The 72,089-nt window shown below is 36.4% G+C and overlaps 3 protein-coding genes and 1 non-coding gene across 4 annotated transcripts; 2 read left to right on the top strand and 2 right to left on the bottom strand.

Annotated features, from left to right (window-relative positions):
• Positions 1-35,484: 35,484 nt before the first annotated feature.
• LOC121262118 lies at positions 35,485-37,910 on the bottom strand. The gene is made up of 3 exons (XM_041164534.1): positions 37,266-37,910; positions 36,802-36,927; positions 35,485-35,697 (listed from the first exon to the last, which is right to left on the bottom strand). The coding sequence occupies exons 1-3, from the start codon at positions 37,908-37,910 to the stop codon at positions 35,485-35,487; spliced, it is 984 nt and encodes a 327-aa protein (XP_041020468.1).
• Positions 37,911-39,014: 1,104 nt separating this feature from the next.
• Positions 39,015-39,122, top strand: LOC121263926. The gene has a single exon (XR_005940407.1). It is a non-coding gene; the product is annotated as a small nucleolar RNA R71 (small nucleolar RNA).
• Positions 39,123-42,468: 3,346 nt separating this feature from the next.
• On the bottom strand, positions 42,469-50,351 carry LOC121262608 (zinc finger CCCH domain-containing protein 44-like). The gene is made up of 10 exons (XM_041165147.1): positions 49,544-50,351; positions 49,134-49,213; positions 48,535-48,719; positions 47,029-47,947; positions 46,803-46,930; positions 46,366-46,425; positions 46,229-46,279; positions 45,975-46,045; positions 45,188-45,342; positions 42,469-45,071 (listed from the first exon to the last, which is right to left on the bottom strand). Exons 1-10 carry the CDS (start codon positions 49,960-49,962, stop codon positions 42,655-42,657), a joined length of 4,485 nt encoding a protein of 1,494 aa, XP_041021081.1. The 5' UTR covers positions 49,963-50,351; the 3' UTR covers positions 42,469-42,654.
• Positions 50,352-68,922: 18,571 nt separating this feature from the next.
• Positions 68,923-71,877, top strand: LOC121262117 (protein FAR1-RELATED SEQUENCE 5-like). Its single transcript, XM_041164533.1, has 6 exons — positions 68,923-69,053; positions 69,725-69,863; positions 69,936-70,013; positions 70,293-70,404; positions 70,527-71,329; positions 71,443-71,877. Exons 1-6 carry the CDS (start codon positions 68,923-68,925, stop codon positions 71,875-71,877), a joined length of 1,698 nt encoding a protein of 565 aa, XP_041020467.1.
• The last annotated feature ends 212 nt before the right edge of the window (positions 71,878-72,089 follow it).

Raw genomic sequence — 72,089 nt, 5'->3', positions numbered from 1 at the left:
ACTCGGGGTTCTTAAGAAATGAGGGATCGGCATCACCAAAAGGTGGATATTCAACATAAAGAGGGCATTTGAGGTGTGTGAGTGCATCAAGGATCAGAATGTGCTATATGCGAGCTACCTACTCCAGGGAGAAGCAACCCTGTGGTGGGATACCCGGAGGCAACTCCTTACTGTTGAACATGAAGCCACGGGTAGGATCTCGTGGGAAAGGTTCAAGAAATAATTTGGCGATTGATATTTTCTCGAGATTTTAAAGAAACAAAAATCCAAGGATTTCCCTAACTTGGTTCAAGGGAATATGAAGGCTGAGCAATATCCCCCACCTTATTTCTACAAAAGCCATGAGGGCTAAAAGATTGCAGGATAGGTTGCAAATCCACATTAGAACGCAAGTAGCTTATTTGGAAATTAAGAACTTCTAGAAACTTGTCCATAAGGCGTCATAGCTAAGTAGGAGCAGCAAAACTCATTGGTTGTATCCCTAACTCTAGAAAGGCAAACAATTGTACGCGAAGGGAGTAGTTCAAACGCCCCACAAAAGTTCATATCTAAAGCTGGTGGGTGACATTTATTTATTCTAGCGTCGTGAGCGGATGGAAGTATGTCGGTATACAGCATTTGTCATAGAGCTCATGAAGGAGATTGCTGTCAAGCTCAGAACATGTACTACAAATGTGGTCAAACGAGGCAATTCGTTCAAGATTTTCCCCAGGTACCCCAGTGCAACAAGCGATGCCAGGAGGAGGACGTGGGGTCAAGGTAGCCTCTGCAAGCTAGGGTGTATGCACTTATCTCGGGAGAAGTTGATGAAGAAGTCGTGGAAGAGCAGAAAGCTGGCGTTGTCATAAGTATGAGGTTATTACTCACCGTAGTTAACTTCCTTTATAGGAATTTTTTGTATATGTAAGTAGTGGCAATTATCATAGGAAAGGTTAGGGTATCACACGTCTATGCCAGTACTTTGTTTTACTAAGGAGCTTCTCAGTCATTTTGAGGTTGAGGGAGCAACCTTTGGAGGCCGATCTAATTGTATTCAGTACACTAGGCACTTTGTGAGTATAGATTGTCGTTTGAGGACTGTAACCTTTTAGGTATTGGGAACGAAGACTAGAATCTTTAAGGGAAGTAAACTATGCTCCATACCCTAAGTTATCACCTCAATGCAGGCTAGGATGCAATTGGTGAAAGGAGATAAGGCTTACCTTGTACACTTGACTCTGAGAAAAGGAATGCATAAGGAAGTGGAGGACATACCAGTAGTAACAGAATTCCCGAGAGTCTTTGAGGAATTATCAGGATGCCCCCTGCCAGGAAAATTTTGCAGTTGATTTAGAACTAGCGACTGTTCCAATTCATAGGGTACCCTATAGGATGGTCCCAACAGAGTTAAGGGAACTAAAGAATCAACTGTAGGAGTTATCGATAAAGGGGATATATTCTGTAGGAGTTAGTGATGCATTGAAATATATTCTATGATGTTTGATGCAAGAAAGTAAGGTGATTGCTTACGCATCTAGGTAATTGAAGGATCATGAAAGGAATTACCCCACCCATGACATCGAATTAGCAGTTATAGTGTTTCCATGAAGATATGGCGGCATTGCCTAAATGGGGAAGAGTGCAAAATATACATGGACCACAAGAGCTTGAAACACTTGTTTACCTAAAGAAATCTCAGCATGAAACAACAAAGATGGTTGGAGACCATCAGCGATTACCAGTGCGAGATTAAGTACTACCTGGATAAAGCTAACTCAGTCGTTGATGCCCTAAGTTGTAAGTCAAAAATCAATGACAAACGGGAGACTTTGAAGGTAGATTCGCCGTTAGAAGACATGAGATTCTTATTGATAAAAGACAAATCGTTGGATGAAGTTTTTACCACTCTCCATTAGTTGAGGATAAATAAGTTTGAAGAATTGCAAGAGCAACAAGAGAAGGATCAGAAGTTATCGGAGATCCGACAAAGAATTTGTGGAGGTGAAGGACCCACCCATATTAGCTTCAGTGAAGATGGGATCTTGTTGTTCAAAGGATGGAAGGTATCACAGATAACTTGGAAGTTATACGAGGAAGCCCATTCGATGCCATACGCCATGCATCGAGATCTTAAGAAAGGATACTGGTGGGAATGAATGAAGAAGGAGATTGCTCAGTTTATTGAGAGATGTCATACTTGTAGAAGGGTAAAGGCGGAGCATCAACGACTTCCAGGAAACCTACAACCTTTACCCATTCCTAAATGGAAATGGGAAGATATCGCTATGGACTTCATGGTGGGATTACCCTGGACTCCAATGGGTAAGCATGCAATATGGGTAGTAATTGATCGGTTAACCAAGAGAGCTCACGTCTTACCGATCACTACTACAAATACAATGAACAAACTCACCCAACTATATATAAGAGAAGTGATGAGACTACATGGAGTCCCTACGACCATAGTATCAGATTGCGACCCTAAGTTTATGTCTCATTTTTTAAGGAGCTTACAAAGGGAAATTAGCACGAGACTGATGTTTAGTAGTGCCAACCACTTGCAAATAGATGGACAATCGAAAAGGACCATCCAAATTTTGGAAGATATGCTAAGGGCCTGTATATTGGATTTTAAGGGACCCATGAGTAACATGTTCCCCTTGTTGAATTTGCATATAATAATAGTTATTAGGCGACTACCCAGATAGCTCCTTATAAGGCACTTTATGGGCAAAATTGTAGATTTGTATGTGAAAAGTAATGAATAGTAGAAAAGTGGATGAAAAGTAATAATAAAGTAAATAATAGTAGTGAGAGTACTTGAAATACTCTCACTTGCCAAATAAGGCCAGTTATTCGGGCCTAAGATAGTCAAGGACATAACAGAGCAAATCAAGCTCATACGGGCAAGGATGACTACTGCCCAAAGTAGAAAGAAGAGTTAGGCTGACACTAGGAGTAAAGAACTAGCTTTTGAGGAAGGTATTGGGTGTACTTCAAGGTATCCCCAATGAAAGGTGTTAAGAGCTTTTGGATAAAAGAGAAGTTTAGCCCAAGATATATTGGACCTTCTCAAGTGATGGAAAGGGTTGGCCCAATAGCGTTTCAAGTTTGGTTACCTACGAAATACGAATGTATTCACAACGCATTCCATGTTTCATCGATTAGGAGAAGTTTCAGGAACAAGAAGCCTCGATTAATTGAGCCAAATTTGGTTAGTTACAACCAAATCTTATGTACAAGGAAAGGCCCTTACATATTGTGGGCAAAAAGTAGAAAAGACTGGGTCTAAGATCGTACCCTTGGTAAAGGTGCAATGGGAAATGCGGGAAACAATTAGTTTACATGGGAAAGCGATTGGATCACATGGGAGCAGTTCCCATATTTATTTGAACCCAATTATAAGCTGTAATGCACAAGGTAGGGACATTATATACAAAGCAAAAGGATAAGTGCATCTATAAAGTGGATGTCATTATCCCCAGACCTCAACTCAAAACTACAAACCTTAGGAAGACAAAATGGTGTGGGAGAAAAGAATTTCCAGGAAGGCAGCCATGCCTCCCAAAATCATGTGATGATTTATAGAAGAACGATGTGAGAAGGTAAGGAGAGAGGCCAACCAAAGATAGTTAGAGGAGGAATTCCTTTGAGATAAGGAAAGTGCTCGGAGGGCCAGAGGCCTAATATCCAAAATATTGGATCACGTTGGCACGAGTCCAACACAAAGAATGTGAAGAGAGTGGTGCTGAAATATGATGAGCAAGTTGAGGCCAATGGTGAGGATTCACCGAAGTCCTGTGAAGCCGAAGTTGGCCTGAGCACTTGGATATTAGAGACCACAACCAAAGGACTCGAATGAAAAAGAAGACAGGGGAGAAATGAGGAGTCATCTCATGTCTAGACCTAAAATGATGAAGGTCAGACTATGATGTGATTGAGGGAAAGCCCCACCTGCAGTAGGAAGCTACTGGAGACATTGACGGGTCCCGTGTCTGCACTCATCTCCCTTGAGAGGACTAGACAAGGGAGAGCTTTTACTGAATTCTGAGAACGAATTTCTTTATAAGGATGGGAGGATGTGAGGGTCCTACCTTGTAACATCCGATATTTTATTTAAGAATTTTAAAATTATTATTGTTATTATAGTTATGTCAAAAAATCATTTTAAAAGTGTGATTTTATTCATCAATTTTCCACCTTTTGTAGACCGCCTTCAGAAATGCTTGGTTTGAAAGATTTCGGCCTCAACCGATTTTTTTGTCCCAAAGATTTCGGCACTTAGTAAAAATCTTCTCTATTATAACCTCTATTCCCTCACACTGACCAAGTCTCATGACCAGATTCCACAACGTAAATCGATCTTCCTTACCAGTAGTATGAAGAAAATATATATATATATATATATATCACAACAACTCTCTCCTCACTTTCTTCTCAGACTTAGCCACAAGAAAACCATAGACAAAGGGTTGTACACACCAAATCCAGAAGCTGAAACCCAAAAATCGTCAATTCGTCCCTCTCTTCTCTTCACTACGTTTCCTCAACCAAACGATCACAAAAATTTGATCTTTGGTCCACCAAAAACTGCTATCACCATCGTTCTAGGCTCAGCCACCAGAATCCTCCATCCTCTGTCCATTCTCTGTAAGCCACGATGTAACACCCTGCTCCCTAATAAAGACATTTTAGAATTTTTTGAGAGCCAGTGTGATACTACTAAACTTGAACTTAAAAATTTTTCTTTTTAACCACGTGCCAGATGCGAAAGATTCCATAATTAAAATAAAATTTAATAAATACTTAAAATCCAAAATAAAGTCTGTGGAAGCGCTTATTTAAAAAAAAATGTGGAAGTCTCATGTGCTTATCAAAATAATTTATTTAAACCTTAAACCATAAAACTAATCATAGCATAATTTGTCTAGGCCTCTGCCTCGCCTCCCTGGGTCAAGTCTTGGTCTTCAGTCTCATCCTTATAAATGTCATCAGCTGTAGTGGTTTCAAAAACATAACAATACACAAAAATGAGTCGAATACTTAATAAGCAACATATCATAAAGTAAGCATAATAAACATAAGGTTTCTTAAAAACGTGCATACTCATAAATACATACGTAAATAACATGAACATAAACATAAACTTATCTTTCACCTATCATAGGTCGATACCCACTGTTGACCCCCGTGAGTTAGGGTTAGCAAATTTAAGTAGATTCTAATTCCGCCCGTGGCCGCAGGTTGTGGAATCCATACATAAGGAAGATATAATGGGTGCACTACTAGCATGTACGACCTAACAATGCAATATGCCCATAACATAGGTACCTTCTTCATATCATAACATAGGCCGTTACATATCTTATCATAATCGTACTTGCATACTTGTTATATCATAGATTTCAAAAGAAATTGCATGCATACTTGTTATATCGTATCATAGATTTCAAATGAAATCGCATTCTTTCATAATTTCCGTAATACATGTTTCCTCACATAAAATAATGATTTTTCATAAATATTTTAATGCATAAATCTTCACATAAAATCATGCATGGATTTTCATAAATTATTTTAATGCATAACTCTCAAATAAAAATGTGACTTTTCATAGGTCTCTTGATGCATAACTTATTTCATAAAATCATGAATTTTCATAAATAACTTAATGCATAATTCTAGACATAAAATTATGTCTTGGATACGTAAAAAGGGGCAGTGGTGTGGCACAAGAGAGAGAATGAGTGAGAAAGAAAGAGAGTAAGCCGTGAGAGTGAGAGAGACTGCACAGGATACTCACTCCGAGGGCGGGAATAAGGTGGTTGGGAAGTGGCTGGTGGTGGAGGCTTGTCCTCCGGTGTCGTCTGCTTTCAGTAGTGTTGCTTATGGCAACAGCAACGTGTGGGGTGGTGGTGTTAGGGACCCCGGTCTTGTCCCTAACACTAAGGTCCACGAGCTTGCTTTGGTGAAGATGATGACCGAGTGATCTTGCTATCTTGCTTGGCTTTCACCAAAGGAATGGTGTTTGAGTAATGGAATGATGAAGATGATGCACTTGGGTAGGCTAAGTGTTTAGGCTAAGGCAAATCAATGTGGGTGGCTAGACTTGTTCTTGAGTGAGGTGCCAAGATGATGGAGGCTAGGGTTGAATGGAAGAGAGGTTAGGGTTTGTTCTTGGGAGTGGCGCCAAGTTGATGGAGTGGGAGTGTTCTAAGAGTTTATTAGGGTTGTTTGATGCAATGGGGATGGCTTGGGGGTTGCCCTTGATGTTTGGGCCACTTGGATGGTGATTAGGGTTGGTAAGATGAAGTGTAGCTAGGGTTTTGTGAGATGGCTAGGGTGGATTTCGAGATTTGGAAGAGTTGGCTTAGGGTTGGAGTTTAGGATGATGCCAGGGTTGTGAATGAGATGGAATAGTGAGGCTAGGGTTTGGAGGCTAAGGTGGGCGGATTGGGATTGACTTGGTCTTAGGAAGATTGGCTAGATTTGGTTAGTTTAGGAGTGGATATGGGAAGTTTGTAAGATGGAATGAATCTTTAAGGGAAGAGGAAAGTTTGAATTTGAATTAAGATGACAAGTCAATAGTTGACTTAGAGAGATTGTAGGAAGAGTGATTTAAGCAATTGAAGAGGATTGGCAATTCCTTAAATTAAGGGATTTGAATGGGATTTGAATTTGAATTTGAATTTGAATATGGTAAGAGGATGGAGAGATTTTAGGGATGTGATTGGGATGAATCAGCTTTCCTAAAATTAAAGAAGATGACTCAAGAGGGACTCTTGATGGATGTATAACTTTAGGATGGCCAAATTTGGTAAGTGGATGGTAGGGCTAGTGTCTTATGATGGGCGACTTTGGTATGGTTGAATATGGTAAGTGGGCATTATGGAAGTTGGTAGGAAATATGGGATTGGCTAAGTCAATGGATATGAGGGATGAAGGGCAATTATGGGAATGTGAACTATTATGGAAAGTAGGGCAACACTAGGGTTGGTCGAGTATGGTAAGTGGGGAATATGGCTAGGGTTTGATGGAAGATGGTGGCTAGGTATTTCGGCTAGGGCAAGTTGGATGGTGGGAAGCAGTGTTTTAAATTTCGTACCGTACCGGCCGGTACGGCCGAAATATTTCAGCCTGTATTTTTTTTTTTTTCGTTTTTTCAAACTACAAGCTTATTTTTTAACCCTCAATTCAGACTAGACTATTTATAATTTATATATATATGTATTTATATATAATTTATTTATATATAGACTATTATTTTGAAATATAATTTTTATATATATTTATATATATAATTTATTCATATATCGACTATCCCGAAATGTTATCCCGAAATGCTATCCCGAAACGGTACCGGTACCGAAATATTTCGTTCCAATGCCTTGACCGGTACGGCGTCCGGTACGGTATTCAAAACATTGGTGAGAAGGCTTTATGTAAAGTGTGTCAAATTATGGAAAGGATGACAAACAAGATGGTGGTCGAGTATGTGGTATGGAATGGATCAAATGAGCAATGGAATGGATAAACACCAAGAACAAATGAAGAACACGATGAATAAGTGATAAATACTCAAGAACAACTTAAGAACAATGCACATAAAGCAATATGATCAAATAATAGAAAATGGAAGACAAGAGATGGAATGGAAAATACTTATAAGATTAATGGATCTTTAGGGATTCACGAATTGCACCCTAAAGATAAAAAGAACAAGATAGATAGATTGAACCACACATATTCACGAATTGCAAGGTGTGATCCTCTCTTAGGGGATTCATGTATTGCACCCCAAAGAGCCCAAGTGTCTTAGCACCGAATAGTGATCTCAAGAACAAAATAGTCTATCCACTGGGAAATTTGCCAAAAGATGTAAATGCAAAGCCTAAGGGTCCTATTTATAAGGATTACAACTTGGAAACCCCCAATAGGTCTCTTGGAAAATAAATAATTAAATAAAAATAAATAATAAAAAATAACATAATTGGCATGGGCCAAGTTGACCCATAGCATGCATGAGCCCATGGGTGGGCTAGGCTAGCCCATGGCATGGGCCATGGGCATGGCTAACGTGGTTATTGGCTTGGCCATGGGCCACAAAGCATGGGGTCCTACCAAGTGGCTAATGGGTGATGGGTTAGTTGAGTAAAATGCTATATTTTTGGTGGATAAAAACAGAGGTATGATGGCTGTTGGCTGTTTTCGATTTCCCATTTGCTTGAGGATGACCTGGTAGCTCTTTTAAAAGGTGGCTGTGATGGCTGAGCAGTGGGCTATCCCGGTGGTGGTGTAGGGACGACAATGGAGATGGTTGAAAGGTGTAGTCTTTGGTTGTTTTTTCCTGGACATGTGTTGTGGGTGACTTGGATGTGGGCTGGCGGCTTGTGATGGGGTTGTCATGTGAGTGGGTGGCAGTGGTGTATGGAAGGAGGCCAAGTTTTCTACTTTACGTGGAGCTAGTAGAGTTAACGCAAGAGTTTCCATGGTAGTTCACGGCAGAGGGAGGAGCGGCATGGAGGAAGAGGCTCGCAGTGGAAGGAGACTGTGTGCTCGTGGCTTATGGGGTTTGTGGTTCCGTCGAGATAAGTGGTCTGGTGGACGGGCTTAGCGTTCAGTGAGTTCATGAAAGGGTGCTCTGCGTGCGTGAGTGTATTTTGACATTGGGCGGCAGTGGACTATTCTTTTCATGCAAGAGGGCTAAATATATTTATAGACCTAGCTGGTTGAGAACCAAAAGGAAAACCTAGAGGTGATAAACGTGCATGCGGTGGAAATTGTTACGATAAAGCCATGCATGTAGTGATAGACGGACAAGGAACATGGTCTAAATCGTATATACATGTATATATATATAGGTGATAGAGAACATTTAAAAAAATAAATCCTAGCGAAAGAGACGTGTATGGTTGTGGTTAATAGAGGAAATCCGTTAGGAGTTTTATTATGAAAAGTAAGCACAATGGTAATGGTGTTTGGAGTCTAACACTGATGAGCTTGGAGTAAAAAATAATTATAATGGAGTCTTAACTCTAGGTCCAATTAAAAATAATCTATCCGATAAATTCTTTTATGGGCTTTAACTCTTTTATTGAGACTAATAAAATTATCCGTAGTTTATCCCTAAAAATATAGGATCGGATCGTTACACACGCCGATCCCTTTCCTTCTCTCCATGTTTCAATGTAACGACAAAAGAAATTTCCTCTCAATATCATTATTTCACCATCATTGTCAGAAGGAAACCCCAGTAGTCGTCAGCGTCTTCACCTCAGCCAGTCTCATCACATGGTTTTTTGTTTCTTGGTGAGCTCTCTATTTTAATTTCTCTCTCTCCCATTGCCAAACATCACTATGTTTCTCCTCAATTTTATTCTCTTTTAACATCACACACTTAGGTGATGATTGGTGTCAGTCCCACATCAAAAGTGTCGACTAGCTTCCATAAAACATAAGGAGAATTTTATCTTCAATTACATTCTTGCCCTTTATTCTCAATTGCATGGGTTTAATGATTCTATTGAAGCCGATTCCCATTATTTTCCAAGAATTTTATTTTAACCCAGCATGTTGCTTTTTCTAAAAGAAACACTCCCTCTATATAGCATGTCAAAATTTCAATAGACATCACTGAAAAAAAAAATACCCTTCACCATGTTCATGTAAGACCTAGGCCCTATTCTGGCCCAGGCCCGCTGAGGAGCCCAACCCATTTGTAAAACAACGTCGTTTTGATAAGTGAATTATTTGTTATTTTCTCTTCCCCTAACGGTTTCTCAACTTTTCTCCTCTATGTATTTCTCTCTTCCCCGTTAGTTTTATTCTCACCATTTCTTCCACTCCCCCACAGACTCTCTCTTCTCACCATTTCTCCCACATTGCTCACTTGGAAATCACCCAATGTAGCTCATTGTTTAAGCTCTCTCTCTCTCTCTCTCTCAAACTCATCTCACTGTAAACAACCCATAAACCACCAACAACCTGAGACATCACAAAGCAATGGTCACCTCACTGCCTCCACGCCCAGGAAGCAACCAGGCAAGCCATCTCAACGTGCACTCAAACTGAGAACCATCTTCCACGCCAATAGCCTCTCCTCCACGGCAAACCACCCAACCGACAACCAATCCAGTCGTACCTTCATCTTGACTCCACACCACGACAAGCCTAGACTTAACCACCACCTCCACATCGTCCGAAACCTAGCCCCATTGTCCCTCCCACGTGAAACCAACAACCACTAGCATAAAGAATTGAACACACCTATGTTTTTGCTTCTCAAAACAGAAGCCGACCAAAGGAAGCAAGACCCCATGTCCCTCAATTTTCAGCCAAAAAGGGAGTGAAACCAGCCCATGGTTTCCTGCTACAAACCGGGCCGAATGGATGGCTAGTGGTTTGTAGCCTTTTTATTTCCATCAAGTCGCTATTTGAGGCTATCAAGTCAGTCGTAGGGTGGCCTTGGGTGGAGGAAGAATTTTGGTCTAGAAGCTTGGGCTTGATGGTGGTTTCGGTGGGCCAAAGATGGGCCTAACCGAGTGGGCTCAATTTGGGATTTCAATGGTTTTGGATATGGTTGAGTCCAAATCAAATTTTTCTTGGTCAAATGTAATTACCAAGATGTTGGAGAGTGGATGTGGGTGTGATAGTGTGTACTTGAGTGGTTAATAGCATGTAGAAGTGATTTAATCAATTGATTAAACACTTATTCAAAATCAGGTAGTTTAGGGTTTCGGCCATCACATGGGGTTTATGATTTTGGTTGGATTTCAAATATTTGGGTTTTATTAGGGTTGAAACCATCACAAAATAGTATTTTTCTTTACCCTCCATTTCATCACAATGCAAACTCTAAGTGACAAAGGTCCTAACACTATTCATATGAGAGGCTAAGATTGTGCCATGTGTCTAATAAAAAATTAATCCTAGTGATTCTAAATGGATTTGGACATTCTATATAGTGACTGGACAATTGTGAACCAGTTGCCATGTTGCTTTCTCACTATTCACCCAAAAAATTGTGAAGCTTTTTATTGCGCCATAAAATCTTAAATATTCCTACGGGTCTAATGGTGTAGTTCATTTCACGAAATTCTACTCATAAGTGCCTTAATTAAAAAAGAAAAAAAGGCACTCTGGCTACTATTCATCTGAAAAATGTATTATTGCACTGTAAAATCTTAAATAACTTAATTAAATAAAAATCATGGGTCACTATTCACCGTAAAATATTCTTAAAATCTTAATATCACGTGTCACTATTCATCTTAAAATATTCATAAAATTACATCTCGAAATAACTTAATTAAATAAAAAGGCAACTTCGTTTCCACAGTGGATCGGGATCAGACTATGCTGACAAACTAGAACCTAGTCGATCACTCGACTTGTAAACTCTTGAAAATATTTTACGACGTTATCTAACATCAAAAAAAAATTATCCATCGAATTTCTTTCGGGTCGTTACATCCTTCCCTACTAAAAAGAAGATTTCGTCCTCAAAATCTATGCGCGTGTACATAATATAACTACTACCACTACAAAAGGAGAAGATAATACTCATGAGAGCTACTACATGTTGCTAGACATAGAATCGCTAGGCGATGTAGGTGGAGGTACATCGGAAACCACTGGTACAATATGCTACGATAGAGAGTACAACGTGTCATTGTCGAAATCATACATCATATTGGCAAAATGCATGGGCTCAATATGTTGCTCGACCTTCTCATCATCGCTATTGGGAATGTGCCCTTACGTGAGCAGTCATCCTTAATGAGTCAACAACATCGATGATCCTGATGTCTCGGGCTCAAGGTCAGCAGCACACTCCTTGCCTGTGGGGCTAGACCCCGCCTTGTCAAAAGGGGGCCTCCTAGCATGAAAGCTTCTCTATCTACCCATGTCGAGGGGTGGCGGGGTGGAAATCACTCCTCATGGGGAAGGTCCCTCCGCTCGAATCCCTTCCCGCTGCTATCAATATCCATGACTTAGGTGTGATGGTGCTCCCACTTCTCCATGACCTACCAATAGACAACGGTATGCCTATCTAGCTCCATGAGCCGTCTCCTACGGACCTCCTCTCTCATCTCCCTAACCCATTATGCGAAAAGTATGGACTTTAGTGTAGTCTTCCTTTCTTGCACTATGAAAGTTGTAAGAGAGTTAAAGACGGAAAAAAAAAATCTCATAGAACAACCATACACTGGGCTGTAACAAATCTGAGGTGAACATACTTTATTTGATATCCAAACAAATAAAGTACAACAACTGACTGATGCAATGCAACCTGTAGAAAAAAGTGAATACAAAAATTGGATGCTCTTAGACAAAAAAAACTATACTATGATCCAAACAAATGAGGGTAGTTGGCTTTCATATCAACTTCTTTCTCCCAAGTTGCTTCTTGAACGTTATGATTCTACCATAGTACTTTGACTAACGGGATCTTGCGGTTATGCAATTCCTTCTCTTTCCAATCAATGACCTGCACTAATGCCTCTCTAGGTCTACAACTATTATGCATGCTCCCCAAAAATTTTCTTCAAAGAGGACATGTGGATTACATTATGATTCCATGGAACTCAATTGGTGATTGATTCCAAACAATACGCAACTACTCCCACTTTCTCCATTATCTCATACGATCCTACATATCTCGGACATAACTTTCTCATTATGTCGAACTAGGTCACTCCTCTCATAGGAGACACTTTCACATAGACCTAGTCTCCGTCTTCAAAATCTAGATTCCTTCTTCTGTTATTGGCGTAGCTGTTCTGCTGACTTTCTACCATCTTCATCCTTTTTCTAATCACTAAGACTTGGTCCTTTTTCTCCCGTAGGACTTTCAATTCAATAACTTCGTTTTCCCCAACTTCATCCCAATACAATGAGGATCTGCACTTCTTCTATACAAAGCTCCATAGGGCGTCATCTGAATGGTGGCTTGGAAGCTATTGTTGTATGTGCAAACTCTACCAGAGGTAGCTGCTTCTCCCAACTTCCTTCATGCTCCTGAACACAAGCCGTAAGCATGTCTTCCAGATTCTATATCATCCTCTTGGTTGTCCATTTGTTAAAGGATGGTAGGCACTGCTGAATTTCATATTGGTGCCCATCAAAGTCTGCAAACTTTTCCAAAATCGAGACGTGAAATTAGGGTCTCTACCTGACACAATCGTTCTTGGTACTTCGTGCAGTCATATGATCTCTAACACAAGTCCTTGCCAACCTTTCCAAAGAATTTGAATTCTTGATGCGTATGTAGTGGGCACTTTTAGTCAATGGGTCAACTATCACCCAGATAGTGTTATTCGAGGCTGCAGTTCTCAGAAAACCCACTACAAAACCCATCAAGATATCTTCTCACTTCCAATAGGACAAACTCTTGGACTGAGGCTAGAACGGCCTCCTGACTACGGTCTCCGATCAACAAGCCTTGCATGCTACTCAAAAGAGATCTTATGTATGATGATTAAGCGGATGAATCTTCAGCTCTACATTTACAACTCAGTGCATCTACTACCACATTTGCCTTCCAAGGGTGGTACTTTATGTCACACTTTTAATTGCTGATCAACTCCAACCATATTCACTGTAACAACCCGGTAGAAATTCACTGGTGGAATTTCTATTGACTCTAGGAACCTCATGAAAATCCCATAAGTTTTTACGAATCGACCAATCGCACAGGTTTTAGTCTGTCAACATAATCAGCGTTATCACTCACTATGATGTTAGAAACATGAGTTTAATTATTTGAAATAGTTAGAAGTGTCAGAATGTGTTTTGGCCTAGGCCATTAGACTCAGTTAATTATTTAGGATTTTATGGTGCAATAGCTCATTTTCATAATTCCGGACGAAATACCTATTCAAAATTGTGAAATTATTTTTAGGGGCACTTCAGGGTTAAATCTCAGTAAATGATTTTCACCATAGGTTAATATGAATATTTAGGATTTTTCAGTACTAAGTTTATTATACATTTCTTCGGAGTGAATAGTAACCTCGATAAGCGCACCTAGTGCCGTGTTTTCAAAATCGTAGTGTAGAATGTCCAAATTAGGTTGGACAAGTTTTATTTGGACACTTGGCAAGATTTTAGCCACACATAGTGAATAGTGTTAGACACTTGTCACCATGAGGAACCATTAGATAGATTTGTGAAGGAAATCAAGGTGTAAAATCATGTCACCTAAGCAAAATTTTGTTTCATCTGATCAACCAAATTGTGCCAGACCAAAGAGGGTTTCAATCATAGCGAAACCCTAAATGGTTAGAATCCAATTGAAACTCCAAAAGCTTGGTTGAAACCAAAACCCTAAACGGTTTCCCAAAACTTAAAGTTGGCCTCCAAACCCTTTTTAATCCGATTTCTAGCATTGCGTTTAATCACTTGATTAAATCACTTCCATATACTATTAATTAATCAAACCCTTGTTATGACATCATTGTCCAATCTTTTAAACCTTGAAAATTTGATTGGGCTAAGAAAAATTAGATTTGGACTTGATAGCACCTCAAACCCTAACCAAACGCCCTTTAAACCCCAAATTGAAGCCCACCTGGTTAAGGCCCACGAATTTGGCCACCTTGGCAAAACTTCTTGAAGAAGTTTCCTCCCCCACATGGCAGACCATTCACTACCACTAGTTGCACCCAATAGTGCCTTGATGTGAAGGAGAAATCCACTCTGTCAACCTTCATCTCTCACAACTACTGCAGGCAGTCTTTGCCCCTCACTATTCTCCACTTTATGTCACATAGCCATCTCCAATCAAGGGTCATTCAAGCCCATAACTTTCCCGTCCAAAAGCCTAAAGTCTTGCAAGATACATTTCACTCCCTTTCATCACTTCTTCACCCGGTTCTTAGAGAGAAACTCAAAAGAGCTCTCTCAAACAGATCCATGGATCTTTTTGCATAGAGATTTTAGACCCTTTTTATGTATTTTCTCATGACGCCTCCTTCACAAACATTGTTCATCTTTGAGTTTAGTTTCCTTGGAGTCTCATTCCATACTCAATTGGTCAGTCAAAAGTATTTTTAACTATGGAAAGGTCATTCTGAGCGTGAAACTGAAGAGTATGTTATGTTTTGGAATTGTTGACCAAGTTAGTGAACATATCTTGGTCCGAAACTGTTATGGAGTGTTGTTAGCATGTGTATATGAATGTTCATTGAGATTTTGTTGCATGAATAAAGCTTTTGATGATAGATTTCCTTAGATCTAGAAATTTGAAAACTGAAAGTGGAAAAACAGTTTTTGTTTTGTGAAAGTTTGAATATTTCGTTGTTTAATATTATTTCAAAGGCTTTGATATTTTTATGTGATGATCCTAAACCTCTTATATACATGTTAGGATGTTATTTTGAAGATATTTAGTATTATTTTTAATGATATTATTTTTCTATGCAAGAAGGTTTCGATTGAGCCTAAGATTTGATATTGTTGGGTTAGATCCATGTTTTATTGAGTTTTAATCATGTGATTTTAAGATTGATGGTTGAATCTTCTTTAGGAAACATTTTTAAACTATGTGATGTGGTGGTTTGAAGATCACGTGTCTTTAAGCCATGGATTAAGAGATTGATCAAAGTTAGTTGAGAGAAAAGTTTATGTTTTTGGACTAAGTGTAAAACCAAAAACTCTAAGTGTTGTTTTGTGATTTTTGGGAACTTTTTTTATGATTTAAAGCATGGTTGATCTTAGAATGATGTTATGAATATGTTAGAAGTAAGATTTGATTTTTTTGAAATTCTTGAAGATTTTTTATTAAGGTCAAAACTTGTTATTTAAGGGTTTACATTTTGTTAAAAAGTTTGGATCTTTTTACAAAAAGTTTGGTGTTGATGATTAGCTTTTTCTTAATGGACATTTTAAGTGTGTTTTTAAACTTAGCATAGGAAGATCTTTGTTACAAAATTTTGGTTTAATCATGGGTTTTGAAGATTGATGAAATTACAACAAAAAAATAAATAAAGGGAAAAATCCTATGGACGTTTCGACCATAATGAGTTTTCTATAATTGAGAATGGTTTTAAATTTTTCTGAGTTGATATTTGAGTCTACGACAAAATTTACATTATTTTGGTAATTTTTGGAGTTAGGATGTGAAATCCTTAAGTTAGGAGTAAAATGGTCATTTTTCCACATGTAGATGGTAAAATGGTAATTTTACTCTAAGTTGTCCATTTTCACATTTCTAATTGTTAGTAAATTAAATTTCTAAGTTTTTAAATACTCTCTTACAGTTTCTCGTGTTTTGCACTTTATTCTCATAGAACGCGACTATCGATGTAAGTTACCTCTTAACTTACTATCAATTTACTGTGTATGTGTGATGGGTAAGGAAACTACAGTTTATATTTGTATGTTGTTATATATGTCATGTCATGTCATATCATCACATGTTTATCTATTATACGAATTATTCTGTCACAAAAATCTTATCTGTTACACAATATACTTTGTCTCATGTTACTATCTGCTGCAAGTATGTCACGTTAAGTATGTCATCTGTTACATCTATGTCATGTCACGTAATATTCACTGTCACATATTACGTCATGTTACGAAATATTGTCTGTTACATGGCATACCATGTTATAAAATATTGTCTATTACATATATGCCATGTTATGAAATATTGTCTGTTATACTTATATCTCAAATTATGTCATGTCTGTCGTCTTACATTCATGTCACATTACGCTACGTCAGGACTTCTATCTTTTATGTCACGTTTATGTCATGTCACGTTATGAAATATCATGTATGTCAGTTAAGTTATTCATGTCAATCACGACTCTAAGCGCTAGGATAGGGTAATATCCTAGTGGAACTCCTTTGTTTATACTGGAGTATCTAAATAGGTATAAAATTCTCCAGGTCGACGAAGTACAATCAAAAGGTTGTGAACGGGGCCTAACTAGTTGGTCACCGAAGCACGACAAGCACTAACACCGATGGAGCCACACTTTATGTTACATGTATCCACAGCAAGTGTGGCACAAACAATTTATGAGGCCACAACAACTGTGGAACAAGCAGTATGGGGCCACAACAGCTATGGAGCATACACTACATGAGACACAATAATTGTGGCACGTAGAATACGTGGGGCCACAGCAACTGTGGAGTATGTATTAACGCACTCACAGCTAGTATGTGTTTTAACTATTTGGGATATTATAAGTTAGGTGCATAGTATTGCTCAAAAAAAAATTATCCACTGCGAATATTTCATAATGCTAGATGCATGTTAGGAACATTGCATCTTATATGTCATGAACAGGGGCGGATAACCTTGTGTTGCATGTCTCAACACTTCTGATGTCCGTCTGATCCCAAGCGAAATTTGGGGGCATCACATTCACTGTCTCATATTCAGGTTCTTCTACTCAAACAAATACTTGAGACTCTTATGATCCATAGAACTTCACACTTTTACAAATAATGTCTCCATATCTTCAGAGCAAAAATCACGACAGCTAATTTCAAGACATGAGTAGGATAATTCTTCTCATAGTACTTATATTAATGTGAAGCATAGGCGACTATCCATCCTTCTGCATCAGTACACATCCAAGTCCTGCCATGGATTAGTCATTATACACCACATAAGGTTTATGGGGCTCTGGCAATGTAAGTACCGGTACTATAGTAATCATAAGAAAACTTGCCTCGCACTAATCACTCCAAACGAACTTCGCATCTTTCTTGGTTAGGGTAGTAAGTGGTCCAAACAAACTAGAAAATCCTTCCATGAACCTTCTATTATAACCAACCAATCCCAAGAAATTACAAATGTCGTGCACACTAGTTGGTTGCTACCAGTTCATCATTGCTCCAATCTTACTAGGGTCAACTGCTACTCCACCACTGGAAATTATGTGACCCAAAAACTTCACTTCACAAAGTCAAAACTCGCACTTACTGAGCTTGGCAACAGCTTCTGATCTCTGAGTATGGTTAAAGCCATACTTAGGTGACTTCTATGCTCTTCTCTCTTCGAATAAATAGGATGTCATCAATAAATACGACAATGAAACCATCCAGGTAAGGTCTGAATATTCTGTTCATCATATCCATAGATGCTACTGGAGTATTGGTTAACCCAAAAGGCATCACCAACAACTCGTTGTGGTCATACCTTATCCAAAAGGCAATTTTCAGCACATATGGTTCCTTTCAGCTAATGGTATCCAGATCGTAGATCTATATTCGAAAATATTGATGCTCTAGTAGGTCGTTGATCTGAGGTAATGAATACTTTTTCTTTATCATCACCTTCTTCAACTCCCTATAGTCAATGCACATCCTCATCGAGCCATCTTTCTTCTTCACGAAAAGTACATGTGCACCCCATGGGAAGAACTAGGATGAATAAATTGCTTCTCTAACAATTCTTCCAAGTGAACATTGAGTTATTTCAACTCTATGAGAGCCATACAATATAGCACCTTATGCATCAATTGTTGTAGGTTCCAATTCTATTACAAACTATTTCTCCATCCAGCAGTAATCTGGATAACTTGTCAGCGAGAACTTCAAGAAAGTCTTCAACCACGAGTATCCCATAGACTTTTTTGTTTCTAACTGACTTCTCTACAACCATCACCAGAAATGCTAAGGCACCATCCTCGATGCACCTCCTAGTTTGTAAAGCCGAAATCACTAGAAGGATGGTTTTAACCGATGTTCCTGCATAACTAACTCTATCTTCATTCAGGGACTCAAACCCAACTTCTTTCTTCAAACAGTCTATCTTAGCTTAGTGCTCGAACAAATAATCCCCAAAATTAGATCAAACTCCATCAGCCTAAACACCATCAAATCGACCTTCAAAGCCTTACCCTCTATCTCTACATGACAATCCTTAACTATACGGGTACAAGCTACTATATTCCCATTAGGAATATCACTACTACCTTACGGGGTAACAGTTCGGTTTACAAGCTACAGATTCGTGCAAACGTTATAGAGACGAAAGACTACTAAGCACCCGAATCGAAAAGTGCAAAAGCTATGAATCTCATCAAGTCGACATTCCCTAACATCGGCAACAAAGCAGTACTTCTATTAACAGTAATTCTACCAATGTTATCTAACTTAGCGACACTAAGATTTTAGAGAAATATAGGTAATGATGCCTGCTTCCTCTTCTCTAGAACGTCAACATCGACATCTCCTGGAGTTACAACGTACACTCGTTCTGGGATGTGGGGCCTTGGTTTTGGCTTGTTATCAAAACTGTAACCGGCTCCACTACTCTAGGCTGTGTTGGGACACTCCTTGACCATATGACTAGGTTGTTCGCATTTAAAGCAGACTTTGTATCCAAATTTGCATTCTCCATCATGAAGCTTGCCGCATTTTACACACTGAAGGTTTGAGGGAGGCATTTGCCTTTCAATCACTACGCCCTTGCCCTTAACTAAACCTGTAAACAACATTTTCTTTTATGCACTTCCTCTTGTAGCAAAAGGCATGACTCTCTTCCATTCAAAATTAATCTAAGCAGCCAAGCCTCTCTATTCAACCTTAGAAATGGCGGCGACATTTACCAGCTCTTGGTAATTATCGATTCTAAAACATGTCACTTGGCAGCGGATTCTGCACTTGCAGCATCACCGTTGAAATTAGATGAGGTGCTAACCTTCCCAATTCCATGAACTTGGCAACATACTACTCCACAATCATGTTGCCTTGTACCAAAGATGCGAACTTATGCACCTTTTATTGCTTTATTGAATCTGGGAAGAATCTGTTGTCAGAATCTTTCCCCAAGTCAAAGTGTTCCCAATTCCCTTGCTAGAAGTTGCCTTCAGTTATCCCACCATCTGTCAACTTCTCCTTGAAGCAGATATCCGGTGTACATCACCTTCTGGTCTTTAGTGCAACCATAATTCTCAAATGTCCGATCGAGATCAATCATTCCTTTGTCTGCCCTCATGGACCCTTTGTTACAAAAAATGTTCGGGTAATGGTGCACCAGAAACTTTTCGTAAGGACGACCCCTAACTTCAGGTCTAGGCATGGGCATTTGCTACTATTGCTATTGTCTGAGCACGTCTGTCAGTAGATGAAGGGCTTCAGTTATTCCTTGTCCATCACCCATTGGAGAATTTTGTTCCTCCCAATGGTTGTCTCTAACAGGGTTCCTAGGTGCTCTGCCATGCACCACGTGTTACTTCCTGAAACACATGCTTACGTGTATTAGATTCATGTACTTACTCTTATACTTCAAAACTTCAAGCCTACAAAATACTAAAATTGTAATCCTATATTCTGGTACAACTCCTAGGGACATGTGGGTTTAACACAGAGACGTATTGCTCTGATACCTCCATATGCCGCCACGGGCTCTGCTTGGGATTTGACAGAACTTGAAGCTTCAGGACATGAAATATAAGGTCACATACCTCCATTCATGACAGTTAAGGAGGTACTTAGCATGCATCTAATAATATTTAGTATTCAAAGTGGATATATTTTTTTCTATGACAAATACATAATGTATCAAATGTACTATATCTGAAAAACATAAATATGATTCGTATATCCATAATCAAATGCCTAAAACGTTACTACTCTTGTCCAATATGTATGTAACAAAAAAAGAATTGGAGAAAGCACTCCTTAAATACAGATAGGATAACAACTACTAAATTAAACCACTGAGTCGCTTGCATAACTCAGCTATAATATGAACAATGACATCCAGGAAATGGAGCATCTATGCAATTAGCAACTCATCCTCTCTTCGTCACCTATTCAACCTCGTCCAATTGATTGGCGGGTTCTATAGATCTAGACACATCATCTATCATTCCAGGGGGATGGTAGTTGGGACTACCAACTGAGATTTTTAAAATCTCAACAAATGAGCTACTAGGCAAAAGAAAATATACATATGCATATATGACAGTAAAGTGATATGTATGTATCATGGCAAGGACTTGAACATGCATGGCATGACTTGACAAATAGCGTGACATGATCTAGACTTGATAAATAACGTGATAACACATGAACGTGATATGACTTGACTTGAACCTGGCATGACTTGACTTGACATTAACATGACCTTGTTACATTTACATGGTTATTTAACATGAAACTCAAGATGCTCCATGACTCCCCAATGGTCATGTGCTCCTACCGGTAATGTAACGCATCATAGGAATCTGCGCCAGCTGTGGGTAAATCATGATAACTCAACTGATTTAAAACTGATAAATGTGTAGTTGGCACCACCAGCATTGGGTGCCTAACTTTGCTCCACCAACCAGTTACTTAAGTCTCATTCGAGGCTTATTGACGATACTTTGTCAACAAAGGGGATTTCAAAAAAATAGTTTAAGCACTCCAGCGTGAATAGAGGAGTTCCACCAAGATAAATTCACATCCTAGCAAATGGTTACGATAAAATAAATGACTCATGCAAGACTTAGACTTAACACATGACATACTCATGTAACATATGACATGGCATTCATGACATATAATAGATGACGTGACATTTGTATGAAAGATAAATGTGGCACAAATAATCGTACAACAGTAATAGATGACAAATAATTGATGACATTGCATGGAACATCATAACAATTATAGTAAGCAAAAGTGACATGAATCTAAAAGATGGCAGTGTTAACACCTTACATATACAAATATCTCGAGAGTAAGTTACAGGCTAACTTACAATGATTAGTGTTATGAAAAGCGAGCGTAAAAGTGAGTGAACTAAAACGAGATATTTTCCAAGGTTAGAATATCTCATTAATTTCTTATAAACATAGAACTTGCTAACTTCACCTGCTAACATACTAACTTGCATAGACCGAATTTTGTCAACTCTAAAATCTCATCATTAGTTCTAAAATCATGCTAAGACACCAATTTATACATTTGAAAAAAATCTTAAACTCATTATGTCAACAAAAATATCAAAACACCAAGTTTAGGCCAAAAAGCACCAAAAAATACCAAATCAACTCCAAGGACTCCAAAAGTCCATAAATTCTCTCCTAACATGATCATCATTCAAACCTAAGTAATACCATGCTTGATTAAACAACCAAAAATCACAAAACACAACATAAAATAATCAGCTTGCACTAAAACACTAAAACCTAGTATAGCATGCTTTGGACTTGAAACAAAATCACTAGATCCTTGATTTTCATTCAATAAAACTATATACCTCACATTCAAGTTCTAACTTGGTCTAAGTATTAAATCTTCCATGACATGGCAAAAATTTCATCAAGCACATATATCATACCCGAGAGCCACTAGATTGAGTATTAAACAAACTCATGCATGTATACCAACATTCCATCAAACATATAAACCAATATTGTAACACCCCAATCCTGGAGGTCTGGAGAGTTAGCTCCTAATACTGAATATCCTCTCTGATAGCATAATTATATAACAAATATACATGTTCCTTCATAGGGACAACAAAGAAATTCTTAATAAAATAAATTAGAAACTCCCCAAAGACTTAAAAATACCTAAGCTCATCATATCAAAATAACCGAAAATAATCAATTTACTAACTATGACTCTCAAATAAGTACTTGTACCCTCGGTCAGTTATTCCTCTATGAACATCAAACATCTCTAACACTGCCTACTCTTACTCTCCAGTAGAACCACTAAGATTTTCTAAAAAATATTTGGAGATAAGGGGTGAGTAACCCAGAGTGTGCACACAGGAAAGACCACGCAGAAAATCACTTTGGCTTCCAAAGTAGGTGCACCGGAAACATAAAACTTGGTACCAACCCGAACAAAGGCCACAATTTTTCACCAGCGGTAAGGTCAGAACGGAACAGAAATAGAAACAGAATGTCATGTCAGAGGTTTTCAAAAATCACATCATATCGTATTAGAGAACAGAACATCTTCATAATAGAACAGAATCAGATCACAAAAATATAATATATGCATAACATTTCATATTCGCTCTCTTTTGCACAGTTCAGAAAAAAAAAAAAAAAAAAAAAAAAAAAAAAAAAAAAAGAAGGTCAAAATAGCTCATGGCTACACCAGCCACGCCAGAAAATATTTTATTCTTATATAGAATTTCATGATAATGCTATTTTAAATAACTGAGGTTATTCAAATTTCTTTTCATAACAAACATGTATATTTTTCAAAATTCACCTCAGTCCATTTTATTTTTATGCAAAATCTAGCATAGGAACCCCGCTTACTTGGACCTCTTAGTTTTTTAGAATTTCTTCACAACAATACTAAACTAAAATCAATCGTCACCTATAAAATTGTTACGTAACTTCAATATATTTCAATCGAACATGTATTTCGATACATAAACCTGAAATACTAAAATAACCTATTTTTCCTAAATGTCTAAAATTCTCTTAATCCTAAAATACCAATACTCTCCAAGTACATCGATATCCATTTAATTCCTCTGGCCAGGAATGGTTTCGTGGAGGAGCTTGGGTGATTTCCGACACGTTTGGCTCTCGGTGGTTATTTTCTTGCCATGCAATCTATGTGCTTGGCATTTCACGTGGTAAAAACCGTGGTGGTGATAGTTTATGGTGGATGGAGAGGAAAGGGGTAGCATGTTGGTGGTTCACGAGTTGGTTAGGTGCTAATGAAGATGGTTGTTGCTTGAACGTGGGGCTTAGATTTTTGGGATGCTCTGAACGTAAAGGGAGGTTGCGGCTTGAGGTTTCTTCATATAGGAGTTATAACCTTATGTATATATATAGATGATAGAGAACCAAAAATAAACCCTAGGGAAAGAGACGTGTATCGAGTAAGCAGGCTAGACGTGATCTATGAAATGAACGTATATATTATATATATGGTGTTGCCGATAACTCTAGCCAGACAAACGTGCATGCGGAGGAAATGGATGTGATGAAGCCATGCATGCAGTGAAGAATTGACATGAGTCATGATCAAAACCATGCATGAAGAGGATTCTGGCAATGGTTCTCACGGCTTGGGCTTTCTAGCCCATTCAAGTATATGGCCACGTCCAATCCTTAAAAGAAAAATACCTGGCCCATACCAAGATTCCATCCAAACAAATATCCTCTCCGATAGCACAATTATATAACAAATATCCATGTTCCTTCATAGGGTCAACAAAGAAATTCTCAATAAAGCAAATTAGAAATTCCCCAAAAGACCCAAAAATACCTTAACTCATCGTATCAAAATAACCAAAAATAATCAATTTACTAACTATGACTCTAAAAAATAATCATGCTTTTGCTGTCATGCATACATTTTTAACCTGTATGTTAAGTTATCTGTTAATTTGCTGAGATTTGTAATCAAATCTCATCGTGGTAGTCTCAACTACCATCCCCCCCCCCCCCCCCGGCGGAACTATAGACCATGCGTCAGGAACAGAAGGCACACCAGAGGTTGACAGACTGGAGATGGTCCATTAGACGACAATGGTACGATGCAGAGCTCATAGCCTCAATGCTCCAATTTATCATTAATTTTATGGCATCCTCGACTGAGTTGCGTGAGCTACTTAATGGATTAGCCTAGTAGTTGCTTTAGTTCTTACTTATACTTAAGGAGCTCGGTATCTAGTACTCTTATGATTATAGACCTTTCGGACTCATGATGTAATCATGAAGGTCTACCACTTTAATGTTTATGGATTATGTTTTAAATATTTGGGATATCTTTAGTTTGGTTCATAGTATTACTCAAGAAAAAAATTATCCGCTGCAAAAATTACATACTATTAAATGCATGCTAGGTATATTGCATCATTATTTGTCATGAACATGGGAAGGTAACCTTGTATTGCATGTTTCGACGCTTCAAATGTTCATCCGATCCCATTCAGAAATATGAGGGCATCACAAGGTCATATCAGAGCAATACGTCTTTGGATTATAAATCCACATGTCCTTAGAAATTACACCAAACATTAGGCTTGGAATTTTAGTCTTTGATAGACTTGAATTTCATGACGTATAAGAGCTAGTACGTGGTTTTGATACGAGTGCCCGTGTGTTTCAAGAAGTGACACATGACGTGCAGTGGGATACCTCAAAATCTTTGTTGAGATACCAATCAGGAAAATCATATTCTCCCGATGGATGGAGGGCAGGGATTTATTAAGGCGATACGTCTACTGACTGGCGTGCTTAGACATTAGCAACAGCAGCAAGTGCACACACCTAGACCCGAAGTTAGGGGTTGTTCTTATGAGAAATTTTTGGTCCACAGATACCCGAACTTTTCTAGTGATGAAGGACCTCTAAGGGCTAAAAATGGATTATAGATCTCGAAAGGACATACGAGATATATGGATGCACTGAGAACCAAAAGGTTCTATACGCTGGATACCTATTCCAAGGACAAGCAAGAATATGGTGGGATACTTGAAGGCAGCTTCTGATAAGGGAACTAGGAACCCTCACAGCATTGACATGGGAGAGGCTCAAAGAAGTGTTTGACAACAGATTCTTCCCAGATTCTGTCAAATAACTGAAGGTGCAAGAGTTCGCATCATTGACTCAGGATAATTTAACTATGGAAGAGTACGCTGCCAAGTTTATGGCATTAGGGAGATTTGCACCTCACCTAATATCTACAGAGAGGATGAAAACGTAGAAATTTCAAGGAGGACTTCAACCTAAGATCCGTAGCCAAGTGGCTTCTCACAAAATATAAACCTACTAGGAAATGGTAAACGTCACTGCCATAACAGAGGCAGAGCAAAAGGGTTTGACCACCCAGATCATTTTAGAAAGAAAGAGGACTTCACTGTATGCCACTGAAGAAAGTCTGGAAAGGAAGATGTCTACTAGACCAGATAAGGGAAAAGGCATTGAGAATGGAAGCTCAATACCTACCACATACCCAATATGTGGGATGTGCTAAAAGAACCATGGAGGCAAGTGCAAACTTACCTTAGGACTCCGTTTCGGATGTGGCCAACCTGACCACTTGATCAAAAATTTTCCCAAAAGAGCTCGGAGAAATGGGACTGTTCCCAACGGAGATTTCAAACTAAAGCCACGGCCTCCAGTACCAGCTAGAGGGGCCAATGCTAATGCCCCAAGAACATATAGAGCAAATGTCATTTTTGGTATTTTTCTAAGACATATGTATTGTTAAGCTTAGTTAAGGTTGATTGGTTTGCAATTGATGGTATTATTGCATTATTTTTATTTTGGAGTAACGTCAAGCCAATAAGGTTTGTAGCAAGTACCTTGTTTGATTCAACTGAGTCCCTGTTTTTAGTGATTGTGGTATTGCATGAGAATTCAGTTTGGAATCTGAATTGTTTCCAGGTGGTAAGAGTAACAATTCTCATTAGGAGTATTATTGTTCATACCAGTATAGATATAGAATACCTTTTAGTAGTACTAGGAAGGATATTCAAGGTTGATGAATTAGTATTTCATGTATTTGGAGTTTGTTTTGATTCTGAGGATGCGATGGAATTTGTGTTTGGAAAAGTAAAGTGATTGGGAGAAGCTTTATCCTTAGTAGGATTCACTTATGATAGTAGTTTTATCCAACCGCCATTAAATGGTTTCTGGCAAAGCACTGTGTTTGTGGATGCATAAATCGCCCTTATATGGGAGACAATTATATGGGGAGTAAAATCTTGGTTTTGAGAATTTATGTGAACGGTAGGAACAGATTCTTTTTATTAGAGCCAGAATAAGAGGCAACTCATGATGGATAGAAGAGTTATGTCAATCATAAGAGAGAAAGTCTTGACATTAGATTAATACATGAATGATTATCAAGGTACTACCTAGGAGGAGGAACGATTCATTTTGATTATGAAGGAGTAAGCTAGTCCTAGGTAGATAGGATTCCTTGAGGAAATAGAAAAAGTGAATTCAATTGTGTATGGATTAAATTCTTCCAAATTGAATTGCGCAAACACTTGAAGTTTTAGGTTTAGAGAGTATGTCGATACTACTCAATTTACTTTGCGAAGAGATTCTGATGCTAATTGTTGATTGGAAAGAGAGAGAGTTAAGGAATAACAAAATCTCAATAGTAGAAATATATGTGGTGAATAACTCTTTGACCAGCAAGGAAAGTAGTAACTTCGCTTAAGCAAGGATTCAATGTCCTAAATTGTTAGCCTAGAACTTGTTCATTTTAAGCAGTAACCTTTGTGAGAGTTATATTTTTCTCTTAAATGGTGGTAGTTATTCTATGAACCCATGTTATGGATATAGATAAAAATGGTGTAGGCTATGAGAAGAAGGCTTTGCCTCATGAAGAGCAATATCCACTTCTTCACCCAACCACATGGATGGATCAAGATAGCTTCAAAGTAACGATGGTACAAGACCAAGCTAAATCTAGCCGAGCAGCAGAGGAGTGCGCCGCAGCCACCAACTCTGAACCTGCAACGTCAGTATTGTCTATGTCATCGACTCACTGCAGACATTTGCTAATAGTGGGTCAGGTACCAGATAGCGACGATGAAGAGGTCGAGCAGCACCCCAGTCCAAGTCATAACATGGTGTATGATTTAGACGATGACACGTTCTACTACTAATCCCAGCATGTCATGCCAATGGATATCAACGCACTGCCACCACCACCAACCAGAGACAATAGGTTCAGTGATGGATAGTAAGCCTGGTTAGCAGCATCTTCTCCATGGTATTATTAATTGTTAGTACTTGCGTCAATTTCGAGGATGAAATCTCTTTTTTAGGAAGGAAGGATGTAACAACCCACTAAAAATTCAATGGTAGAATTTCTATAGGTTTTAGAAACCTCATGAAAACTCCATAAGTTTTCACGAATCGATCAATCGTGCAGGTTTTAGCCTGTCAGCATAGTCAATATTACCACTCATTATGTTGCCAGAAGGGTGATTTTATTTATTTGAGATAGTTAGAAGTGTTATAATGCGATATGGTCTACCCTATTAGACTCACTTGATTATTTAGGATTTTATGGCACAATAATTCCATTTTCAATTTTCAGACAAAACGTTTATTTGAAAGCACATTTTGTTTATTTCGAGGCACTTCGAGGTTGAATTTCAATAGATAAATTGAAAAATTAGTTTATTGTGCATATTTAGGATTTTACAGTTTAAAGTTTATGTTCACTTTATCTGGAGTGAATAGTAGCCTCAATAGTAGCACCTAGTACAGTGTTTTCAGAATCACAATATGGAATGTCTAAATTAGGTTAGAGAAGTTTTGTTTGGATACCTGGAAAGATCTTAGTCACCCTTGGTACATAGTATTGGATACTTGGCACTAAGAGAAACCATGAGATGGAAATGTGAAGGAAATCAATGTGTGAGATCATGCCACCTAAACAAAATATTATTCCATCAAACCAACCAAATTGTGCCAAACCAAAGAGGGTTTCAACCTTAATGAAACCCTAAATACTTATAATCCAATTGAAATCACAAAAAATTAGCTAAAACTGAAACCCGAAACGGTTTCCCCAAATCCTAAAATTGGCCTCTTAACCCAATTTGATCTGATTTCTAGCATTGTGTTTAATCACTTAATTAAATCACTTTCACATACTATTAATTCTTCAAATTCATTTTATGACATCATTATCCAACCCTTTAAACTTTGAGAATTTTATTATGTCATGAAAAATTGGATTTGGGATTGATAGCATCTCAAACTCTAACCAAATCCTCTTTAAACCATAAATGAAGCCCACTTGTTTAAGGCCCATTATGGCCCACAAATTTTGGCCAACAAGGCTGATCATCTACTGCTCATGACAACTCCAAAGTAGTGCATGATGTGAAGGCCAAAGGCTACCTCACCACCACCCTTCTCTTGGAAGTTTCCTTGGCTGAAAACCACTCACTATTTGCACCTTTTTCTAACCTAATCACCATCCATCAAGATGTAACTCAAGCCCATACTTCCCTTTTCCAAAGTGTATTAGTCGTGCAAGTCATCCTTTCACTTACTTCACCCTTTTTCATTTTTGTTCTCGAAGAGAACACTTAGAAGCTCTCTCAGGCAGTTTTCTGACCCTTTTTGCGTGCAGTTTTTGGAACCCTTTTAAGTATTTTTCTCATGATGATTACTTCATGAAATTTTTCATCTTTGCATCTAGTTTCTATTGGTGTTGGTACCTTTCATGTTTGATTTTATAGTAATTTGATTGGTAATAAGTTGTTTTAATCATGGAAAAGTCAATCTGGACTATATCTGGATAGTTTGTTGTATTTTGGGATTTTTGACCAAACTAATGGATAGATCTTGGTCCAAAAGGTTTATGAAGTGTTTTCAACATGTTTATATGAATTTTATTGGATATTTTTTGCATGATTATAGTTTTTGATGGAAGATTTTCTTGGATTTAAAAGGTTAGAAACTGGAAGAGGAAAAATAATTTTTGTTTTAAGAAATACTAATCTTTTGTGGTCTAGTCTTACTCCAATGGCTTTGAAAATTTTATTTGATAGTAATAATCATTTTATCTACATGTCAAGATGTTTGTTTGAAGATTTTAGGTGTTGATTTGTGAATATATGAATTTTTACGTAAGAGAATACTCGGGTAGGTCAAACGTTTGATGATTTAGACTAGATCTATGTTTTGGTTTATTTTTAGCTATGTGATTTTAAGTTTATTGCTTGAATCTACTTTAGGACACATTTTTAGACCATATGATATTTTTGTTTGAATACTCTTCATGGTATGCCTCAGATCATGTGTTTGATCAAGGTAAGTTTAAAACAAAATTTTGTTTTTGACTAAGTGTGGAGCCGAGTACTTCAAGTGAGATTTTTTTATTTTTGGTGACTTTTAGGTGACTTTTAGGTGTTGATTCAAAGCATGTTAGTTCTTAGGAATATGTTATGAACATGTTAGAAGAAGTTTTGGATTTTTTGAGTTCTTGATAATATTTTGAAATAGGTCAAATCTTGCAATTCAGAGTTTGTATTTTAGTTAAAAAGTTTGAATCTTTTTACTAAAACATTTTGTGTCTATGAGAAGTATATTTTGTTGTATGTTTTAAGTTGTTTTTAAAATTAGGTTATGAGGATCTTTGTTACAATATTTTGGTTTAATAATGAGTTTTAGAATTGGAAGAAATTCAACAAACATCAAGAGATATGGCCTTTAAAAGTTTTGATATTTGATTGGTTTTAAGTTTTCTAAGTTGATATTTGAATTTAGGACAGAAATGTAAATTTTGGTAATTTTTTGAGTTGGGATTGAAATCTTTAAGTTAGGGATAAAATAGTCATTTTCTCACATGTAGAGGGTAAAATGGTAATTTTACTCTAAGTTATCAGTTTTTTCATGTGTTAGTGATAAAGTTTCTAACTTTTAAAATCTCTACTTACAATTTTTCGTGTTTCATGCTTTTCCTCGTAAGACGCGATGATCACTGTAAGTTAGCTTCTAACTTATTGTTAGATTACTTTGTATGTGTATTTGTAAGGGAACTATTTGTTATCTACTTTTGTTATCATATATGTCATACCATGCAATGTCACTATATTATATTTTGTCATGAAATATTCATTTGTTACACATATTATATTCAACAATGAAATAGTTATTTGTTATACATTATGCCATGTCACGTAATTTATCTGTTACATGTTGTTCCATGTCACGTAATGCTATCTATTACAAGTTATGTCATGTCTCGTAATGTTGTTTGTTACATGTTATGCCATGTCGCGTAATATATATTACATGTTATGCCATGTTACGTATTGTTTATCTATTTCACTTTACATCAAGTCATGCATCTCACTGATATGTCACGTTATGTATGTCATGTCCTAATTCTATCTGTTTACATGCTCCTGGCATAATCATTCTGATTGTCAGAGTATTACTAGGTACTACTAGCGTAATCATTCTGATTGTTAGGATATTTCATTTTAAAGTAATCCTGGTGTAATCATTCTGATTGTTTGAGCATCTCTGACTGAATATGTTGAGCAGAATCATTCTGATTGTTCACTATTTCTGAGGAAAAAACTAGCGAAATCATTTTGATTGCCAGAGTTCATGTTCACGTTCATGTTTAAGGTCGTGCGCAAGTTTATTTTATTGAATAAGATTTCAAGTTCATGTATTTCACATTCAAGCTCATGTTATTCAAGTTCAAGTTCAAGTTCATGTTACGTTAAGTGCAAGTTCATGTTATTCAAGCTCAAGTACACGTTCAGTTCATGTTTCAAGTTCACGCTCCGTCATGTTTCAAGTTCACGTTTAGTTCATGTTTCAATTCACGTTAAATTCATATTCAATTTCAGCTCAAGTTCAGTTTATGTTCACGTTCATGTTTAAGTTCATGTCCAAGTCAGTTCATGCCATGTTAAATGTCAAGTCACATCAAGCTTATTTATGATCATGTATGCATTCATGCTTTTACTGTCATGCATGCATATTTGACCTATATGTTAAGTTATCTGTTAACTTGCTAAAATTTATAATCAAATCTCACTGTGGTAGTCCCAACTACCATTCCCCCTAGAATGGTAGACCATGTGTCAGGAGCAGGAGGCACATCAGATGTTGACCGACTGGAGACGGTCAATTAGAAGACAACGGCACAACGCAGAGTTCATAGCCTCAATGCTCTTATTTATCGACAGTATTATGGTATCCTCGATTGAGTTATGCGAGCTATAATGGATTAGCCTAGTAGTTGGGACTACCACGGTTGTTTTAAGTATTTGGAATATCTTTAGTTTGGTGCATAGTATTGCTCAAGAAAAAAATTATCAACTGCGAATAATACATATTGTTATATGCATGCTAAGTGCATTGCATCTTTATTTATCGTGAACAGGGGCAAGTAACCGTTTATTGCATATCCCGATGTTTCAGATGTCCATCCGATCCCAAGCAGAAGTTTGGGAGCATTACAAAACATACTTAACATAAGGTTTTTCATAAAACCTTTCATGTTGAGAACTTAAAATCATGATCATTTATACGTATGCTATGGCATGCATGACTTATCTTAGCTTATCTAACTTATCTTACTTATCATGTTGGCCCATACACTTAACATTGTGTGTAAGGTTGTACACCAGCCCCACATCCTATGGTCGCAAGACAAGCCGCTAATAGTATTATAGAATACTATGGTGGACCATAGTTAGGTCTGTGGCTTGCTCGTCTGCCCATAAATTTGCATTGTACCATGCATTTAAATGGTCATCTAATTAATTGTTCTGAGCTTATCTTACACTTAATCTTATAAAAGTTTACGTGTCTTATGCAATGTGATATGCATGAGATACATAATACATACATAACTATAATATGTGGAATGAAACATAATGAATGGTGTGCATGCAAAAATTATTAATTTTTGTTTAATCCCTAATCATTGATAATATATTCACTATAAATATTGATAATACAAACTCAAATGATACTGTAATTTTATATTTGAAACAGATTTTTACAGGCAATGTGTTGGGGGAAGTATATGCACATGAGATGTTGTGCTCATATTTTTAACCTTATTGTGAATGAGGGTTTGAAGCAATGTAATGTCATCATCACAAGGCTTTAACCTTATTGTTGATGTTGATTGCAGTTGTGCTTAATCCACGTAGCAAGTTAGGGCTTCTTAGATTCTACCTGAAGAAAATTCATGATGAGACTCGTGTTAAAGAGCTAGTGTCGAGTGTAAGACGTTATTAGCATATTTGTATGCGAAGTATGATGCTACGTTTTGTTCTACCATGACTAGCCAAGAACATGAGCCCCCTCCGACATCTACAATCATAAATGATGGTGAAAGCAATCATGAGACAAAATAGTTCTCACCTTGGGATCTACAGGTTCCAAAATAGAGGTGGATCATTATTTATCATATGGTTGTAAGGCACTCAGCCCATCTTTTGACTTGTTGATCTGGTGAAAAATTAATGAGCTTAACTATCCTACTTGCAAGAATTACATGAGACTTGTTGGCCATGTATGTTTCAACAATTGCATCTAAGTTAGCATTTAGTACTGGAGGTCGTGTAAGTGATCCTTTTCAGTTCGTTGGTTCCGAGAATCGTTGAGGCACTTGTTTGTGCTAAAATTGGTTGAGACATGAGTCAACACCAATTGATATTTGAGAATCCATGGATAATGTAGAGAGCTTCGTGTTAGAATCGGGTAATGTTTTGATCATTGAATATTCATTTGAAGCATTATTGCATATGGCAGCCACCTCCTTCTAGTTTGGTTAAACTAATGTTGATGGAGCCATGTTTTCAGACCAACAAAGGCAGGTGTGGGGGCAATTCTAAGATACCAAAGTGGTGATGTATTATTTGCTGTTAGTATGAAAGAACAAAATGTTGCTGAGCTTGAGGCAGTAGAGCTTCTTGTAATGCTTAGAGGCCTACAATTCTGTTTGCAAAAAGGGATTACTCAGTTAGTTCTTGAAAGTGACTGTTTGGTGATAATCAAGGCTATTCAAGATGAAACAGTTGTTGCTTTCTCAATATTATTTCATGTGTTGTAGGAAACTAAGAATCTTATGAGAAGGTTTAACTTATGTTTAGTCCAACATGTCCATAGATTAGGTAATGAAGCTGCCCATGGGTTGGCTCGTTATGCTTGGCATGTAGATAATGTTGTTATGTGGGAGGATGTGATTGCACTGCCTATATCCCAAATTGGTTGGGTTGATAAGGCTTCCTTGTAAGCCCTTCTTTCTATAATGGAAATTTCTTACTATAAAAAATAAAAAAATAAAAAAATAAAAAAAAATGGCTAATATTTGATGTTTTAATCTTATTAATGTTTCTATATTGTGTTGGGAGCACAATCAAGCATCACAACTATTGAAGATTGAAGGTTGAAGCAGCCAGCATGAAGATCACTAATGACAAGAATTGTTGGAATTTATTTATCTTATATTTTTTAGTTGCATTGTTGCTTATGACAATTTATTTTTATTTATAATTTTTTTAAAACATCTAGTAGAGCTATTTTTATTTTTTTCAGTTATCTAGTAATTAGCATAATAGTATATACTTAGTACTTATGCCGTCACGGGATCACTATTTTACTATTACTAGTTTATTTATTTTTTAACCCAACATTACAAATGACATCAAAATGAAACTCAAATATTTAAAATGGGCTTTAAAAACTCAATACAGAAAATTAGAATTTTAAATCAACCCAAAAAAAAGGCCTAAAATTATCTTGAATTTGATTAAAAAAAAAACCCAAAAGAAGGCCCATAAAAAGGGACCCAAATTGGCCAAAATCCGTTGAATCGGTCGAAATAATCTGGCTAGTTTTTCCCCTCTTCATCAGCCGGTTTTGGTCGGTTTTGGTTTTGGGCGAAAACTAAACCGGCACAAAACCGAACCTTTCACCCCTAAGAAGATCATGCAATTATCGACTTCTGATTAGAGGTAATTCACGCGAGCTTACTGATTTCATGTTTTACTATCCTAAAAACTGACTTGAACATTGGAGGTGTTCACAACACACCAAACCCCCACGTTTCTTTTGGTGCAGGTTGATTGAGTTCGTCGGTGGTAGTACGAAACACGACATTTAACAATTGGGATTCAGCCCATTGTGCTTGAACACTTTCTTAGTTTAAAGAAAAAAAGAAAAGATAAAATTGAAATTTTCTAAACTTATCTGCTTCTCCCATGTCAAAATTGAAATGCTTGATGACCCAATAAGCTCAATACTCGAGCTCCACAGGTAAGTGGCAAGGCTTTCCAAAAACAAGCCTATAAGGTGACATGCCTAAGGGAGTTTTGAAAGCTGCACGGTAGGCCCAAAGCGTATCAACTAGTCTCAAAGATCAATCTTTGCAATCCGGGTTGACCCTCTTTTCTAAAATTTGCTTAATTTCTCTGTTTGCAAGTTCTACCTGTCCACTTGTCTGGGAGTGGTAGGCAGTAGAAATCTTATGTACCACCCCATATTTTCTCATCAAAGCCTTAAAATAACGGTTACAAAAATGTGTACCCCGGTCACTAATGATAGCACGTGGTGTACCAAATCGAGATAATACATTCTCTTTGAAAAATTTAATTACCGTCCTATTATCATTGCTCCTGCAAGCTGCTACCTCTATCTATTTTGACGCATAATCTACTGTCACAATAATATATTGATATCCAAAAGGAGGAGGAAATGTTCCCATAAAATCAATGCCCCAACAATAAAAAATTTCAATCACTAAAGTTGGTTTTAAGGGCATCATATTACGACGGGATATAACTCCTAACTTTTGAAACTTTTCAGATGAGCGACAATAGATATTTGCATCCTAAATAAGGTGGGCCAAAAAATCCACACTGCATAATTTTTGTAGCGATTTTCTTCATTGAAAAGTGGCCCCCACAAGCTTAAGAGTGACAAAATTCCCAGAACTAGCAATCTCTTCATCAAGGATGCAACGCCTTAAAATTTGGTCAGGGCAGTATTTGAAAAGAAAATGGTCATCCCAATAGAAATTATGTACCTCAGTCATGAACTTCCTCTTGTCTTAAGCGCTCCAATCGACTGGTATCTCACCCGCAGCCAAATAATTCACAATATAAGCAAACCATGGTAGAGAAGTAATAGAAAGTAAATGCTCATTGGGAAAATCATCCCTGATTTGCAGGTTGCCAGAGGTGTCCTCAAATATAAGCCTCGAGAGATGGTCAGCCACTACATTCTCCACTCCTTTCTTGTCTTTGATGGTGATGTCAAATTCCTGCAAAAGTAAAATCTATCATATTAGTCGCACCTTAGCATCCTTCTTTGTAAGAAGATAATTAAGGGCTACATGATCTATGAAAATAATAATAGGAGAACCAATTAAGTAAGCACAAAACTTATCCAAAGCAAACATTACAACTAGCAACTCTTTTTCAATGGTGGAGCAATTCATCTGAGCACTATTTAGAGTTCTACAGCATAGTAAATGACAAAAGGTTTCCCCTCCCTTCGCTGTCCAAGAACAGCACCTATAGCAAAGTCATTATTATCACACGTGATCTCAAAAGGTAAAGTCCAATCAAATGGCTGCATTATAGGTGTTGAGGTAAGCTTGCCAATTAACATTTTAAAGACCTCTTGACAAGTTGTGTCCACTTAAATGGGGCATCTTTAGCTAGTTCACATAGTGGTCTAGATATGGTAGAAAAATTATGTATGAACCTCCTATAAAAGCCTGTATGACCAAGAAATGATCTCACATCCTTTACTATCCTAGGTGTAGGTAACTTAGAGATTAATTCAATCTTATATTGATCAACCTCTATCCCCTAGAAGAAATAATATGCCCTAAGACAATACCTGAAGGTACCATAAAGTGGCATTTTTCCCAATTCAAAACTAATTCCTTCTCCTCACACGAGTCAACACTCTCTCTAAATTTAATAGGCATGAATCAAAAGAAAATCCAAAAACAGTCCAAGTCATCTATAAAAACTTTCATGCAATTTTCAACCATGTCACTAAAAATGCTCACCATGCAACGTTGAAAAGTAGCATGTGCATTACACAATCCAAATGATATTCTAAGAAAAGCATAAGTACCAAAAGGACAAGTGAAAGTGATTTTATCCTAGTCTTCTAATGCAATTTCAATTTGATAATAACCAGAATGAAAATCCAAGAAACAGTAGAAATGATGACTAGCCACACGCTCAATAAAAAGGAGAGGAAAATGGTCTTTTCGGGTGGTAGCATTCAATTTTCTATAATCAATGCACATTCGCCACCCAGTCACAAGTTTTGTAGGGACTAACTGTTCCAAGTCATTCTTCATGACAGTAACACTTGACTTTTTAGAAACAACTTGCGTAGTATTTACCCATTTACTATCAGCAATAGAATATACGATTCCTGCATCTAATAGTTTCAACACTTCATTCTTCACCATTTCTTTCATAATGGGATTAAGCTTACGCTGAGGGTCTCTATGAGGGCTAGTTCCTTGCTACAAATTAATTTTATGAGAACAGACCAAGGGACTAAGACATTTTATATCAACAATGCTCCAACCTAACGCTAACTTATGCTCACTTAGAGTCCGAATTAATTGCTCACCTTGAGACACAGACAATTCAGATGAGATAATAACAGGAAAAGTATCACCTGGACTAAGGAAAGCATGTTTTAAGCCCTTAGGCAGATGTTTCAATTCAACTTTAGGTGTTTCCACACTTGAAGGAATTTGTTTTTCACTTTTCTCAGGCAACTCCTCAAACTTCGATTGTCATGCCCGAGTGCGCCATAATCCTAAGTTCTATAAAAAATAGTACAAATATCAACTACATCATATGGATCATTGATAGAATCAAACTCAGAATTAACAAGAAAATACTCATGGGGATCAAAATCATGAGCTATAAAAACTCCCCTATCCATGAGTGAGTTAATCATGTATGTCTGATGACTCTCGTCATCATCTTCTGGTTGTTTTGCAATATGAAAGATGTTCACCTCGAGAGTCTTGTTTCCAAAAGACCTCTTCATGAGCTCATTCTTGCAATTAATAAGAGTATTAGCAGCGGCAAGGAAAGGCCTATCTAAAATCAAAGGAATTTTAGTAGTATCAACAACAGAGCTAGTGTCAGGGATTAGGAAATCAACAGGATAATAAAATTTGTCAATTTGAATTAGAACATCTTCTACCACACCTCGAGGTACTTTGACTGAATGGTCAACCAATTGCAAGTCCACAGTGGTTGGTTTGATTTTTCCCAACCCCAACTGCAAATAAATAGAAGATGACATTACATTCACGCTAACTCCTAAATCTAGCAAAGCTTGCCCAAACTCATGATTTTCAATGCTGCATACAATGGTTGGACAACTAGAATCATTGTACTTGGGAGGAATCCGTTGCGCAATTAGAGCACTAACTTGCTCTGTCAGGAACGTTGTCTTCTTCACATGGTGTTTCCTTTTAATATACATAAATCCTTGAAAACTTTTGCGTAAGTAGGAACTTGTTTAATTATATGCAAAAAAAGAAGATTGATTTTTACCTGCCTTATATTCTCTAGGATTTCATTGTTATGATCCAGAGTTCGCTTGCGTGATTTTAAAACTTGAGGGAATGATACCTTAATAGGACTCTTTGTCACCTCAGGTTCCTTGGGCAACTTGACATCACTATTATCTTGATCATTTTTCACATCCTCTTATTTATTCGTTATTGGGATGTGTAATTACTTACCACTTTGTGTCACAATGGCATTCACATCCTTCAAATTCTCTTGCGCCATATGTTGACCATGGGATGTAGACTGAGCTTGAGAAAGGAACTTACCTCGCACATTCACACTCAAGGAGCTCATCAATTTAGACACTTGGCTCTTTATCTCCTTATTTTCTTCAACAACTTGCATAATCAAATATTCAAACTTTTAGTTAGTCTTATATTGTGCATCAATAAAAGCATGCAAAGTGTCATCTAAATGACTCCTAGAAGATGAAGGTGCATGATATGGTACAGGATATGATCTAGCGGGTTGTGCAGGTGGCTAGTTTTCAGACTTCCAGCTAAAATTAGGGTGATTGCGCCACCCTAGATTATAGGTATCAGTGTAAAGTGTAAAAGGCTTCTTGTACATACCTAAGGCATTACATTGTTTCTCATACATCTCTCTCATCTCAGCAAGTTTGGGACTCTCTTGGACGAAGTGATCTACCACGCCACACACAAAACATAGTCCAAAAGACTTTGCATGATTAGCCACATGTGTTGGCTTTAAGTTCTTAGTCTTTAACACATCTAGCTCCCTAGTGAGCATTTCAACCTTAGTCTTTAGATTATCCTCTTCCCTGAGATAGTAAATTCCACCACCATTTGGATTTCTTGCAAGTCGTGACCTATTTGTGCTCTTAGTAGCACTAGGTCTAATCTAAGTGTGCATTTTTTCAACAAGCTCATTGAGGTATTCTATGGCCTCATCAGGATCTTTCTGTAAGAACTCATCATTATACATCATCTCCACAAATTAGTGCTCTCTAGGTGTAAGTCCCTCATAAAAATAGCTTACTAAGTGTCAATTCTTATACTCATGGTGAGGACACATACTCAACAACTCCTTAAATCTCTCTCGAGACTAATACAAAGTCTCACTGTCCTTTTGTACAAATGTGGAGATTAGCCTTTTTAAAGCATTGGTCTTATGTTGAGAAAAGTATTTATTAAAGAAGACATGAGTCATCTCATTCGATGACCCAATAAATCGTGGTATCAGCGAGTAGAGCCAACTCTTAGCTCTATCCTTCAAAGAGAAAAGAAAGAACTTAAGTCTCACAATGTCATCAGTTGCATTTTAACTATGAAAAGTCGCAACTATTTCCTCAAACTCCTTAATGTGCAAATATGGATTTTCATTTTCCAAGCCATGAAAAGTAGGGAGTAACTGTATCATCCCTGTTTTAAAATCCAGTTGGTGAGTATTACCTGGAAACATGATGCGTGATAGTGTGGTCGTGCATATAGGATGGAGGTAATCCTAAAGAGTTCTAGTGGGTTGATCTTCGTATTCACTTATTTCTTCGGGACTAGATGAATTATCAAATAAAGGATTTAAAAATTTTGATTCTGACTCTCGTACAGGCCTACAAGCAAATCTACCCAAGACGTCTCTATATCTGTGCATGCAAGGTAAAACAAAAACGCAACACTAAAAAAAACCTATAGAAAGAAAAATAAAATAAAATAACGATGCAGAAGCTAAAATAGGGAACGAAGTTACCGCTTTTACAAACTGCTGAAAAGAAAAACTATCTAACAATTCTTCTACTGTCTCCCCAGGAACGGCGAAAATTTGATTACACCCAAAGAATAACGCGGTAGTTGTAACACAGCTTTGGGGTGTCGATTCTACAAAGAGACAAATTAAAAGAATAATAGAAGGAACAAAGAAACTAAAGAAAAATATTAAATGATTAATGGAGAATAAAGATTAATTTTAAATGTAAATTAAAGTGAAGTAAAGTGACTAATGGAAAAAGTACTCAAATTTGACAAACAATAAAACGTCAGGAATCCCTTGCACAAATCTGATATTTTAATTATTTTTAATTCATTGAATAACTCCATTGGGAATTCAATTCCCAAAATTTTCAAACGGAAAGTATAGATTTATAAACCAAAATTAAACCAAATGTAACCCTTTGAAAAATCATCCACCACCTTTGAAATACGTAAATTATTATCACTATTAAGAAAATTCAACGACAACACTATACTCAGGGAGCGATATTGCAGCAAAGAATTAAATCAATATAGATAAATAATTGATCTAAACATAATCAAAGAGCTAATCCATTCAATAGAAAAAGCATAAATGAATCTATAAACAGAATAAATTCTATGATTATTCGGAGAAAAAAACATCAACAATGAATTGAGAATGATAAAACAAAAGATTTTTAGTAATTGAAAATCAAAGACATAAATTAAAAACAAATTAAAAACCATCTAATGTGCAAGTTCATCCCTACCCCTACTTGAGAATTTAGTTACCCATGAATACAATGGACAATAAAAATCTCAAGAGAAAAATAAAGCAAACTTCAGCCATGGAAGTTAATTTTGTCTCTTCCTTCTTCAGTACTAAGCCTTCTCTCCTCTAAAAAACTCTTTATTTCATGCTTATGATATGTTTATATAGGGTAAGAAAGAAACTCTGATGTCTTCATATTCCCGCATAAAAAATGGTCTAAGTTTTTGAACTCATCTTGATAGCCACATACGTGCTTCAGGCGTTCAAATTTGGAAATCCTTATTAAGAAAAATTTGTAGCCCTTTAAGATAGCTTTTCAACGCATCAAGAATCACTTCAATCCAATATATGAGTGAAAAGTTACGATCAAAATACTAAAGTATGTTCAGGCTGTCTCCTAACGCTTTTGGGACTCAGATCGAAATTACTCTCAAACCGCATCATTATCCTTATTTGAAGAGTCCTACACTCTTTGAAAGTTCTTAGATTGTTCTAACGTTTTGCCCACTTGAAAGTCCTCCTTTGAATTTGATTAGGCTTTAACTTGCTCTTTTATAAACCTTAAAATTAGACATAAAACTGTTTAGAAGTATCTTAAAGTAAATAGAAACTCAATTCAAGAATACACATTAATTCTTATGATTTATATTCACATTTTAGCATTTTAATCCAATAATTGGGTATTTAGAGTGCACTTTCGCGCACTCATCAATGATATAACATAAATTAATCTTATATTTTTCATATAACATTTGAATTTTAATATTAACATATAAATTTTAATTTTATAACTTTTTAGCTAAAATTATAAAATGACGGATCACTTACTATAATTTTGTTTATCCGTAAAATCGAAAAAATGTGAACAAATTGAAACTGAAAAAATCGAACTTTTCGGTTTCGGTGGTTAATCAGTCCGACATCGATTTTAAATTTCCAAAACTGATGGATACCAATTTGGTTCTGCAAAATGGACCGAACTTGATCAGTTACACCTATACTCTCGTCAAACAATAATCTGGCACCATATGGCCATAGGGGACTAATCAAAATTAGGGATGGGCAAAAACTCTGCCCACTCTGACTTCGTTCGAGCTCTGACAACCCTCCTACTCTGACAAAGGTTTTGAAAATTAGAGTCATGTCCCCTAGTCTGAGTCAGATCCAGAGGCCTTGTCGGCTCTGAACTCCAACTACGAACTCTGACTATTTGTACCTTATATATTATAATATAAACATCAAATAGCCAAGTGACCTAATGGTTGAGACACGGTTTTGGTTCTCAGAGAACCTACGTTCAAGTCCCTCAAGCCCCATTTCGTGTTTTGCAATTTTTTTTTAAAAAAAAACATTAAATGACACCGTTTTTAATAAGGTATATCTTCATCTCTTTCAAAGAATAAAACCCTAACCTATGCATTTCCTCTCCTCTCTTCACCCTCCAGCACCTACACTCATTCTGCCACTCCATCATCACCTCCACATTCTTTGATCAGACTAAGTCAAATACCATGCTCTTCATCTTCTTCGTGTTTTCCATCATTCATTTTCCTCTTGGCTAGTTTCGAACGCTTCACCTTCATCATCGATCTCTTGCATGTTCTTCAAGATTCAACCACTCTTTCTCAATTTTTCTTAGCTTGATTTGTGCATATAATTTCTCGATGTGGGTGATTTTTACAATTTGATTTGGTTTGATTTTTGTGTATGGGTGATTTTGACAATCATATTTAGATTGGTTTTTGCTTCTGTAGGTGATTTTGGAAATCAGAGATTTGTATTTGCCATTTGGACTGATTTTTTCTTTCTTTTTTTCCCAACTCCGACTCTGACAACTTCGATCAGAGTCGAACTCTGACTCCAATCGGAGTCAGAGTCGAAAGGGGGTTTTGAAGGTCGGAGGTGGGCATTTCGACTCCGACTCCCCATTAATCAAAATGGGTAATTATACAGTAGCATTTGAGATGACACGTGCATCAAACAAATGTATTTACTACTCACTAGATACCGTCCACCAAAACTTTCAGCCCTAGAACTGCCCTGATATTCATCCAAAAAAAACATTTGTATGTTACTTGAGAGCCCTTGACCGATACTTCTACAGGTTGAGATTACAACATTGGCAAGTACAGACTCCCTAATATGAATAAATGATTACAGAATTAAATGTGCCTAATCGCATAGAACCCACAAATTCATGGGTGCAAATAACTACACGACGCTCCCTTTTTGCAATAGCCACTTTCGTAAAATTTACAAACTCTGTGACTTTTGGGAGGCCTGAAAGAACTGTCATTTCCACCAATATATAAGGGTTGCCTGTTCCACATACCCCTACCCCTACCATATCCTAAATCCCTGCTCTGAAAACCCCTATCTCTAGGTCCAGAGAATCTGTCACCCCCAATTCTTGGTCTGTAGAAACCAGGATTCCCGGCAGAAGCACCAAAATTCATGCCTATACTGTTCTGTGCTGCCATTTGAACAGGTCCCGAACCCACATTTGTATTGCTCTGATTTGATCCTCCCCAGCCCAGGTTTGGACTTCCCTGTGCCAGTCCCCAACTGTTCGCTGTCCTTTCTGATCCCACTCTCCAAGTGGTATCCCTAGTAGATATATCCCAACTTTCAGTAGATAGCGGTGGAGGTTGGATTTCAGAACGAGATTCCCATTGGTTGACTGAAATATCAGTGGGCTTTGCATCTCCTTCAACTTCAACAATTGTGGAGGAATGCCTGCTTGATCTCTTTTGAGGATCAAGAACATCAGCGTGACGTGTGCCATCTGGTTCATCAGTCACTGTGGACTGGGAAGGTGCTTGTAAATCACCGGTGGAGCTTAAAGCATCACTTTTCCCGGGATCAAGTCCTGGGCTAAACTCATCTAGAGGACTCATACAATCATGTTTCGAATCCTCTATCAATACCATTGCCTCCATTGCCTCAACTTCAGCCAACAGATCTGAAACAGATTCATCAGCTAAAGAGCAAAACTCAGTGGGTTCAGTAACAATTGCCTGCCAACTAGATGCATTAGATGTTGGATGAGATGGGGAAGAATGTGTCAGTTGGTCACTGATTGAACTCGGGGTAGCAGCATGATCAATTTCAGTTGGTAACAGAGATGATGCAGTAACAAGACTGGAGCCCCATTCCCCAATGGAAGGTTTGGCAGTAGTTGGGGAATAAGCACCCATTCCATCAGCTACTTCAGAAATTTGTGCCCCACCACCCACTAAACTAGAGGCAGTGCTCCTGCTAGGGCCTGCATCCTGAACAGGAAAACTTGAAGAAGCAGCTTGTTTGTTTTTGGCAGCCTGAGCTTCCAAGTCTTCGTTGCTTTGCTTTATAGTGGGACTCGGCATTTCTTGAAAATCAATTTCTTGAGTTTGCTCTGTTGTTTCAAGTGACTTAACTAGAGAAATAAAATCAGAACTGGAAACCCAGCCGTTTGATGAAATATTTACGGGTGGAGGCCTCCAGCTCTGCCCCGAAGATTGACCAGAATGGCCCTCACTGTCAGATCGGTTCTCACAACCCTGTTCATTTTTAATCTGATCGTCAGCAGGGCTGTGTGAATTGCAATTACCATTCTCCTGAACAGAAGTACATTCGCCCCCATAAACTTCTCTCACTGGATATGATACAGATTCAAACGACTTCCCAGAAAATGTAGGTGGGACTAGTGAACTACTACACGCTTGGGGCTGGTCAGGACAAGAACTATTACCCTTAGATGAGTCCCAGCCTGGTTTAAAAGCACCATTTTTTGGTTCATTGGAATTGGCAAGATCAGCAGGTGTAGTCCAACTACATGAACTAGAGACCCATCCATTGCTCCTCAAAAATTCATCATTACCACTTGAGTCATCCTGCATTGGCTTCAAACTTCCCTCCTCTTCTTTATTGTCTATCTGAGAGGCATTCATACTCTCGCTCAATCCACCATCGCCATTATTATCTCTATAATCAGTGGCAAGTCCAACATCTTCAGAGAGTAAATTACAATTATTCAGCACCATCTTTGCTTCATGGAATTTCCCACTTAATGCTTCAGTCAAAAGTACAGAATTATCTTGCATTTCATTTATCCTCCATATTCTGAGATCAGGAGGGAAGTGCCCATTTGTATTCCATTTGCGCAGTTGTGACATAAAAAATGGTCCTTGAATTATTCCATTTGGGTCACTGTAGTGCCAAACTTTATCAGTCTCAAAATTGTTAGCAAATTCGTCTGCCCCTGTAGAAAGAGCCAGTGGTGAAATTTCTGATGCAACCCCAGAAAATTCAGATTTCAACACTGCTTGACTGTTACAACCAATGGCCAATGAACCAGAAGTATTGATCGGGTTTTCTGGTGTATTCCAATTATTTATGCCAGATGCTTCTCTCTCCTTCCAAGAAGATTCATTCATCATCTCATGAAGCCAAGTAGCACCACCTTTATTGGAACTGCTTGTCATACCAGCTTCTCTACTCTGTTTGCAAGACTTGGCTAAATTTTTCTGTGCCCTCCTTCCAGTATCATTCAAGACATAATCTCTTCTTCGAGCAGAGATAGGGTCACTCTCCTTTCTTCCATATCCACAAACTTCTGTTCTTGCATGATTATCTGCATGCACCATTATCCCAAAATAAACATTCAAAATTAAAACCTTAAGATATAAATAAACAGATAAATAAACAATGATAACATAGGTTCCGTGCCCATAAATTATCAGTAAGGACCTTGTTTGTTCTCATCTAATTCTCCCACGTTGTCCTCAGACTCATAACTTGGATCCATCTTAGGATCAATGTGTACTTCAATGATCTCAAGCAGTCTGCGCTGACGTTCCTCAGGTGAGCTCAGAAGCTGTATTCTCTCCACGCATTCTCTAAATGTGCAACGTGGTAAAGGAATACTTGATAAAAATGTGCCATTTTTCTTCACAACATGAAATATTTTAGGAATAGAGAATTCCATCAATAAATGATGACAACTGACAAGCCACGTTTAATGTTGTGTAATGTAAATATTTGAACTCGTGCTTATTCAATTGCCAAGAGTATAATTCCAAAAAAAGTGAATATATATATATAGATATATATATCTTCCAAAATTCAACTTCTCAGCTATCAAATAAAGCATAAAATTAAATGTCAAGAGATGGCTATGAGGCCAGCTATGCTCTCTTTCCACTTAATATAGGGCCGTAAAAATATGTTGCCACTATGAGGATGTGGAGATGGTCATTCATATATCTTGCCCCATATGCTTCGATTGATAGCTCAATGGTATATCCCCATGATCCATCTAATCATCCTCACACCATTTAAATTTAATCGATAATACCAGAAACTTGTGCAGGAATCTTTTTCCTCAAGTAAATTCGTATTCAGATATTTAAACTAGCCGTGGTCCAGAAAAATCCAGATAAGGCATTTTTCCTCCAGCACACAAGAGTTAAAAGTTGCATGAAAAAACATAAAAAAAAATAGGGAGAATGGAACAATCTAAAGCAACAAAGGATATTCCTTCTCATGTCCCTTTTCACTTGCCAAATCACATAGATGGTTAAGTCGTATTATCTCAGCTTCCAGCACCTGGATTATAAAACAAGACCATGCATAACAGAATTCCACAATAGTTATCAATCACAATATTACTTAAAAGTAGACATTGTAACAGACTAAAAATGCACTAAATATCTAACTCTTCTAAAGGAAAACACACGCATCCAGAGAATACCACCTCATTTCCTCAGGATCAAAAAGAGAGGAACTCACATCATTTACTCTCACTGGTTGAAGTGTCATTGCTTTTGCCTGGATCTCACCCTAACATAAAGCACAAATTTCCTTTAAAAAAGGGCATGCAAACATATAGGGTGAAATCTAGAAGGGAACATAACCGTCAGACTTACCACAGTCAACCGTTTGATGAGCCCACATTTCATACTCTGGCGTAAATGCTTGCATTCATCCTAAAAAAATAATTTAAACATCATGACCGGAAGAAAACTACGGTGCTCAGACATACTTTTAAGGATGGATTTATCCAATGGATTGTGAGATCCGCTGTTATATCTAGTTTTATACGTTCCTTAGATTATGGGAATGAGTTGTGTGACGGATACACATCACAGGTAAAGCACAAAAGAACATAAATCATGTTTTTATTTAAAACACAGTACTCACATAGAACACAAAAACTGTAGCATGCACTAACGGCTACTTAAATCTGAGTACTTAATACAAACGAGAGAAAAGGCAGAAACTCTGTTCTAGAAACTGTAGGAATTGAAGAAAAAAGAAAAACTAGGACAGAAAGATGGCTGCATACAGCAGTATGTTTAATCACCTCAGAGAACTCCTGATTTGAAACTTCATCAATTGATATGACCTCTTTCTTGTCTAAATTCAAGATTTCGAGCATGAGATCAGTATTTCTTTCTCCAAGTTTATATGGTTTGACCACCTTGTTTGTACCTACACACAAGAACAACTACAGCTTTACAATTTTGTGTGACATGTTTTACTGTGTGCATGTAAAATACAACTTGGACCAGTGTTGCATAAATCAATACCTGCAACTTGTACAAGCCTACAATTTTCTTGTTTTTTATCATTGTCGGGAATTCCTATTCGCACAATTGAGCCAACAACTTTGTCATGAAATTTTTCAGCATCATCCATAAGACTCTCCATCAAATTACGGCGTAAGTAAATCAAGTTAATGTTGTGAACATCAATCGCTGCAAAAACATCTGAATTAGCCCGTGCTCCCCTATCATCCGTTTTTCTACATATTTTATGCCTCTCGTCACTTCCCATCAGAAGTTGGTTATCATAGTTCCCATCAGCCTCCACTTGGCTAGCAGTATCATTGACAACTCCTGCCCTTAAAATATAATCTGCTGAGGAGCTTTTTTTTATAAGAAAGTGAGATTCAAGAAGCTTTAGCATTTCTAAGTGACCAACACGCGTTTTCCCAAACAGATTTATAAGCCTCAAATCACAAACTATTTGGCATTTCCGGCGAGAATCACGGAGATTGTTTTTCCTTATATATTCTAGCAAAAGAGCCTGGACATCAAACTGAGATAGCACAGATGTGTCACCGTTTTTCATATGTGCAACAAATTCCAAGAGCTCCTTTGACGCCCATATTGTGCCTTCAAGCAGATGCGGATCTTTGTCACTACCTGATTTCTCCTTAGTTGCAGAGTCCTTATTAAAAATAGGCAGCTCCTTAGCTTTTCTTTTTCTGGAATTATTTGTTTGCAGGGCAGCACAAGAATTGTTAAAACTAGAAGCTTTCTCATCAATGCCGTCATGAAGTTCGCCTGAAGATCCCCCCTTTTGAGCTATAGCATAAGCTTCCTTCCATGGATTTTTAGCCCGAGTGAGCTCATCTAAAGTTAAAGATAGTTTTCCCTTCAAAAATATCCAATACATCTTGAAGAGATACTCCCAACTACTTTTGTCATCAAAATCTACTTGAGGCTGCAAAAGATAATAAATTACTCACTATCAATGAGAAAAAAATAATGGGAAACATACTGTATAAACAGCATAAACATGTATTCTAAGCACTCCAAGGCCGTGACTGAAAATCACTTCATACTCCATAAGTCTCAAGACCATGTTTGGTTTGAAACATTTTGAAAACAAATTTCAGATATTTTTTTCATTTTCGATCCAAACATTTTTAGATACCAAAACATCTTTTTCAGCCAGTCATCTAATTATTTGCCTATGTTCATAGCCTATATTTTCAATGATCCCTACTACTCTTACAACACCGATTAAATATATTTCAAAAAATTTATCAACCCAAACATATTCTTCTATGAGCCCCACTACTTATCCACCACTTTCACAAAACCCTCAAAAAATCTCATCTCACAAGATTTTTCAGGAAAATCTTCCATCCAAAGATGCTTAAGCTTTTCTATCAAAGAAAGCAAGTAAAATGTGCACGAGGGGGAACAAGAAGCAAAAACCAAGAAGCTCAAGCTTCAGCATACCAACTCCTCTAAGTTTTTTTCTCTTTATTGAACAGGAGGGTCAACTTGATTTAAAGAGCATACCACTTCTGTATTTCCTTGAAAATTCTCGATCAGCATCACAGTTCTCATGCACATCCGACAAAATCCATTATTTCCTCTTACGCTCAGATAATCAGCATCTTTTATACAACCCTTGCACAAAGAATATGTACAAGTATAGCACATATAATGTGCAGCCTTCTGACAATTGCTGCATATATGCCAACCTGGTATGCATAAACATAGAAAAGAACAAGCAAATACAAACCAATAAATCAGAACTCAAATTACTAATGGGTATATAAAATTATAATCTGATCCAAACTAGCAACCTATTAAATAACCCAGTAAAAAAAAGTAGGAAAATCATTCCAAGTAAGAGAAGGATATATGCAGGACGTGAATTGGAATGCTTACAATAATGCACAAGTGGGAAACAATGGTACAACATTCAACAGCAATAATATTAATTTTTTGCTCAATGATTTATGCATCAAGTTACTTATCAACTTATATAAACATGCACGTCCTGAAATTCTTATACCATACGATCACATGTTTCCTATATATGCCCAGAAGAGAATAAAGCAACTGCATTTATAAACGGAAAGAATTCGAAGGGTTTATAGGCTACAACATACCACAATTCCACTTAGCCCTTGATTTGAAGAACGACTCGTCTCGTTTAATGCAGGCAGGATGATATGCTTTAGGGCAGCCCCTACCAAGTGATATAAAGCAGAGAGTAAATAAACGCACTTACTTCTGGGAAATGGAAAAGGAAAATTAACTAAATTAAGTATACAACTAACACCTAGGTAATAAAAGCAGAACTTAAACGCACACTCCCCCTTTCGCTGCCGCTTCAAAAATTAATCCCAATCCCACCTCATGTACAGAGAATTTCTCAAAACTTAGTAACTGTTTTAGTTTTAAAGCGCCATAAAATGAAGTAAAAGGAAAATTCCCCTTGATTTTCTAAACTTTATAAGCAACCAAACGCAGCGAAAAAGAAAGAAACGAGTTCCTCAGCTAGTCTGGCAACACTCACCGGCGATCACAGAGCACGAGGCTCCCACCATCGAAGCATATGAAACACACATCCTCTTCGTCCTTCTTCTTCCTTACCGGCGGCGCGGTTTTGTTCGTCTTAGCCAGACCCCTGGGCGGTCGCCCCCGCTTTCTCTTCGCCACCATCGTCTCCACCGGATTCGCCTCCAACTTTTTCTTCATCATCATCAACATCTCCACATCCGCCATGGACACGTCCTCTTTGGCCGCGACACCAGCCTCCGGAGCTCCGACGAGCTGCGAATCATCCATATCCCTCATAGCCTCGCGTTGGTCGACGCTCATGAGGTCCACGGTCGGCACTGAGTCGTCAAAGCCTCCCTGCTCCACTCTTCCATCCTGAAGACAAGGCTTGTAGTGACCCGAAGCTTGTTGCTGCGATATATGCGTTCCTTCCATGGTCGAATTGGAAGGATATGTAGCTCGTTTAAGCTAGGACTCGAGCTGACTTTCCAAAAACAAACCCTAGATTTCATAGCAATCCAGACGCGATGGGCACATGAAAGTGGACTCTGGATGAGAGGACGGCAACATGTCAAAATCAGATAGAATCAAAGTGGGGATTGGAAGATGCGAGCGAGAGACGAGGAAGAGGTCGAAACTCGAGCAGGAGGACACAGAAAGACGGGGCACTCGGGATTGGCCGAAAGGGGGTTTGGTTTGGGGAATTTCTTTGTGTTTGTTTGTCTGTTTTCATGCCTTTTTCCGAGAAAAAGCGTCGAACGCGGCCCTTGCGAGTCAAATTCTCCAATCTCGAGCACCACGTGGTCAGTTGGTACCGCGAAAAGCCACGGGAACCAGAACCCCCAACTTTTTATACCACAGCGTCATGGTGGACATCTACTTCAATTACCTGATTCAAAGCAAGCAGTACGCACCTAATAATTCTTTACTACCTAAATATCAACAACATTATAGTCACGACTGGCTACTACCGGAAAATACACCGTCACAGTTTAATTAGTATAAAACTTTTAAAATTAAATTTCTTTACAATTCAAATTATCATATCTCAACACCATAAAAGGTGTATCATCCACTTTTTATTAATATATATATATTCACATAAATATTTAATATTTTATCTAATCATCTCAAATTAATTACCGGGAACGATCTATTACTTTTTTAATTTTTCATAAAAATAAATTAAAATAAATTCGTCTCAATCTACTTCATACATTTATAAACATTTCTCAACATATTTATATTTAAATGCATCTCAATTGAACTTACAAAATATTATTATTTACATATCATTTAAGATAATCTCAAGATTTAAAAATAAGAAAAATGCTTGTTACAAGTGCCTGGTGCAAACAGGGCTAACGTGAAAACACTTGATGAAAAAGATCGATCTGATAGGAGAGAGCTGATGAGAGAGAACATATGCATTTAGAAAAAGAGTAAACAATTCATTTTAAATCTGACGTGACATGGACGATTACACGCCGATTATGTCTACTGATTGTATAGAAGAATTATAAATATAATCTAAAAGATTATCACCCATTAATCACATCCAACATTAAAACCTCATTATATTGATTATAAAGTTAGAATATAATTTGAAGGACGTAATTTAAAAAATAAATGATAGTTTTTTTTGTATTTATTAATAATAAAATAAAATTTCTTATATATAATAAAATAAAGAGAGAGAGAGAGGGAGAATCATTCGGGGATTGAATGAAAACAGGAGACAGTGGAAGTGGCATGTTTTGGGCCCTTAGTTTTAATTTGTTAATAAATTAATTAATAGTTTACACCGCACACGCAACAAAGGAAAAAGGGAATTAAAAAGGTTCCACCGGCCACATGACAATTGATAACAATTAAATAATCGACTGACAATAAGTCTAAGATTTGGTTATTGGTTTTAATAGCTTAGGGTGTGTCAGAATTTGATTGGACGTTGGGATAATGGGTTTGGCGAGACAAAGAATAACATCCTGTTCTGCTCTTATCGCTTTGGTACTTTTAACTGCGAGGCTCCAATTTTTTTTTTTTTTTTTTTTTTAAATATCTGAGAATAATTCTATCTGATATTTTTTTACGCCACACAGATTCATCAAATCCGGAATTTTGTCTACTTGATCATCTGTTCATACCAAGTTTATTCCTGTCCGTTAGATTTTTTGGTGCAAATCGTGGTCAACCTCCTCCATCACATAGCGACGTGTCCAAGTGTGAAATTGCTTAAAGTCTGGCATTCGCCGTAGTTTTTGGAAATTAGTGAGAGGATATTTCATATTTGGGCCGTAAAGAAAATGAGAAAATGTTTGAAAAATATTTATACGAGAATTTATATATATTTTTGGGAAATCTATGTTTCTTTAAAATATGTTAAGATATTTACAAGTTTGCAAAAATCTCTCAAGAAAAAATATTAATTTAAAAATAAAAACTTCTTTTAGAAAGTTTGTCTGAGTTGTTTGGATGTTCAGGTGGTTGGAAAATATTACTATGCCCACTCATTTTGACACTTCTATTTTAATTTTTTTTTTACTTAGTAATTAAGAAAATAATTTTAAATATATTAGTGTATTTTTTATATTTTTTAAATATATTTTTCATCACATTTTATAATATTTAAAAACTACTAAAATATATATTTTTTAATTTTTAATTTTTAATTTTTTATATAATTATTATAACTTTTTCAAACTTACAAATAAAATATAAAAAATAATTCAAAATGTTTAAATCTCAAAACAAAAATTATATTTTAGTAATATTTTAATTTATAATATGTTTATTTAACTTTTTCTTTATTACTTTCTTAAATCCTATAAAATATTATAACTCAAATCATTTTATTACTATTCATATATTTTTCATATCATCTCATCTCATCTCATTCTCCAAATATCCCCTAAGCCCTGTAATTTGATAATTTTTTAGGCTTGATTTGGATAACAAAAGTCTTTCATCCCATCTCATCTTATATTTTCTCATCACGTCTCATTTCAATATCTAAACACTACAATACAAATACTTTTTAATTTAAATTTTTTTCGTCTAATCATTACCTAATCATTATAACTTTCACAATCTAAACAAAACACAAAAAATAATTCAGTTTTTCAAATCGTAAAATAAAAATAATATTAAAAAATAATATTCTAACAATATTTTAACTTGAGAACAGCTACAAATACAAATAGAATATGCAAAAGTAAACTCACAAACTGATGTGACTTTATGGGATCCGTTAGATCTATTTTAAAAAAAAGTAACTTTACAATCTGACATATCACATCAAGCCGCGTCAGTTTATAAATTTATTTTTGTGTAATCACTTTGTGGTTAAAATATTTTCTTTTTAACTTTATAATATTTTATTCAACTTTTTCTCTTTCATTTTTCAAAATTGTATAAAATATTTTAATTTAAATTATTTTATTACTATTCACAAACTATTTCACTATATTTACATATCATCTTATTTTATGATTTATCTCATTATCCAAACTAGACTTTAATTCATCCCTAAATCTAATGTTAGGTGTTTATTTAAAAACTATCCATTCGTCCTCGCTCTACGGAAAATACTTATTTGACATATACAAACATACATACATACATATATATATATATATATATACATGCAACGTCGTAACAATTTTATATACAGTCAGCATGCCATGTCGGTATAAATATATTTTAATACAAAGAGGATATATATAAGTTGTAAGGTGATTGTTGATCCCCTTTTGAGTGATCTAGATCGGACTACTTTGTGGGGGTGGCAACGATAGCCATCTTAAAATGGTCAAAAAGTGGCTGGCTTTTTTATTTTTTAATTTTATGTTTTTAAATATTTTGCTAACGTGAAATGCTAACTATTTATAAATGAGCGTGCTATTCTGTTGTCTGAGTAACACTATTCGGTGTTACTGCTAATTATAAAACTAATTTTTTTTTCATCTTTCTATTCATAATTTTTTAATATATTTAAATATTTTTAAAATATACATCAATGCATTTAAAATCATTTTCTTCACCATTCGATAAAAAAAAAAAAAAAAAAAAAACCGAATAGTCAAACTGAGCGGTATACTTCAGGTGGCATAGTAAAACTTTCCTTCATAAATACAATACTTTCATATTCTGATTGATTATAACTTGTGAAGTTTGAATGGAGGGATCTTTCTAAAATAGGCATTTAACCCTATATAGGGATAAGTTTAAAAGCTTTTAAACTATAATATAGTTTTTGAAAAAAAAAAATTAAACCCAAGGACCTGAACAATCATTTTATCTTATTTTTAATGTTATTTTTAGTTGAAGAAATGGAAAAATATTTTGAGGCAAAGTGAAAAAATTTCTAAGTGAAATGCTTTTGTGACTTATATGTTAGGCAGTGAAAATATGCGAGATGTTGAAAAATATAGAGAATATTTTGAGCGCCAAAAAGGGCTCAAGGTTTGTAGTAAATGATCTAAAGTGTTCATGGACAGTTTAAGTCAACTCTACTTGTTTGAACTCAATTTTGAATTCAATTGATTTGATAAATGAGTTATTTTTCAGTGTTACTCACGTAAATTTAGCTCAAATTGTTATTTCATATCTCCTTATGCTTAAAAGAGGTTATAAACGGATGAACATGAATAAATAGTAATATGTGTTTGACACTTTATTTCTTCCATCTTTGCCCATATGTGGTTGGGTTTTATTATGGTTTTGTACGTATTTTTGTGATTTACTTTCCGTGTGTCCAGTTCTACAACCTTAAGATACTATGTGAAGTGATATTTCATTTCTCTCTCTCTCTCTCTCTTTCTCTCCATTAGCCGGCAACCTTCCTCAACGAGCAGGAGCTGGCCTTCTCCATTCTTGGTGCCGCTGTGATCTGGGTATAAATTTTGTGAAAATATAGATCTTTTTTTTTTTTTGCATGTTTTTGAAGATGATCCGAAATCTGACTTTGGGTTTTTTGTTTCTTATTACCACGTTGTGATAGATCTATTATTTGCATTTTCTCTTTTCTTTTGGTCTTCTCTTGATAGCTTAGGGGACAGAGGCAATAGCTAAGGGAGGTGGGGCTTGGACATGGACCGTGGTAGTCTAAGGCAGTTGGTGGCGGCACATGGAGGGTTGGAGGCTGTAGGTTGAGAGATAGAGAATGAAAGAGGGACGCTGGGCCGGGCTAGAGCAGTGGTGGATCAAGGTGGCTCAAATGGGAGGAGGCCCACTATGCCTCGTGGTGGTGCTACCAGCGTCTGTGGGTGGCGGGGCTAGGCATGGGTACACAAATCTGTCTAGATCCAAGAGGGAGAGAGATCCAAGGGGAGGGAAAGGGCTTGCACCTTAGGTTGGTGGTCGACATGGGGAGATTGGTGGCGTTGAGGCCGACGGGGCTGGGCCCAATGGACGGCGCATGGCGGCAATACAAGGATCTAACGAGATCTGAGAGATAGAGAGAGGACTTCGGGGAAGGGAGAGAGAGAAGGACTTGAGGTGGGGAAGTTGCCGGTGACGACGTCCTTGTGGTACCGACTGCTGAGGAGAGGTGGCGTGAAGGAGAAATGGTGTTGTTGATCTTGGGTTTTGAGGAATTTTAGTTGCCACTTTGGTTTTTTTTTCCTGATCTGTTTACTTGCTTCGAAATGTGAGAAGAGAGAGAGATAAAAAATAAAAATAAATAAATAAATAAAAAGAGAGTTTTCTAATTGTAAGGTATTTCCTTAAGCTTTTCTTTATTTAGTTTCTGGATAAGAGAGTGTAGGAGATGAAAGAAAGTACAAAATTTCTTAAGTTCTTTGTTTTCTTTCACTCTTTATAACTCACCGATGACAAATCAAAGCATCAATTATGCATCGTCCAAAGTAAATGATAATGCAATAATTTTATCCTATAACAAATTATAATATAAGTAATGTTCATCTATATAATTTAATTAAAGAAATATTAATAATAAAGAATAATAATATTTTATTATTATAGAGTGTGTGATAGCTAATCTAATATAGATTTCAAGTAATGAGTGATTGGCTAAAAGAAAAGAAATTACAAATTTGTAACTTTTTTATCTACTTGTGAAAATTCTGTAAATTAAAGAGGTGTCTTATTAATGAGATAAAAACATAGAAAACATTCAATTGGGCATACGTGCCTGAGGCACGTAATATCTTCTACTAGTGTGTGTGTATATATACATATATATATACATATATATATATATATACACTATTATTCATTTTGGTAGATAATGTGTGTATATTTAATTAGATTGTTATATTGATATACAATAATGCATATTAATTATAAGTTACCTAGTTATGTGTCTAGAATCACTTTTTCCGACAACTCCCTAGAGACACAAGCAAATTCATATGTTGAAATTTTGGAAAAAAGTGGTAGTTTTGTGAAAATCACCGTGCATGGTTCTCACGCACCGCCCACATTTGCGCATGGTCCTCACGCATATGCCCTTCCTGTAGCTATTTTCGAAACACGTTCCATGTCATCAGACTCGCCACCACTAGACCTTTCAAATCTAACTTTTGTGGTTGAAAACCATATCAATTGCAAAAGGAAATAATATATTAGCGGAGCTCCAAATGTATTATTGTGATTTGTGATGTCATGTTTGTATGGGGACATCACATAATGTATTCAATAATGGATGTAAATTTTTCTGATGAATAAATGATGACAGTTTTCGATTTTTTTTTATTATTATTATTTGTGGATGAAAAAATTTTTTGGTGCGAAAACATGGTTTGAACTTGTTACAAACTTTTTGAATTAAATAACTTATCTTTAATTATAGTTTTCTAATCTAGATTAATCAAAGCTGTATTTATCTTTATCATTAGAAATAAAGTCCTCCATATATAAAGTTTGTTGCATAATTTATAATTTATTTTATATCAATTAGGATTGGAAAAAGACACGAATTTTTTTCCAAACAATTTAGATAAAAATATATATAAATCTAAGACTCTTAAATAAAATTAAAATATATATATTTAAAATATAAATACTCGAAATGAAGGTTTCCTCCTATCGAGGATGCTTAATGACATTGTGAGAGGAAATATCTCATCCACGACTATGTACTTTTTTTATTGACATTGGGTGTTCAAAAACAGTATCTCGACTAATCTCCAAGATGCACATATAAAAAAGAAGCAGTCCAATCCAACAGGGGTGGCTTGTAACCACCTTATTACGAGGGTGATGGGGAGGACCTCTTTCCGTATTGGGTGGATCATGGCCACTCATAAAGGGGAGGGGTCTTCCTAATGATAGTAACTACCCTTGGGAAATTGTATGCAATCATTATGTTGTGGTAGTTGTAGCCTAATATGGAAAATTATACATTCTATTCCATTAGGTCTTGATGATTTTTATTTAAGTTTAGCTTTTTAAATTTTTTTTAATTATTTATGTGATTGAGTGGGATGATGACTAGGTGTGAATATCTCTATACACGTGTCAATGTTGTTATCCAAAAGATAGATGGAGGAACAAGATTTTCATATAAAGCCTAATGGGATATTTCGTTTGTCAAAACTTTTATGTACTGTCATTTTATATATTTTTTATGCATTTTACTGATGTGATTGGTCGCGTCATTTTTTTAATATAAAATAACTGATTTGGCTAATTATATCAGTGGAGTGTATAATGAATACGTAAAAGTGACTGTATGTAATAATTTTTTTAATTCACATAATGAGTAGTCTCATTCTTAAAAGATACTAAGGATTATACAATTCTTAGAATAAACTAGACCACATGGGATTATTATTAAAGTTTTAAAATAGAAAATTTCAACCCAAAAAGTATTGTCCCTAATTAATTTTTAAATTACCTCCGCTTACCACTCCTTCCATCTTTTGGGGTTGGGGTGGCAGTTGTCATCCCGAAAGAAAACTGGAGCAATAATAATCATTGAAAATTCACCAAAAGAAATGCCATTAGTAGCTTGTGGTGGTCGGAATCAGGCAACCATTAATCTTGAAAAAGAAAATAAAAGTTTTGATTATGCATGGATGAGTGTATTTTACTCATGATTAAACAAAACTGGTGTGAAAGCTTTTGGTTTAAGAGAATAAAAGCCCCATTTATAAAAGTCAAAGTTGTCATACTATCATTGTATATCTTAACAACTTTATCTGCAAGAGTCGTAACCACAAGGTACTGAAAAAATCTCCTCAACCAAACAGCCTCTTGTACAGTTGCTGAACAAGCAACATACTTTGACTTTATCGTAGATAAAGCAATATATGATTGTTTCTTGCTACACCAAGAAACAACTCCCCCATTAAATATAAATGCGTAACCCGTCGGGGATTTACTCTCATTATTATCACTAGCCCAATCAACAGTGTTATAACCATTCAGTCTCATGTCTCCATCCTAATAGCAAAGAACGAGGTCTGCTGGCCCACGAAGATATCGAAAAATCTTCTTAACTGCTTGCCAATGAACATGCCCTAGGTTATTCTGATAATGGTTAACCAATCCAACTGTAAAGCAAACGTCAGGTCACATACACAACGTAGCATGCATAAGACTTTCAATTGCACTTGCATAAGGAACTCTAGATATCTCTTTCTTTTCCTCATCATTTTTAGGGCAATGTTCTAAATGTTCTAGCTCAAAGTATAACCCTTCTTAACTGGAGTGTCTATGGGTTTGGAGTTGTGCATGCAGAATTGTTCTAGAATTTCTTAATGCAAGTCTCTTGAGACAAACCAAGAAACTTCCTAAATCGATCATTTGACATTTTAACTCCAAGTACATAATTTGCTTCACGTATGTCTTTTATTTCAAAAATATAGGACAACCATTCTTTTGTTGCAACAATTATCTCCATATTACTTCCAGCTAATAAGATGACATCCACGTACAAAGACAAAATTAGAAAACTCTTCTATATGTTTGATATAAATACAATGGTCTTCTTTTAGCATCTCAAAGTCAATTAAAGTAATGACCTCAAGAAATCTGAAGTACTATTGTCTAGAAGATTGTTTAAGGCCATAAAGTGAACGTTTCAGCTAGCATACTTTGTACTTTTGTCCCTATACCTCAACCAACATGTTGATCCATATAGATATCCTCATCTAGTTCTCTATTGAGAATTAGAGTTTTCACATCCATTTGAAAAAATTCCAAGTCTAGATGTGCAATTATAGCTAAAATGAGGCGAATGAAAGCAAATCTCACCATAATGGAGAATGCTTTTTCATGACCCAAACCCTTTCTTTGAGTATAGTCATTCGCCACTAACTGCGCCTTATACTTGTCAATTGATCCATCTACTTGTGCTTAATTTTTAAAACTCATTTGTTTCCAATATATTTGAGCCTAGTTGGAAGATCAACTAACTCCCAAATTTGGCTCTTTGTCATAGAACTCATCTTATCTCTTATAGCAGCCAACCATTTATTTAAAGCAGATGAACTTAGTATTTCCTCATAAGAAGCAAGCTCATCAAAGTCACACGGAGCACACATAAAATATTCACCTTTAATCTCAAAACGACGACGATGAATGATTCTACGTTCGCTTCTACGTAACTGAGACTCTTGTGAGTCACTTTCTAGTTATACACTTCCACTAGAAGGCAAATCACTCTCACTATCTTTTGCAATTTTAGGATATGATAATTATCGGCACTCGCCAAAAAATATTATAACTCTCTCAAGTTCTTGCAACTCAAAAAATTCAATATCTTTCTTTGCATCACTAATATTGAAAAAATCAATCTCAATAAATGTAACAGCCCACTAGAAATTCATTGGTGGAATTTCTATTGATTTTAGAAACATCGTGAAAACCCCATAAATTTTTACGAATCGACTAATCGCGCAGGTTTTAGTTTGTCAACATAGTCAGTGTTATAACTCACTATGATGCTAGAAATATGAGTTTAATTATTTGAGGTAGTTAGAAGTGTCAGAATGTGTTTTGGTCTACGCCATTAGACTCAGTTAATTATTTAGAAGTTTATAGCGCAATAGTAAATTTTCATAATTTCGGACGAAACAGCTGTTCGAAATTGTGAAATTATTTTTAGGGGCACTTCGGGATTGACTTTCGGCAAACGATTTTCACTATAGGTTAATATGAATATTTAGGATTTTTCAATACTAAGTTTATTATGCATTTCTTTGGAGTGAATAGTAACCTTGATAAGCGCACCCGGTGCAGTGTTTTCAAAATCACAGTGTAGAATGTCCAAATTAGGTTAGAGAGATTGTATTTGGATACTTGGCAAGATCTTGGTCACATATAGCGAATGATATTAGATACTTGGCACAAAGAGAAACCATCTGTTCAACTAAATTGTGCCAAACCAAATAGAGTTTCAACCCTAGCAAAACCCTAACTGGTTGGAATCCAATTGAAACCTCAAAATTTTGGTTGAAATCGAAACCCTAAATGGTTTTACAAACCCTAAAGTTGGCCTACAAACCCTTTCTAACCCGATTTCTAGCGTTGCGTTTAATCACTTGATTAAATCACTTCCACATGCTATTAATTAATCAAATTCTTATTATGACATCATTATCCAACCTTTTAAACCTTGGAAATTTGATTGGGCAAAAAAAAATTGGTTTTGGTCTTGATAGCATCTCAAACCCTAACCAAACTCTTTTTAAACCCCAAATTGAAGCCTACTTGGTTGGGGCCCACCAAGGTCCACGAAATTGGCCACTATGGCAAAGTTTCTTGGAGAAGTTTCCTCTCCCACATGGCAAACCATCCACTGCCATTGGCTGCACCCAATAGTGCCTTGATGTAAAGGAGAAATCCACTCTATCAACCTCCATCTCTCACAGCTGCTGCAGGCAGTCCATGCCTCTCACTATTCTCCACTTTATGTCACATAGCCAACTCCAATCAAGGGTCTTTCAAGCCCATAACTTCCCCTCCAGGAGTCTAAATTCGTGCAAGACACACTTCTCTCCATTTTATCACTTCTTTCCCCCGTTCTTAGAGAGAAATCCAAAAGCGCTCTCTCAGGCAGATTTTTGTGTCTTTTTGCGTGGCCATTTTCGATCCTTTGTAAGTATTTTCTCACGATGACTCATTCATAAAAGTTGTTCATCTTTTAGTCTAGTTTCAATGGATATCTTATCAGTCTCAATCCATGCTCATTTGATTGGTCAAAAGTATTTTTAACCATAGAAAGGTCAATCTGGGCGTGAAACTGGAGAGTATGATATGTTTTGAAATTTTTGACCAAGCTAATGGACATATCTTGGTCCGAAAATTTCAATGAGTGTTTTTATCATGTGTTTATGAATTTTCATTGAGATTTTGGTGCATGGATAAAGTTTTCGATGATAGATTTTCTTAGATTTAGAAACTTGAAAACTGGAAGTGGAAAAGCAGTTTTTGTTTTGTGAAAGTTGGAATATTTCGTGGTTTGATCTTATTCCAAAAGTTTTGCTATTTTTATATGATGATCCTATGCCTCTTATATACATGTTAGGATGTTATTTTGAAGATATTTAGTATTAGTTTTAAATGTATGATTTTTCTATGCAAGAGGATTTTGGTTAGGCCTAAGATTTGATTTTTTGGGTTAGATCCATGTTTTATTGAGGTTTTGCCATGTGATTATAAGTTTGAAGGTTAGATCTTCTTTAGGACACATTTTTAAACCATGAGATGTTTTAGTTTGAAGATCACTTGTGTTTAAGCCATGGATCAAGAGATTGATCAAAGTTAGTGGAGAGAAAAGTTTCTGTTTTGGACTAAGTTTAAAACCAGAAACTCCAAGTGTTATTTTGTGATTTTGGTGGCTTTTGTTTGATGATTTAAAGCATGGTTGATTTTAGGATGATGTTATGAATATGTTAGAAGTAAGAGTTGTTTTTTTATTGGAATTCTTGGAAATGTTTTTATTAAGGCCAAAATTTGTGATTTAAGGATTTACTTTTTGTTAAAAAGTTTGGGTCTTTTTACAAAAAGTTTGATGTTGATGATTAGCTTTTCTTAATGGATATTTTAAGTGTATTTTTTTTAAACTTAGGATAAGAAAATCCTTGTTACAAAATTTTGGTTTAATCATAGGTTTTGAAGATGGAAGAAATTGCAACCAAAATCAAGAGAAATGGCCTATGCATGTTTTGGCCATTGTGAGTTTTCCATAGTTGTAAATGATTTTAAATTTTTCTGAGTTAATATTTGAGTCTAGGACAAAATTTACATGAGGAATGTAAATTTTGGTAATTTCTGGAGTTAGATGTGAAATCCTTAAGTTATGGATAAAATGGTCATTTTTCCACATGTAGAGGGTAAAATAGTAATTTTACTCTAAGTTGTCTCTTTTCACATTTCTAATTGTTAGTAATTAAAGTTCTAACTTTTAGAATACCCTCTTACAATTCTTCGTGTTTCGCACTTTAATCTCGTAGAACGCAACGATCGAGGTAAGTTAGCTCTTAACTTACTATCAGTTTACTGTGTATGTGTGATGGGTAAGAGAACTACAATTTATGTTTTTACGTTGTTATATATGCCATGTCATCACATGTTTATCTATTACAAGAATTATTATGTTACGAAAATCTTATCTATTACATAATATATTCTGTCACATGTTACTATCTGTTAAAAGTACGTCATATTACGTATGTCATCTGTTATGTGTATATCATGTCACATAATATTCACTATCACATGTTATGCCATGTTACGAAATATTGTCTGTTACATGTTATGTCATGTCATGAAATATTGTCTGTTACATGTATGTTATGTTATAAAATATTGTCTGTTATACTTTATGTCATGTCTATCATCTTACGTTCATGTCACGTTAAGCTACGTCAGGACTTCTGTCATTTATGTCACGTTCATGTCACATCACTTTACGAAATGTTATGTATGCTAGTTAAGTTATTCATGTCAATCAGGACCCTAAGCGCTAGAATGGGGTAATATCCTAGTGAAACTTCTTTGTTCATGCTAGAGTATCTAAATAGGTGTGAAATTCCCTGGGTTGACGAAGCACAGTCAACAGGTTGCGAATGGGGCCTAACTAGCTAGTCATCGGAGCGCGCCAGACACTAACGCCGATAGAGCCACACATTATGTTACGTGTGTCCATAGTAAGTGTAGCACAAATAATTCATGGGGCCACAACAATTGTGGAGTATACACTACGTGAGACACAACAATTGTGACATGTAGAATATGTAGGGCCACAACAACTGTGGAGCACGTATTAACGCACTCACAGATGGTATATACACTTGTATTGTGATGCGGTAATCGGCAGTGACACACGGCTCAAGGGAACCCATGTAGCACTCGTATGGTCACTTTTATTAATTAAGTCTATTGAATAAAATTCCAAGTTCATTTATTTCAAGTTCAAATTATGTTTCACGTCATGTTATGTCCAAGTTTACGTCTATGTTAAGTTTCAAGTTCATGTGAATCATGGTACCATTTCCCCCGAATGGTATGTGATGTGTCAGGATTAGAGCAGAGAGCAGACACTGGCAGACTGAAGGAGGTTGACTAGACGCCGTAGACGTAACTCGGAGCTTGCAGACTTCGTAGTTAGGTTTTTGGATAGTATTCCGGCATCGTTAGTTGAATTACGCGAGTTACTCAACGAACTAGCCCAATAGTATATTTTGGCAATATAATTATGGAGTCAAGTCTTCATTGTTTTAAGATTACAGTCTTCTGAGACCCGTGCTATAATCGTGGATGTTTTAAGTAAGCATGGTTTATATTTTAACTATTTGGGATATTATAAGTTTGGTGCATAGTATTGCTAAAAAAAAATTATCAGTTGCGAATATTGCATAATGCTATATGCATGTTAGGAACATTACATCTTATATGTCATGAACGGAGGCAGATAACCTTATGTTGCATGTCCCGTTGCTTCAGATGTCAGTCCCATCCCAAACGGAATCTGGGGGCGTCATAATAAATGTGACATCACATGACTATATTTCTGTCATTTCTCTGTTAGGATATTCACCAAACATTACATAGCTTTTCGAACTCTATGAATATCTTATGAAAAATGTAGGCAACAACTAGAAGAGCATCCCCGAAATAAATATTGGCACGTTAGCTTGTGCTATCATGGATCAAACCATTTTCAATAAGGTACGATACTTCATTTCTGCAATACTATTTTGTTGTTATGTATCAGGAATTGTTAATTGCCTGTGTATCCCATTTTGCTCACGTAGTCCCTTAAAATCTTTAGACAAGTAATCATGTTCCTGATTAGTTCGTAGATTTTTTTAACTTCTTTATTTCTAATTCTCAACCTCACCCACAAAGCGCTTGAAGTAGTCTAATGCTTTAAAGGGATAAAAGATCAGATAGACATAACTGAAACGTGAGAAGTCATCTATAAAGGTGAGAAAATAAGAGGCTTCATGTCGTGCCTTTACATTCATAGGTCCACAAATATCAGAATAGACTAGCTCTAAAGGATAAGATGCCCAATGAGCCTTTCCAAAAGGCTTCCTACATGCCTTACCAGTTAAACAAGGCTCACAAACATGTAGGCTTACATTAGTGAAAGACGCCAATGGGCCTTCATTAGATACTCTAGTCATTCTATCTTTTCATATATGACCTAGTTTAGCATGTTATTTCAATGAATTAGAAACAATATTATCATCATTTGAAACCACAAAATAAAATGAAGAATTATCTAAATCTAACATAAAGAAACCATTTGAAAGAAAACAATGTCCCTACAAAACCATATCCAAATAAAAGTCCAACTGAAGGTCATCAAAATGAAAAGAAAAACCAAGTTCCAACATAAAAATAACTAAAAATAGATTACATTAAACATCAGTGCATATACCACATCATGAAAAAGTAACAAGAGTTCCAGACGCATCTTGAGTTGGTAGGTGCCAACTCCATCATTTCCTCTCGAGTTCCTTTATCTAATATAATGTATTGTCTGCCAGCTGATATTATTCTATAATCTATAACCCAACTCGATCTTGAGCTACATGTTTGGTTGCTCTTGTGTCTGCAATCTATTCATGGATTAAGTGAGCAATAAAAATATGTAAACAAATATAAGTAATGAAATAGTTGTATTTAGTGGATACCTTCTTTGCCTCAGTTCACTCACGAGTAAAGTATCATACTTTTCCACAGTTAGAATACTACAATTTGGACTTTTCCTTGCTAGCGCGCTTACCTCTGCGACACTTTGATACCTTTCCATCTCTTGGGCCAAGACTATTTGTTGCTCTAGCAGATCTCCCATATTGCTTGCACTTAGGCTTCAATGTTTTGTACTTCCCAGCTTGGGCAACAAGAAGAGTACTACATTGTACATCTGCGCACTCTGCCTCCAGCTCCAAATGGCAAGATATATTTGTAAAAATCTTAATATTCTCACTGTGTCAAAACGAGTTTCATTTGCTCCCATGTTGACTCGAGCAAAGATCATGTCACAACGGTAACTTACTGTTTATCAGTGAAATTATTGTCATTAACCTTTATATCATGAATTAAGGCAAACATTGACATTAAAGTGAGAGCACAAAGCTTAGTAGTTGATGTCTCCCCATAGGCAATTTTCAATTGGTTCCACATATCTTGAGCAATTTTCAAACTCCCTAATAAGATCATTGTATATGTTGCTAATAATGGTAAAACGTGCGTACCGATCTTTCTTTGTCCAAACTTGATAGGCTTCCATATCATGATGATGTTGGAAAGTTTTCCTTCCTTAGGTTGTATCATAAGGTGGGACAAATTTTCTAGGATCTCTTGTTCATTAAGTAGATATTGAATTTTCCTATGTCATATGTCATAGTTGGTCACACCCAGTTTCTCTCCTCTAGTATATTCTTAGTGGTCATTATCATTATATTCATTGTGCGAGATTGACATTAGCATATATTTAATTTTATTTCAAAATCTAACTAGACCATAGAATTTCTTCCTACATAATGAGATCGAAAATCTCGTAAAAAAACTAGTAATCATCTTCTACTATATAAGTCAAAATACCATATCTAAATAATTTTGAATAAATTTTATAAAGGAGTTTTAACAAAAAATTCAAAACTAATGCACATATAATTGATTCATCAAGTATGAAAAATCCATAATTATTGTACTAAACACATTGCGCATAGGCTCCACCTAGATCCTCACTAGTAATTTGGTGCATCATATTAAGGTGACCTTAAAGTATATTGATAGACGTGAACACATCCCTTTACATGGCCTCAATAATAAAATTATATTCCCAATATTATATTTCTAAAGAAAATCCTACTACAAATCTTCTAGAAAAATAATAAATAAATAGAGACGCCACGTCATCGATATATTTATAAGGTACACCATATTCATTCACATAAAAGTAAACACATACATTATACATGAGGATAACAAATTATCAATGTCAACTCTATCCATTTTAATAATAAAATACCAATGAACTCAAACATTCAATTATAATGGTATATATGATGATTCAATAGATAGAGAACTCACATTCTTTAACTAATGAGAAATGTTTAATAGGTCATAAAATCTAAGGACACTTATACAATATGAATATGCATTTAACATAAACAATTCAATACATGCATCCACAAATAATCTATATAAATGTTCATATAATACATAAAAATTGGAGTTGAAGAAGTATGACAAGTGTTCTAAAACTAAATTTTATTATCACGTTTTTTTTAAAGCATTTTACTAAAAATTATTTAAAAAATATGTTTTAAGCTCTCGATCTCAACATAAAAATATATGAATCAACTTTATAGACCAACACAAGAGTACAAGTGCCACACGTGACTAAAAATGGACACTGAAAGTCACTGCATGCGCCTCCTATGCATGTGGGTGTCTCTTGTTTCTACTTCACTAACCGTAGCAGAGAGTGTTTATTATCTCCATTCTTGACGTTTTCGAATGTCAAAATACAAATTTCAATCATCGTAATGTGTATATGTATCTATAATGTGAGCAAATTGCACCCAAATTGCAAAGGTGGATCACACTCTCTATGGCTGAGAGTGGGATAGGTAAAATTTTTACTATTCATCATATTCTTCCTAGCCAATTTTTTTGGCTTTTTCTCAAATTTGACCACCAATTTTCAATTGACCATAATTTACTCATATTAAGTCTGAATCAAGTGTATGATATGTCAAATTAAAGCTTATGAGTCAACTTTCTAACCATATGAGATTTATTTCTAGAAAATAAAAATTTGGTTGGTTAAAAGTTGGCTAAAGTCACGGTCCCAACATTAGCTTTAAATTAGGGTTTCAAATTTTTTCCTGTACATGCAACAAAACTTCATCAAATTTAAGGGACATATTTATAACATTATAAGAAAGGCTTTCATAGAGGGAATTCAACCTTAAATATGTCATAGCATAGCCTCTAATAAAAAAATTGAAACATAAAAAATTATGACATATCAACAATTACATGCTTTTAAACTCAATGTAAAGCATCCAACATTTAATCATATTCATATGGGTGAAAACAAGTAGTATAGCTCTGATACCAATATTAAATAAGGCTAATTCGAATTATCTCAAGCAAAACAAAATTCTCACAAGTCTGGATTTTTACTCATCTTATAACTCACGTCACAATGTTATAATTGCACTTATTTGTCGCTCAGGAGGTCACTGGAGTCTCCTAAAATAATTCCACACTTTAAGATCAAGAGCTCAATATTATTGTTTTAAGAAATTGTAGAGAGATGAGAGCCTTTATTTTGTACGTTCACTTTTTCCACACTCACTTTAATTAATATATGTAAAACTCTCATTTATGGAGTTTTCTAATAGGGGGTTACTTAACTTGCCTGAAGTTAAGTGTTAGTTTTGGAGAGTTAATTTACTGCTTGTAACTTTCTCACCTAGGTGGACATAACATGGGTCATGGGGTACCTTACTACTAACAATTATTCAAACATAAAAATCAATACAATTTTTACAAACTTTAAAACAAATATAATATTTAAATTTTTTTTAATATTTTTATTCATATTTTTTTCCTTTCATTTTTCAAAATCCAATAAAACATCTTCACTCAAATCATTTTACAACTATTGAAAAAGTTCTAAAGATACTCCAAATGTTAGCCTAGTTTGGATGGTAAAACCATCTCAATTCATCTTATCTCATATCCTTTAATCATTACAACTTTTTTTAAATTTTCAAATAAAATAAAATAAATAATTTAAAATTTTCAAATTTAAAAATAAAAATAATATTAAAAAATAATATTCTAATAATATTTTATTCAATTTTTAACTTTTACCTTATATTATTTCAACTCATTATGCAAAAGAGGCCTAAATATACCTCCCTTGCCATTCGTGGGAGTACTATTAACTATTCTTATTTAAAAAATCTTGTCAAACTATATAATAAGTTCCTATTCTAGTTTTTCATTCCACACGAACTACACGTGCTATAGGCTTTTACGTATAAAAAGGATCAATGAGTTATACTACGGATCAGCAACTGTGCTGATCCCACACCCCACACCTGACGTGTCGGTTTTTTTTTTTTTAATCTGTCCATTTTTCTCTATCTCCCTCTCTCATTTGCTTTTCTTTCCGCCGAAGCCATTCGAATTTCCCATCGCGCGAAACCCCCGTCCTCCATCGCCAGCTCGTCGCGTCGCCTCCCTCTGGCCAGCTCCACCCTGCGACGGCGTCCCTCTACCCAGCGCCGCCACTCCCCGCGTTTTTTTATAAACGGAGCAAATCTGGTGGCCCAGTGCCCGAAACCCCAGTCCGACCTTGCCCAGCGCCACCCCGTGTCGCCCGCCGTCTGCCCAGCGCCACCCCGCGACACCGTCCATCTGTTCAGCGCCACCCCACTACGATTCGTCTGCCCAGCGCCGCCCCTCCCCTCGAGTTGATTTAACGGACAGTGAAGACAAGATCGGCGGAGCTCTGTTTTGCCGCCCTTGCTCAGCTTCGTAGATCAGTTCTTAACCATTTTTGAAAGTATATACGCCTTCCGGTTTCTGTCCCTTCTCGTTTTCTTTACATTTTCTGAGATTGTATTTTTGTCGTGGGCAACTTGCATTGCTAAGGAGTATTACCATTGTGTGGATCTAAAAAAGTATTACCATTGTTCCACTTCTTTGCTGTTCCACAATGTACTTGGGATAAATCCAGCGCATAAATTAAATTTCTTGCGGCTTAGGGCATGGAGAAATTAATGTTCTTCTTGTGTGGACCTGAGTTCAGAGTCTTAGTTGAATCCAGTGGCATAAATTAAATTTCTTGCGGCAAAAATTGGATAAGATATCATATGTTTGTAATTGCCTTCAAACTTGTTGGTCAAAATACATTTCGGAGCCTTTATTTGATTTTATGTATGGATGCTTGCAGACGAAATCAAGTCTGTTTATGTGAGAAACTTACCACCTACTGTATCTGCTTCTGAAATTGGGGAGGAATTCAAGAATTTTGGTAAACTTAGTGAGGAGGGTGTGGTGGTTAGAAGTCGTAGGTTCATGTCCTTTGCACCTTATTGAATTGTTTTACTTCATTATAGCATTGACTTATATGAAGCTAAATGCTTATCGTGTGCAGGAGATTGAATTCCATGGAGTTTTTTTCTTTTGTTTGCTGAAATTCCATGGATTTTAGTTTCGATCTTTGATGCTTGATGTACTTTTTGTACCATGCATGATGACTTTTATTTATAGGCTTTCATGAATAACTTTTTTCTTTTGTTTGCTAAATAACTTTTTTTCACTATATCCATGGATTTTAGTTTGCTGAGTAACTTTTTTCACTATATCCATGGATTTTTTTTCTTTTGTTTGCTGAAATTCCATGGATAGAATAGCATTTCATTTCTACTAAATTTGGCAGACTTTTTCCCTTTTGTTTTCTGAATTTGTTTACTGAGTTTTCATGGATTTTAGTTTCGATCTTTGATGCTTGATGACTTTTTCTACCGTTTGATAACTTTTATTTATAGGCTTTCATGAATAACTTTTTTCTTTTGTTTGCTGAATAAAGTGAAGATGTTTGAGAACTTTACTTTATTTAGACTAGATTCAAATGAATAACTTCTTTCTTTTGTTTAGACTAGGTTCAAATGACATGCTTTATTACAATTTACATTAAGCAAATACTTTGTCCAATGACCGCTCCTTTGATTGGCATTTGCAGTTTTAGCGTGATGGGGAAAGAGGAAGATAGAATGTCACCTAGACCTTCAACGTCGACTTCACAGTCATATGTTGGTCCTATAAATCCATACTACCCGCCGAGGCCTCAAAATACATATGGAAATCCCAATGTCTACCATGTGAGTAGTCTTTTATTTTTTAATAAAGTTTATTTGACGTGTTTATGAATCTAACAAATTGCATAATCGCAGCATCCTTTTTATGTAAATATGCCCTACCCTTCGTCAAGTAATCCGGAGGACTTTAGACGAGTTGAAGATTCATACCAGGTATTACATATCTTAATTTTTGAACCAATGTCTAACAATTAACATGTTAATTTGTTTAAAGTCATTCTTATTATTTCCATTACAATGCCCCTGGTTGAAGGATTTGCTGATGCCACCTTATATGCCCTACCCTCCATCGAGTAATCCAGAGGACTGTAGGCTAGTTGAAAATTCAGTCTAGGTATATTTCTCTGAATTTTTTAACCAAATTTAAAAATTTAACATGTTAATTTGGCAAAAGTCATTCTATTTTTTCTAACAACGTGCCTGTTTGAGCAGATGCCACCTCATATCCCCTACCCTCTGTCAAGTAATCTGGAGGACTTGAGGCAAGAAACACCCCCCGCATCAACTTTGCCAAGTAGTTCTGAATTTGACCAAAATGTTGAAAGTACATGAAAGTACATCCGATCAATGCGCAAATGCTATTGGTGGTATTAATCTCTTCTTTGACTTTAAGACTGCTTATATTGAATTGATGTTAATCTATCCATATTTTTTTTGTGTTTGTAGAAACTTTATCTGACACAAATGAAGAGGCAGAGGCTACAACTGTTGTCTCGGATGATGGTGTACGAGTTGAAGCACCAAAATCCGGTATGGAATTCGAAAGTGAAAAAGAGTTTACAGCCTATTATAAGAGATATGCCAAGCAAGAGGGCTTTGGTGTAAGGACGCAACGGACAAAGAGAGATGATGATGGGAAGGCTGTGTATGTGACTGTTGGTTGTGCCCGTGGTGGAAAGTACCGACCTAGGCATAGTAATATCTCGAGGCCACGGCCAACCACTAAAACAGATTGTAAGGTGAAGGTAAATGCCTCCTTGAGTAAGAACGGCAAATGGGTTATCACTACTGTTGACATTGACAATGAGCATAACCACATTACTGTGAGTCCCAAGAAGACAAGACTCTTGCGATCTCACAAGTGTCTAGATGAATACAGCCAAAAGATGCTCGACCTTAATGACAGAGCCGGTATTAGAATGAACAAAAATTATTACTCACTTGTCGTCGATGCGGGGGGTTTTGAGCATCTAGATTTTCAAGAGAGAGATTGTCGGAATTTCATTGACAAGGCTAGACATTTAAGATTGTGTAAAGGAGGTGGTGAAGCACTTAATGAATATTTCCAAAGAATGAGAGATCAAAATGATGGCTTTGTTTCTTTCATGGACGTGGATGATGAGGGAAGGTTACAAAATGTGTTTTGGGCTGATGCACGGAGTCGAGCGGCCTATGAGTATTTCGGAGACGTTGTAACCTTCGATACAACGTACCTAAGAAACCGGTACGGGATGCCCTTTGCTCCATTGGTGTTAACCATCATGGGTAGTCCATACTACTAGGGGCGGGGTTGTTGTCAAGTGAGGACACACATACCTTTGTGTGGTTGTTTCGAATGTGGTTAGATTGCATGAATGGTCAGGCGCCCAAAGCCATCATAACCGACCAAGACCGGGCAATGAAGAATGCTATTGCAATTGTATTTCCGGAAACTCGCCATAGATATTGTCTATGGCATATAATGCGCAAACTTCCAGAGAAGTTAGGATCTCATTCCCAATTCAACGCAGGGTTGAACACCTCCATTCAAGCCGCATTGTATGATTCACAAACTTCCATGGAATTTGAGGAGAGGTGGAGTGAATTACGTGACAAGTACGATCTCAGAGGCAATAATTGGCTCCAATCCTTATACGATGAAAGGACTTTTTGGGTTCCAGTTTACTTGAAGAATGTATTCTGGGCTGGTATGAGCATGACACAATGGTCAGAAAGCATGAATGCTTTTTTTGACGGGTATGTCCATTCCAGTACGACTTTGAAGGAATTTGTCGACCAATTTGATAATGCTCTATGAAAGAAGGTCGAGTTAGAGACAACGGCTGATTTCAATTCCAGCAACCAAACGATCCCCTGCATTTCCCCTTTTAGCATTGAGAAGCAGTTTCAGAAGTTATATACAAATGCAAAATTTCAAGAGGTCCAAAGAGAGCTAATAGGCCTAATGTGTTGTAATTGCACATTGGTAAGCAAGCAGGGTGCATTGAAACCTTCGATGTATTGGATGAA

The sequence above is a fragment of the Juglans microcarpa x Juglans regia genome, chromosome 4S (assembly GCF_004785595.1).
Source record: "Juglans microcarpa x Juglans regia isolate MS1-56 chromosome 4S, Jm3101_v1.0, whole genome shotgun sequence".
NCBI classification, from domain to species: domain Eukaryota; kingdom Viridiplantae; phylum Streptophyta; class Magnoliopsida; order Fagales; family Juglandaceae; genus Juglans; species Juglans microcarpa x Juglans regia.
Note: the sequence above shows the minus strand (reverse complement) of the source record. Positions and strands in the feature narration are given on the sequence as shown.

What these genes read in the sequence shown, in the direction of transcription:
- LOC121262608 (XM_041165147.1), bottom strand. Translation starts at nt 49,962, where the DNA reads ATGGAAGGAACGCATATATCGCAGCAACAAGCTTCGGGTCACTACAAG. An exon ending in TTCAAGGAAATACAGAAGTG is followed by an intron (nt 47,948 to 48,534) that starts GTATGCTCTTTA and finishes TATCTTTTGCAG; the next exon opens with CCTCAAGTAGATTTTGATGA. An exon ending in ATTAGATGAGAACAAACAAG is followed by an intron (nt 45,072 to 45,187) that starts GTCCTTACTGAT and finishes TGGTGCATGCAG; the next exon opens with ATAATCATGCAAGAACAGAA.
- LOC121262117 (XM_041164533.1), top strand. Translation starts at nt 68,923, where the DNA reads ATGCTTGCAGACGAAATCAAGTCTGTTTATGTGAGAAACTTACCACCT. An exon ending in GAAATCCCAATGTCTACCAT is followed by an intron (nt 69,864 to 69,935) that starts GTGAGTAGTCTT and finishes GCATAATCGCAG; the next exon opens with CATCCTTTTTATGTAAATAT. An exon ending in GGATGCCCTTTGCTCCATTG is followed by an intron (nt 71,330 to 71,442) that starts GTGTTAACCATC and finishes ATGAATGGTCAG; the next exon opens with GCGCCCAAAGCCATCATAAC.
- LOC121262118 (XM_041164534.1), bottom strand. Translation starts at nt 37,910, where the DNA reads ATGTATATTAAAAGGAAACACCATGTGAAGAAGACAACGTTCCTGACA. An exon ending in CTATCAATGATCCATATGAT is followed by an intron (nt 36,928 to 37,265) that starts GTAGTTGATATT and finishes ATTAATTTGTAG; the next exon opens with CAAGGAACTAGCCCTCATAG. An exon ending in CTATTGCTGATAGTAAATGG is followed by an intron (nt 35,698 to 36,801) that starts GTAAATACTACG and finishes TTACTTTTGCAG; the next exon opens with GAATTTGACATCACCATCAA.